The sequence below is a fragment of the Suricata suricatta genome, chromosome 11 (assembly GCF_006229205.1).
Source record: "Suricata suricatta isolate VVHF042 chromosome 11, meerkat_22Aug2017_6uvM2_HiC, whole genome shotgun sequence".
In the NCBI taxonomy this organism is placed as follows: domain Eukaryota; kingdom Metazoa; phylum Chordata; class Mammalia; order Carnivora; family Herpestidae; genus Suricata; species Suricata suricatta.
In genome coordinates this window covers 106,957,986-107,028,524 of record NC_043710.1, presented here as the reverse complement: position 1 = coordinate 107,028,524, position 70,539 = coordinate 106,957,986, and positions in this window count along the sequence as shown.

The window sequence follows — 70,539 nt, the reverse complement described above, 5'->3', positions numbered from 1 at the left end:
CTGTCCTGACCTTGGGCTGCACTCTGCTTTCCCTGGACCTAGCTCTGCGCCAGGAGTGCAGCCAGGGCCCGGTCTGCGCTCCTTCTTGGGATGGTGGCACGAGGAGTAATGTGACCGAGGACGACACAGGCATGTACCTGCCTCCATGCATATTGCCTGCACGCGTGGTGGTGCCGGTGCCTGGGAGCCAGCGCGCGTGCGCGTGAGTGCGGAGGGCCCCCGGGCCCCAGGTCAGAAGGGGCAGGCTCCGGGCGCCCCGGGCTGGGGAGGCAGCCGGCAGCACGGTGGTGGGCAGTGAGTGTGGCTCCCACGTTCAGGCGTCCACCACACACAGGAGTGAGGTTCCTGGAAGCTGGGGGCGCGGCGATCCTGGCGAGGTTCCGACCAGGGGTTCTGAGAGAGGGCGCGGAGCAGGAGATGAAGGGGAGGGTTTCCTTTGTGTCCTGAGAGAGGGCGCGGAGCAGGAGATGAAGGGGAGGGTTTCCTTTGTTTGTTGCCAGTCCCAGTCCTGCTCTCTCCTCCCGGGAGGGGGAAGGGAGTGTGGCCGCCTGCCCCTCCATGGCCTCATCAGCATGCAGGGCCCGCAGCTGCGGAGGGTCCTTGCCGGCTTTGTGCCTTCAAGGTTACGGCCAAGGCGGCTTTGCGGAGGAGCAAAGAGCGGTGTTGGCCAGGTTCCCCAGGGCCCGCTGCAGAAGAGGGTCTGGCGGGAAGCCTGGCCTTCCAGTGCGTCCTGGTACTTGGGTCTCTCCTCACTGCACCCTGGCCCGAGGAGGAGACAGACAGGGACTTAATTCCTTCCAGAAGCTTCCCATGCCCTTAGAAGTGCCAGCCCCTGTGCTTGGCCCTCAGGAGCTCCGCTCCCAGTGGGGGGGATTAGACCAGAAACACAGGAGTCTAACAGCGTGGTGACAGAGGCTGCAGGGTGGGAGAGATGCTGGGGGCCCACGGGGGGGAACACTGTTCTCATTCCATTAGGGTGTGTGTGTGGGGGTTCCTGCTCAGGGAAGACGGGTGGAGTTGTCCAGGTGGAAAGGAGACACACACAGACCCAAGGGGGTGAGCGCAGGTGTGGGGCTCGGGACAGAGAAGGCGGTGGGCCTGGTGGGTGGGGAAAGCCATGGCAGGGACCACCAGGGGAGGGGCAGATGGAGGGAAGCGGGAAAGGTGGGCGCCGAGGCTGCCCAGAGGTGGCAGGCATTTCCTGCAGGACCGAGGAGCATGGTCCTGTCCCGGGGGCCCCCACCTTACATGTTGGGAAGGAGCGGTGTGGTAAAAGCTGTTTTTAGAGAGAGCCCTTTGGCTTCTCTGAAGAGGCTGGGCTGGAGGAGGAAGACTGGCGGGAAGGAGACGAGGCAGGAGTCAAGGGGGTCAAGGACCTGAAGAAAACAGTTTCAGAGACACCAAGAGCTGGACCTGGCAGGGCCCAGATGGCCGGATGCCGGGGGCACCTGCAGGGCTTTTCCTGAGTGCCAGTGTGGATGGTGGGCTCATCAACCCGGCGGGGGTGGGGGGGTGGCAGGATGGAACGCTGCAGGGAGATGACGGTGGGCCCAGCTCTGGACATGATAAGTCAGAATACGTAGGCTCATGCGACCTCTGGCCAGTGGGAAATGCAGGCCCGGATCTTAGGAGAAAGTTCTGGCCAGACACGTGGGTTTGGTGAAAGGCAGTGCCTGAGGTGGGTGCAGGTGAGCTCACTGGGCAGGGGCCAGGGAGGAGGAGCAGGAAGGAAGTGTGGACCTTGCCGCCTGGGAACACCATCCTTTGAGGAGTAAGGAGGGGGGACCCAGCGGGGGCAGAGGTGATGAGGTCGGAGCACAGAACGACAGGCTGGGGAACACAGGCCACGCAGCCCTGGGGCCCAGCAGCAGTGAGGAAGGCCGCGGGACAGTCATGGTTCCTGGCAGCGTTGTGAGGCTTGAGTATTGGGGTCGTGCGGGACTGAGGGTACATTCTACTCGATCCTCCACGGGGTTGAGAGCCCTCTGTGTCCGCAGTGTGCCCAGTGCCACACTGTCCCTGGTTGCGCACTCCCACCAGGACGAGTGTGTGGGTCCCGGGGGAAACGGAGGGGCTTTGGACAGCACTGGGGTGCCAGCCTGCACTGGTGGGGCGCCCCTGGGAGGGTCACCCAGAGAGTGGGGCCCGAGGGGGGGCAGGGCCTGCTGTCGCTCACCAGTCTCAGCGGCTCCTCCCTGGGCTGCGCTCGCCCGGACTGCATTTCCCAGAACCCCTTGCCGTTCCATGTGGCTCCTTTCACTCCTGGGCTATTTATTAGTAATGAGCAGAGGTGAGGAGCACGTCCGGCCACGGCCTTTAAAACCTTGCTCCTGTCCTCCATCTCCCATGGACAGGAGAGGACTCTGGGGTCCTAGAGGTGGGCGGAGCCGCAGATGGAGGGAGATGGTTTATGCCTGACTGTGTGGGACCATCTTCCCATTGGGCTGTGCTGAGCAAGAGACAAACTTTTATTGTATTCAGTCAGTGAGATTTAGGTGCTTCTCTGTACAGCAGCAGTGTTACCTTAACAAATGCAGAGACTTCTCCCCCCCACCCCCCTTGCTGCCCGCTGCCCTGCAGGTGTGGCTTCTCCCGGCCTGAGGGCAGTGCTGGCACTGGAGGAGGGGGAGGGGAGCAGTGCTGCCCAGGACTGGCCGGTGGGATGAACCCAGAGGGGGCTGCTGCCACCTGGTGGAGTGGGTAGTGCTGGGCTGAGGCCCTGCAGCAGCCGACTGCACCTGTTCTTTGTACTTGAACTCACGTTGCCTGCCTCTGGGGGCAGGCAGAGGGCTGCTGTCCCCTAGGGACGGCCCTGCAGCCACTGGGGAACAGAAACGCAGGTTCCCACCAGGCACCAGGCCTTTGTAGTTCGTGTGGAATAGAGGGGCGCCCGGCATCTGGCGCAGGCCCTGTCAGTGTAGAGGTCCCGGCCCCGGGGCCGAGGGCACCGTGATCAGGGAGCACAGGTGCCTGACCTCACGCAGTTCTGCCCATCCCCCTTTCCCGGATGCAGCTCTGTAGAACGTGGGAGAGAATCGGGGTTTCTCTCCCACACTGTATGCAGATCAGGAAATCCACACAGCGTCACGGTCACCGCTCAAGAGCCGGCCTTCAGTCAGGCCAGGGGCTGGCACAACACGAAGTTCCTGTTAGCGTCACAGCGAGTCACCTCCCAGGTGTCCAGGCTGCCCAGCCAGAGTCCTCAAAATTAGAAAATTAACAAAATCCTGATTATAAAAAAAGAAACCAAAGAGAGCTGTTACTTATATTACCAATACTTGGCCAACTACTGTTAAGTTTTGGTCTATGGCCTTCCAGCCTTTCCTTTGTGTGTGTGCACCGCACATATCACATCCTCCAGTAGTACATTTACAGAGTGTTTACGCTGCACTAGGATGTGTCACATATGCACGTAAGAAACTGAAAGGAATGAGTTCATGCTGGATATACGGCCATATAACTTGCTTTTCCCACTAAAATCACAAGATTACTTTCTACGTGTTAAACATTATCCAGAACATGGCGCCCCGCCTCCACTGCGCATTTAACCGCTCCTCGCTGCCGGGCCGCGGGTGGCTCCCGTGTTTGCTGTTACAAACAGCTCTGAGCTAAACGTTTGCCTACTGTATGTATTAACGGTTATATTTTGGAGGCGGATAAAGTCCTACATGTGGACTCTGGATCCCGAAGTAAGAAAAAACTCTGACGCTTGTCTTATGCACAAACTGGTGTCCAGAAAGGCTGTGCTAACGTTCGCTTCTGTCGGCGCTGGAGGAGGACCTTGCTAGGACTGGGTGATGTCATTTTGCAGGGGTTCCTTTCATTTCTGGGCTGTCCCACGGGGGAGAGACGCAAGGCTTGTCCGGGACCCCCGGGTCTGTCCTCCCTGGAGCAGGTGAGGTGGGCGGAGCTTGGGCGGGAGCACCGGCAGCAGGGGTGAGTGTGGGACGGGGTTGGTGCTTGGAAGACACCAGACTGCAGGCTCCCGCCTGAGCACCTGCCCACCCCGGCCGCGGAGCCCATGCTGTGGGCCCAGGAGCCTTGTTCTGGGCATGTGGGTGGGGCCGGAAGTGCCAGAGAGATGGGTCTGGGAGACAGAGTGGGAGAGGGCGGAGCGAAGGTGGACACCGCCAGGCCTGGCTCCGGGGGCTGCAACCAAAGCAAATATTTGGAGGCTGGGATTGCTTAGCCTTCTCCTTGGAATCGGCAGACTCTAGGAGGCTGGGATTAATTTGAAGAAATTTACTAGCAGAGTTTGTGGCAGATAAAACAGTTTGCTTATTTCACACTTGTGTGGCCACCTGCTAGGAACTGTTTGTTCAGTTTCGGATTCTTTAATTAAAATCAACATAAAACAGATTGAAAACATCCCAAGAAGGGGATGCTTGATTTGCTGGAGGATATTGCAGAAAGTTGGAGCAAAGTGGTTCAAAACGCGCTTCGTCACCGAGCGAGCAGGCGGGCGGGAGCGTGCAGCCCGGGTGGGTGCGGGGCTCCAGGACGCGCATGTGCGCATGCCCGCGTGCCAGCGGCCGGCAGGCGGGTTGGAGAACTCACCTAAGTCTCCTTCCACTCGGGGCACTTCCCCGATGGTGGAGGGCTGGGCTGCAGAAGGCAGGGGTCCTCCTTGCTTCCCTCACTCGGGAAGGGTCAGCTCCACGTTTTCCCCTCTAACAAATCGTCCCTGAAGCCCTCTCTGCAGAAGGTGTGGATAGCGAACCGTCTCTGACCTCAGGAGGCTCTGAGGCCTGTGGGGAGGGAGACAGGACAAGGAAATAGAAGTTATAACCCAGCCTGTGCTGCGTGCTGCCCAAATGCTGGGTGCTGGGCGCGCCGAGAGGGGGAGCACTCACTCAGAACCGTGGACGTGCTGAGAGACTGGGGTCCGGCTCCTGAGAAGAAATGACCCCGACCTCAGCCGAGGACTGATGAGCGGCTGGAAACGATCCGGACTGAAATGATACATCCACCAGCTGCTACTGTAATGTACTGTCCTGTCGCAGAGCCGGAGCCACGACGACTCACTTAGTTCATGGCCTGAAGGCCGGCTGATCTCCGCGGGGCTTGGCCGGGCGGCTCTCCTGATCCGGGATTTTCCTCTCGTTGCCCCTGGAGGTCCGCCGGTGTAGGCTGGGCCCGATCAGGCGGCTCTGCCCCATGAACCTTTTCTCCTCCGGGGGCCGCGGGTCTCCAACGGTGACTGGAAAGGCCTGAGAGAGTAAGCCCAAGCCCAGTAGCGCTTTTCAGATCCTCAGTTATGACCTCGCCCCCAAAGTTCCATGGGCCAAAGCAACTCGAACGTCTAAACACGAGGTGGAGAGATCGGTAAATGTATTTTACCTGTTTAGTGGAGTCCTGTCCTCCTCAGAATGTGGCCACGAGGGCAGTCTGCCACGTGCAGGGGGGTGCACGGCGGGGCTGGGCTGTTAAAGGTAGGGGAGCAGCAGGCACAGGATGGGGCTCGGCCCATGGGGACCTGTCCAGCAGGAGCATGGCATGTGCGAGACTGGAGGTCCCTGGAAAGGCCTGCGGAGGACAGGAGGAAGGCCCTGCCAGCAAAGCCTTCGGATTTTGTCCCCGGGACGGTGAGGCGGCACTGATGGGTTTTGAGCAGGGGGGTGACATGGTTAGGTTGTACCTGCGGGCTATCCCTCTGGCTTCAGAAGAGAGGACAGAATGGAGGGGACGGAGTGGGAAGGACAGGGGACCGGATTGGAGCCTTCGAGTGGCCCAGGCTTCCCTGGGAGTTGATCTCTCATAATCAGAGCCCTCGGGTCACTAGCCTTCTCCTGTTTTTATCTTTTTTTTAAATGATTTTTATTTATTTTTGAGAGACAGAGAGAGACAGTGCAAGCAGGGGAGGGTCAGAGAGAGGGAGATACAGAATCTGAAACAGGCTCCAGGCTCTGAGCTGTTTGCACAGAGCCCGACGCGGGGCTTGAACCCACGAACCGTGAGATCATGACTTGAGCTGAAGCCGGACGCTTAACCGACTGAGCCACCCAGGCGCCCCAGCCTTCTCCTGTTTTTATAAGAGTTTTTCCAAATGCTCACCAGTCATTAGCTCTCTGCATCAAAGGGCCCTCACTGCTGTCAAGGCAGATGGAGCTGGCCGAGCTGGTTGAACAAGCAGGCGGCTTGGGGTCCTGACGTGTCCCACCCGCCTTGGCCTTGACTCCGTGCAGGCGGTCCGTGGATCTTCATCATCATCCTTCAGCAGGTGCCGCTCACTCCTGGATCGGCAGTCACTACCCGTGTGGGAATCACCCAGCTTGCCCTGACGTGTCTGCCTGCACCCTGTTCCCTTCCACTTGGGGCCAAGGGTCCCTGACACTCTGCAGACACAGCTGGGCACCGGTACTGTCTGCTGGAGCTTGAGACCCAGGGCACTCTGGCCAGGCCAACCGAGTGGGCTCAGCCCGGTGCCCATTTAAGCCTGGGTGTTAAGTCCTGATTTTAGCTAGCCACTTTGTATACTGCACCCCATACCTAAATGCACTGGGGCAGCGGGCAGAGCACTATACTCAGGGTCCAGAGACCGGGGTTTGCATCCCATTTCAGCTCCCAGTGAGTCCTGTCATCTGGAACAAGTTACTGGAGCTCTCTGGACCTTGCTATCTTCTTGGTTGGCCTATCCCAGTGGGTGAAGTTGTGAACTGAGGTCAAAGGAAGGCGCAGAAGGTCCTGGTGAGCACTCATCTCTCAATCCCCCCCAGCACCCCCCTAACCCTAATCATCCCGGAAGCGGCAACTGAACAGCGTCTCTTCCTCTCCAGGGCTCGGACAGACCTCTGCTCAGGCTCCCTCTGCCTTATTCAAACCTGGCTCCACTGGCGCGGACGCCTCTTGTCAGTGCGTCTTCGCCCCCGAGCCCCAGCCCCTGGCACGGAACCCGCAGAGCCGGGTAAACAGTGCTGGAGAAATGAACGTCAGTTCTTGCTCGCTGGATCCGACTGGGCAAGTTCAACTGTTCTCCTTGTTCTTTCTTCCCTGAAGGTGCGCCCAGCTCCCAGACCACCTCTGCCTTCTCTTCTGGCCTCTCTCCTCCCCGGGACCACTGTCCCTTAGGTCGGTAGCTGTCCAGTGGCTGCAGGTCTCTAGCCTCCCCTCCAAGGAGCCCGAGGGTGAGGACTGTTGTCACTTCTGTCCCCAGGACCAGAGTGCATGAGTCGTGCTATTGATGGCTCTGCATCTTAGTTGGTTTAGGTCGTCAGAACAGAATCCCACAGATTTGGGGGGGGGGTGTGCTTAGACAACAGACATTTGTTCCCCGTGGTTCTGGAGGCTGGACATCTGGGATCAGTGTGTCCACGGATTCGGGGTCTCCTCTTCTATGGGTACCAATCCCATCACAAAGCTGTCACCCTCGTGATCACATCTGAGCCCAGTCACCTCCTGAAGGCCCTACCTCCCCATTGGGGTGGGTGGGTAGGTAGGGCTCCCACATATGAATTTAAGCGGGGTTGGAGGGGGGACACAATTTAGTCCGAAGTGCCTGGGCCAGGCAGCGCCATGTTTGGGTTTTTCCTCCCTCTCTCCCACATCAGACCTGACCAGCAGTGGCCTTCACAAAGCCCTGGGGGCAGGAGCACAGTGGGCTGGTCATGGGTGTGTGGCTGAAGCCTGTAATAAAGGTGTCCCAACACTGGTCCTCCCGGCCATACGGTCTGGGGACTCACGGACATCCTCTGAGTTCAGTCTCCAGACCTGGAAAGTGGGGATTATCTCGCTGCTGCTAACAAGGGAGTTCTTGTGTGTATAGATGCAGCATGAAGACATCATGTCATTCTGGCACTGGGGCCGCCGGCCCCTGAGAGCCTGTCACGGTCCAGGGTTGACCCTTTATGGCTGTCCCCCCGCTGACCCGCCCACACTCCTGCAGGGCCTGTCTTCTGGCTCCCGGGTGCCTCCTGGCTGCTCTGGAGGTTGCTGTGAGGAGCAAAGGAAGTGATGCATGCGTGTGTCTGGAGGTTAATCATTGCTGGGGTGAGTGCGGGGCGGGCAGGAGGCCAGGGAGGGGGGGCTGGCTGGGCCCTCCCGCCTCATTTTGGGAGGAGCAGCTCAGGTAAGAGGAAGCTGCTTGGATTCTGGATTTGAAGACAGGAGGTTTGAATCCCAGCTCTGCCACTTTCTACTGTGAGGTTTGGGGCAAGATACTTAGCTTCTCTGAGCCTCAGTTTCCTCACTGAGAAATGGGGTAAGATTCCCCACCTTGAAGATTAAAGCAGATAAGGAATGTCAGTAATTAATAAATCTCAACAAATAATAACTACAAAGCGGGCAGCAGAGGGTACCCTGTGCCATACAGATTGTAAAGTGACGGGCAACCTGACCCACAGGATGCCCTCAAAACATGGAACTTGCTTTCCTGGATTTTATTTTTATTTGAGCATCATCAACCAGGTCTTCAGGGTCGGTCAAGAGGGTTCTCATCATCCAGACAAGTTGAGGCTCAGAAGTGTCAAGTGACTTGCCCAAGGCCATACACTGCGTAGATCACAAGGTGGCTCCTGACCCGGGCTAGTCCGCCGCTGGGCTCTGCCCACCTCCAGGGGCCTCCTGACCTGGTGGCCTGCCTCGCCGACAGCTTCGCGCCTGGCTCGGGGCCTGGGGCGGCGGCTGGGCCTCCGTGGTGCCTGGTGGCTGGCCTGAGCCCTCTGCCCTGTCCCCTGCCCCCGTCCCTGGCTCCCCGGGGTCCAGTCCTCCGCCGAGGGGCCCGCTGCTGTGAATCGGCCTCCTTTGTGGCGTTGGTTAGCGGCCTCCTCCTACAAACATCAGAGCCTCAATTAACATGGGCCGCTTGCAACCCTCTTGCAAAACTCTGATAAGAATAGAATTTTCTCTTGGAAAATGGATTTTTATTTAGTTGTGTGTACCGTTGGTTAAATGACCTACTCTATACACTGGCGCTGAGATTCTGGGGACAATTAGGGGCTCGTCAAGAGCTGCTTATCTGAAGGAGACAGGCGCCGAGCTGTTTAGCTGTCTAATATCCTGACGGGGGGCGGGGGGCAGAGGCAAATTACAAAAACGCATCTCTCCTTCTCCAGACAGGGGTGCTGAGGGCGGCTTGCGGAGCTGGGGCTTGGCTGGCAGGGGGGGCAGCCCTGGCTCATGGTCTTCGGCGGGTGTGGCCCCCAGCCTGGTATTTGGGAGGCCGTGTGTGCACATGTGCACAGGAGTTTCTGGATGCTGCTGAGAGCACAGCCCGGCCTCTTTCAGGGAGGCCCGGGGAGGCCGGCCGGCCGGGGGCGGGGTCTCAGGACCTCAGCAGGGCTGAGGGCACCCAACCCGGGGAGAATAGGAGGAAGGTTCATGGGCGCCTGACGTTTTCAATGACCCACTGCCCTTCTCCAAGAGACGAGGGATGACTTTTGGGAGATGCTGTGTCTGTAAAGTCATTGCCTCTGGCAGAGGAAAGAACCGCTCTTCCCCCAGCCTGGGATTCCATGCGTTCCCTCTGAGAGGCGGAGACAAGGGGCCTGGGAGGTCATTGTGCCCCTCAGGCGAGGATCTTTTTGGTTCTGGAGATCCTTTGGAAAACGATGTCCTCCATGCTCCCCATCCTTCTTGAGCTGCCATCCACTGCCAGCAGAGTTCTTCCTGCTGTCTAACTACATCTCTCCATCTGTGCTCCAAGCTCCCCTTGGATCAGGTGGAGAGATCTGATGGAGGGGGGACTTGGCATGGGGAGGGTGGCCTGGTTAGGCGAGGGAGTTTTGGGTGGGGGCGAGGGGCTGGCTGGGACAGCAGAGGACAGGACCATGAAGAACAGCGGCTGCCCACCAGCGTCTCTGCTCTGCGTCCGGGCGGCCTGGCGTAGCAGGGCTCTACTGATTCAATTAGTCCCTACAATGTAATACTCTGCGTTTGTGTGATAGCAACAAACAGAGTTGAAAGACATACAAAAATAAATGATCTGAAAGTTAATATGGCTGAATGGGCATCTATGAATTCGGGGAGAGAGGTTTTGTTTTACATTGTAAAATCAATAGTGTGCAGAACAATGTCCTAACTTCCCCGGGGGACCCTGGCGAACCCGCCTGTATCGATCGCCATGCAAATTAATTGAATTCATGAAATCCACATTGCTGGGTAATTGATGCTTCTTATAATTACCTCCGAGTTATGAGCTTTTAAGGGATTGCATTGATTTCCTGGGCCGCAGGGAGGGTCGGACAGGGCAGCGCAGAAGCCGGGTTCCTGGAACTGCAGGCGGAGGCTGCCCAGGTGGGGCTGGGCAGGTGGGGGATGGCTCGGGCTTGGGAGGGGGCGCTTGCCTGGTGTGGGAGATCCTTATCCCCAGTTTGCCGACTGGCCCATGAGAGGCTGGGAGTTGGGGGACACCCGAGCAGCTGTGCTTGGGCGTTTGCAGGAGCCCCCATAGGCTGTCTGCCCGGGCACCTGGAGCTCCTGGGAAGCCGAGACTGTTGCTGAGGGAGCGATGATAACAGTAACAGCAAACTCTGATCACGTATTCTGTTCCAGGCGTTGTTTCAAGTACTTTACGCATCTAGAACTCATCACATCCTCAAAACAACCTAGAAGGTGTGTACTGTTATTGCCCCCTTTGATTATTGAAGAAACAAGGCACAGGGAGGTTAAGTAAGTTGCCCAAGGTCACACAGTGGCAGAACCGAAATCCTTGACCATCACCTGATCCATGGTTGGACTTTAGGAGGGACCTGCCGTAGGTCGTGGGAGAAGTCTGTCTGCGTCTCTGTCCTGGGAGTATTCTTCAGAAGGGGGTCTGTAACTGTCTCAGATTACAATGGAGCTATTCTGTAAGGATCTGTGACTGAAACATTGTTTCCGTTATTTGCACAATGACGATGCTTGGGTCCAGTCTAGCACCACACCCTCTGTGACCTCGGAGAAGTCCCGTAACTTATTTGAGCCTCTTCCAGAACATCTTTGACTGACACGGAGCATTTACCCATGTGGCTTCACCCTCTTGCCAGGGCTGTCCAGGCCGACCGAGTGGCACTCAAGCAGGGAGAACGGGGCTCAGAGTTCAAGGTGGCCTGGGGCACATGGTAGCTTGGCCTTCCCTGTGGCCGGAGCGTCTGCCTGGCTGTTGAAGACCAGGTGGGGGAGGACGTGGCTGGGAGTCCTCATCAGACCCTAGGCTACGGGTCAGCTCTCCACCCCCCAGGGGTTCAGGGGTGGGGACACCGGCTGCCCACAGGACAGCTGCCTCTGCCAGGAAGATGGTGTGGGTGGCAGGTTTGGGGGCTCCTGTCACTGCCACGGCCTTCTTGCCAGCCCCCCTCCACCCCATCTCCTTCCCTGCTGGTTTGGGGGCTCCAGGCTCTGCTGGCGTGCCCGTCTTGGCACAGGTCACAGACTTGGAGAAGGGGCCCCGGAGGCTGACTCATCCAGACCCCAGCAGCCAGCCTGTGGGGGAAGCTCCTGACTTCTTCCTAGTGCCCAGATCGTGGGCTCCTGAGAGACCTTGCAGCTTTTCTCCTGGACTCCTGAGTCTTGAGAGATAGGAGAGACCTTACGATCTCATTCAATTCAACCTCCTCACCAAAATGAGGCTCTAAGAGGTCATGTGACTTTCTCAAGGCCTCCTAGCCACTGCGCGGACATGCACGGGTGTGTGTGCACGCGTGTGTGTGCGTGTGTGTATCTCTGGAGTCTTCAGCCCAAGGCCTCTGACTCTTAAGTCCAGGCTCTTTTCATGACACCAAAAGTCTTCTAGCCGAAAGCCGGCCCCGTCTGTTCTGGTGACTTCTGGACATGTCTGGGGGTGGGGCACTTCCGGTGAGGAGTCTCTGCTCCCCTCGCCCCTGCCCTCACGGCAGAGCATCTGAAGACTTCAAGAGACCGAGGACACAGGAAGGCCCCTCATTGCTGCCTGCATCTCCCCCCGGGCACCGTGAAGGGCACAGGCGCCTTCGTGCCTCTCTTTGGGGCGTCCGGGTGGGGAGAGAACAGCCCACTTCCCCCAGCACACCCTAGGGCAGAGACGGCTCTAGGACACTGAGGAGCTCGTTAAGGATGTGTGTAATCAAGATGAAGAGTGACTTGTGAGAGATGGTCTCCTCTGCGGCCGCAAGAGAGGGACTCCCTCCGTCCCCCTGAGCCCCAGCCAGGCCCGGCGAGCGGTCTGGGATGAAGGACACCCTCACATCGTCCTCGCCCTGTCCGTCCGCCCGACCATCATCTTCCCACTCACCCACCCGGCCGTGTGCGGGCGCTGTGGCAGGAGGTACCCTGATGGGGGCAGAGACGAGGGAGCGCCGGACAGATTCCGACCCGGGTCAGAATCTCAAGGGGCCCCCAGCACTGACTACTTGAGCGAGCCTCAGAAGAACGAGCCTCCCTCTACACACGCAGTCGGGGGCCTGGTGCTGCGGGAGCCTGGCCTTGCTCAGCACGGCAGGCCCTGGGGGGGTCTTCATGGTCACGGCCACCCTGAACATTTAGTGGGGTGCCTGCTGGGGACCTCATGTACGTCTTACTACACTGCTGGGGATCCGATGCTGGTTTTGTCCCCATTTCACAGATGAGGAGACTGAGGCTCTTAGAGGTTAGCAGAGCAGGGGAGCCCCAGCCCATAACCTAGGGGCTGGGAGGGGGATGACATGAGGTCCAGGCCACAAGGTGCTCTGCAAACAAGTTGAGGAGAGTGTTATGGGGCACGGATGACCAGGAATGACCAGTGTACCCCCCCCACCCAGCTTTCCTTTCAAGTTCCCCTTGCAAATTAATTCAGACTCTGAGGTAAGTGGGCAACGTGAGAATCCAAAGGGGATGGAAAATGGGAAGTCCTCCATCAGACAGGCTCTCCTGGCTGGAGGGAGCGGGCCCCACATTCACGGAGCCTCAGTTCTGTACTTGACGGTGTGTATTTTGTCTCATTTGATTCTCACATCCGAGGGTTTCCGCCACCCCATGGGGATAATCCCTGGCAGAGCAGACTTATTGCCACCATTTTGCAGATGAGGAACTGAGGCCGGGTCAAGGTCACTGGTGCGAGAGAACCCAGATAGGAAGTGGTGGGCTGAGGGCTGGGGCTACGCCGGGTAGGTCCCACCTTCTTCTCACTCCTGCCCCGGTCCACCTGCTGGGCCAGGCCAGCCGCACACAGCCATGTCGGTGTGGGGAGAGCCAGCAACGGACGATGAGGACCTGTCCCCTGCTCTGCCTTCCTGGGGACCCAGGGCAGTCCGGACCCTGCCCACGCCCTCCACAGCAAGCCTGGCCTGGTGACTTCCGTCGCCTGCCCTGCGGATGCCCTGCCATGGTGCCGCTGTGTCACCCCCGCCACCTTCCTGCGATGGGTGTTGATAACCCAGGCCCCCGGGCTCCAGACCCTACCACAAGCCCCTGTACCGGCTGTCCCCTGCTCTGTAACAGACGTCCACAGAATCTGGTGGCTTAAACCGAGACTGAGGTTTTATTATCTCCCACACTTTGCGTGGGCCAGGGGTTCAGGAGTGGCTGTGCTGGCTGTGTCTGGCTTGGGGTCTGTCCTGAGGTGGCTGTCACCGTGTCAGCCGGGGCTGCGTCATCTGGGGCTTGACTGTGGCTGGAGGAGCCGTTGCCAAGACGGCGCACGAATGCGGCCCCCAAGCGAGGGGGCCCGAGGCCACGTGGACCCGCCAGAGGGCTGTTTGTCTACAGCATGGCTACCCTCAGAGGGAGTCATCCAAGAGAGAGCAAAGGGGAAGCCATAGAGTCTCCTGGCCTTGGGAGTCACGTGGTCACGTCCGCTCCACTTTATATTGCTGACAGAAGCGCGTCACTACGTCTGGCCACGCTCAAGTAGGGGCAGTTAGCTTCCCTGTTGAAGGTCAGAGTGTCAGAAAGAATGGCGGACATATTTTAAAGTCACCACACTCTCTACTCCTCTTTTTTTTTTTTTTGCCAGTAAAGATAAGCCACCCAGCTCTTTGCCAGGTAATAACCAGACCCCCCCCCCCCCCCCGCTGCTCCTTGAGGGGGCTGCGCCGGTCTGCAGCCCCATCCTCTCTACCAACCTGGTCTCCTCATTCCTGGCATTCAAGGCCTCCATGCCGAGGCTCAAGCCTGCCTTTCCAGCCAGCCCGTCTCTACCCACTCGCTTGGGTTCTGGCTCCATGGTTTTTTCCTCTTCCTTCTTTATGACAATAATAGCTACGCTTTTTTGGCCACCTGCTCTGTGTCAGGCGCTGCGCAGATATTGTCTCTAATTCTGAAACAGTTCTGCCAGATGGGGAAGGAGAGGCTCAGGGAGGCTAGACCACTTGCCCAAGAACACACAGCGAGTCCGTAGCAGGCCCGGGATTCAAGCCGGGCTTGCCTTTCCTGCCTCCAGCGGGGGTCCTGCTCCGTCCGCCTGACAAGCCCTCCCTCCCCCTCCGCTCCGGCCCTTGCCAGCCTTCCGGCTGGCCCAAGCCCGACTTCCAGGGGGCCTTTCTCTGAGGCCTGAGCCGCAGTGAGTGAGCCGAGTCCCTCCGTGTCCCCGCTGTCTTGTTACTGGTGCACACGCCTTGTTTTCTCTATTGGCCTCTGTGTGGCTTGGAGCCAGCACTTATCTGACGGCTCCTGTGTCCCCCAAGGCACCTGGCACAAAGTAGGAGCTCAGCAAGAATTCGGGACACGAGTGAACGCAGGGTCCCGTGGCCAGCTGGGATTCAGACACTCTGTGTCGCTGGCAGGGCTGCCCCACCAGGAGTGCAGGGAAAGGGTCAGGCCCAGAGCCCCTGGCCCCTCTGCGCAGGGCCCATGCCCCTCCACCCTGCTTGTTCCAGGGGCCGCGTGGGTGGGCCTCTCCTCCTGGCCTCAGCCCCTCGGTTTCCTGTTATCGCATCTCCAGACTCCCTGCTCTTTCGTCCCCAAATTGATTCTCAGCCCAACCTCTTTCTTTATTCGACTTCTCAGTCCTCTTTAGGTTTGTTCCCAGAATCTCTTGTGCCCCCTCCCTTGGCTCATCTGAGTGGGGTCGCACTCCTTGGGCCCTCTCCCCGACCCCCACCCGCTCCCCCAGAACGGACCTGTTGCTGGTCTCCAGCCACCTGCCTCCCAGCTTCCCCTCCCCCCTCCCTCCCGTGGGGCCCCTCCCTGCGCCCATCTCCCAGCTCTGTCTCCAAGGTTACCCGGTGACTGGTGACTGTGCCCATCTCTGCTTCCTTTTCCCAGCTCCCATTTCTTAGCTGCTCCTGCAGGGAGGGAGGAGGCAGGGCTGGGGGCCGCCTGGAGATGGCGCGGCTCCCTCCTCCCTGGTCCTTCCCCTGGGGGTCTGTCCCTTTGTCTCCTTCTTCCCTTCCTTTCCTCTGCCTCGGAAGCTTTGCTTTCCCTCCTGCTTTCTCATCTCTCCTGTTCCTCTCTTTGTCTCTCTCCCTTTTTCTACCTCTTTGTTTCTCCATCTTTCTTTTTCTTCCCATCTCTCCCTTTCTATTGAATTCAGTAACACTAAAGAATCCTCCCTGGCCCCAGTTCCCCAAAGGGGCTCTCACCAGCACCCCACTTCTAGGTGCTAAGGGGCTTTGTGGGAGGAAATTTAAGTCAGGCCAAGGGCGGGCTGGGCTCTCTTCAGATCAGGTCAGGAGGTGCCTCGGGCAGGGGAGTGGCCAAGCCCCAGGGTAGCATGTGTGCTTTCCAAACCTGTGCTCCTAGTGCCCCTCCCATGCCTCCCTGAGTCTGGGACTCTCTGGCAGAAGCAGAGGTGAAGGCTGAGGGAGGGCGCCTGCCTCCCAGCACATGCTGTCCGCGGGCTGAGGGTTGCTGCCTGAGCCTGTGATCTACAGGTCGCTCCATGTTTACCACAGCAGGCCATGCACTTGACCGAGACGAGCCCAGCACAGGGCCTGGTGCATAGCAGGTGCTCATTTAGTGTGTGTTTCTTTTCTGGGGGGGAGGCTTGCACACAGCCCCTGACCTCCTGTCAGATCAGCATTATGTAACATTCCAGGAGAACTGAGCCTTTGTCCAAGAACCATTTAGGGGGCCTTTTCCAGAAAAATTAGAAGAATTTTTTCCTTTGGGAAATGTCCATTTCCTTCTGTTAAGAATTTCCCATTTTTCTTTCAGCTTTGATATCTGCACCAAAACACAGTAAATGGCTTCTATATTTCAACATGATCATTACATCTTAATGCATTTTATGTTCCTAAACTAATAGTGATATCATAAGGGGCCTTAAAAACAAGACCTTGCATAAATTTGGACCCCTTCATGTTTCCCCCTTGGCCTCAGCATTTCCGATCCCTCTCTCCACCCCTACCAACATGCCTCCAGACCGGAGCCCTGGGAGATCAGGCTGAAGTGACAGGTGCTAGGCTCTGCTAAATGCAGGAGCAGGGAGAAGGCAGCCAGCCCCTCCAGGCTCAGCCAAGCCCACCCACCCAGACTTGGCCGGACCCCGTCCAGTATGGTCAGGTCCACCCAGGCCCATCAGACCTAGCTAGGCTGCACTGAGACTTCAGTTCTTAGCGGGTCCTTCCTGGCCCCAGCGGGGCACCCTGTCTGGCTTGTGTCCCAGATCCCAGGATGAGCAAAAGAGTCCAAGCTTAGGCACATATGTGTAAGGGGTGGGGTGCGACCCCTGCTAATCCCCCTTCTCCCGCCAGAATCTGGGAGCATCTCAGTGCTGTGCACCAGTTTTAGGTCACCCTCCAACTCCTGGGGTGCATCCTGTCTTCTTTGTCAGTCTATTACCATTGCCTTTTCCCAAGGGTATGTACTACTCACCTCCTCCTGGAAGCCTTCCTGACCAACTCCATTCATTCACTCAACACGTGGTCATGGAGCGGCTGCTGCGGGGCAGGCACTACAATGGACCCTGGGACACCTTCCTGAACAACACAGGTGAGGCTCCTGCCCCGTGGAGCTGACGTGGGAGAGACAGGGAGTGAAGAGAAGGAGAGGCGACGGATAGGGGTGCCGCCCTGGCCAGCAGGTCAGCGAAGGCCCGGTCCACCCTCAGAGGGGAAATCCCGTCCGGAGAGGGATGCTCTAGTTCCTCTCTGTTCACTGGTGGTGTGACCTTGGGGCGGCTCACCTGTCCCTGAGCTCATTATCTCCAACCATGAAAGAAGGGTGTGGAGAAAGGTCCCTTTTTGCTCTGGAATTATTGTGTCTTTACTGAAAAGCAAATTTACTTTCAGATAAATTCATAAACATATTACATATTTCTTGAGTCTTACTCGGTCACCGTAGGAAAAACAGTAAAATTTCAATTAAGCATGAAGAAAAAACAACAACAAAACAAACCGGAGAAGAAATTAACAAAATGTACCGCCCACAGTCCCCCCTCTCAGGGATGAGGCTCCCGGCACTTTGGGGATCTAGGCTCAGGCTGAAGCTGGCAGTGAACCTCTAGCGGGTCGGGGAGGTGCGCTCGCCCCCACTCACCCTTCCCTTGTCCCTGCCTTGCGGTGCCAGCGCTGGGCCAGGCAGGTGGAAGGCGGGGACGACCTTGGGGAAGTCAGGGGCAACCTTGGGGTAGCTGGCCCTCTCCAAGGGGCAGGCGCCTCTCTCTGGCTGCCTGGGCTCGTCAGGAGTCTTGGGCCGTGTCCACTGATGAGAGGCCTCCTTGCCAGGGCTCCTGGAGGTGGACCCCTCCAGGCGCGGGCTGGGCGGGATACCCTGGCTGCGGCTCCCCCCACTCCCACCTTGGGATACTGGCAGCCCTGCTTGGTTAGCTGGGTTCACCCCCCGCTGTGCAGGTGGGGGTGCAGTGCAGCGTGTGGCCAAAAGATGGCAGCACTGCACTGCCTCAGTCCGGCACCGCAGAGGGGCAGCTGGAGAGAGCCAGGCTTGGGGTGCTGGGTCTGGGAAGGGGGGCTTATCCTTGGGCCTTCAGGTTTCTGGGTGGGGACAACCGCTGTGGCCGGGCCTCATGGAAGCTGGCCTCCACCCAGAGTGACAAGGGGGGGTCACTGCATTCTGGGGGCCTTGGCCCTGGCCTCCATCCCTAAACCCCCAGGGTGGCTGCTGGTTTGGTGCAGGACAGTCCGGGGATAGCGCCTCAAGACCCTGGACAAGGGTAGCTTGGCTCCCTCCTGCGCACCACCCCCCCCGGGCTAGATACCAGGACTAAGAAGGGGCAGGGTGGGCGTGTGGGGGGCCAGGATGGTTAAGAGCTCATTCCAGTCTCACTGCCTGGCCTCCAAGCCCAGGGCCACCGTTCGCTTGCTCCGTTACCTTTGGCAAGGAACTTAACCTCTCTGAGTCTTCTTATCTCTAAAAGGGAGACAAAAAAAGTCAGGTCTTATTATGAGCTATTTTAATCAAAGCTCTGAAGGACCCGACCTTTCCTCCCCAGCACATTAGGCCAGTTCAGAAACACTTCCCAGTGGTCTTATATCCTGATAGTACCTGTGCTTGTCCCTGACCCCCCTCAGGACCCAACCTCTATATTCCCTTAGGAAGAGTCCACAGCACCTGCCACTTATTAGGCGTAGACACCATGTCGGGCACTGCGCTTACATTTCAGTTAATCCTCGCGAAAGCCTTTGAGGTACCTCCTCGGACAAGCGGGAAAACCGGGGCTCAGAAAGATGAAGTCACGTAGTCAAGGTCACACAGCAGAGCCGGGATCCCGGCCCAGGAGTCTTTCCTCAGACCCTGTGGCTTCACTCTCCCAAGTCCGGCTGTTCGCTGCTGCTCAGACCCCGGTCGGGCTCCAGAGCCCCTTTCTCTGGGGTTCTTGCTGGTGCATCTGGGTGGAGGGGGTGTGGGGAGGGCAGGACTGGGCCTCAGGCTGCTCTTGGGTGGGTGTCCTCCCCATGGGGCGGGTGGGGGACGCAGGAACCCCTGGAGGCCAGCACCCACCCCGCCTCGTGCCCCTGCTCATGCTGACTTGTTAGGTCAAGGAAGCTGACACCCTAACAGCGCTTGTCAGACTCCAATGAGTTGATGATGTGGAAACTGGTTATTAAGTGTAATGACAGCGGTTTGTTTTTTTCCACGGTTCTGCCTGTAAGTGCCTAAGTGACAGCTGGCTTGTGCCACGGCGCTGCATTCTACGGGGGGCACTGGAGAGGGGGCGGGGTGGCCCTTTGAAGCTTTGGATGGAGAGAGGTCAGAAGGTGCTGCCTGTGCTCTTCTGAGGGCCCAGCCTTCCGGCTCAGGCGGGAAGACGAACCTGGACTTGTGGGCCGCGGCCTGGCGAGACGGAGCGCGTGATTCAGGACATCAACCTGTGGAGCGGTGTGTCTCCACGCCCACCGGGTCCTCACCCGCAGCACGCTCCTTCTGGACCTGAGCCTCTGAGAACCGGACTGGAAATCTGGAGGCTTGGGGTCTAAGCTCTGTCCCTAAGTATTTGTGACCTCGGGAACATGGCTTCAGGCTCCGAGTTGCCCCATCTTCCTAATGAAGGGTTTGAACGGAGTTCCTCTACTCATTTAGCTACGAGAGTCGCACTGACGGACAATGGCTAGAAACTGTTAGATACGTTTTGTGGGCCCACGCAGCGCTCTAAACGTAAATGCCAACATTTAAAATTCTAGACATTCCAACGGAGATCCAGATTTCTGGCTTTTCTTCAAGAACTGGCAGATTTGGTAACGCTGGGCCTGCGTGCCCATATGGCAACAGTTGGCTGCGGTGGTCCCTCCCCCCTCCCCCTGCCCCACCGCCGAGACGGGTTTATATTCGTCTTACCGCACAGCCCCCCTGCTCTCTGTCAGTTCCTAGCGCTGAGGCTGAGTGCCAAGGGCTGTTCCGCGTGTGACTCCTGATCCCCCTCGCACGTCCAGTGGCTGGCCTGCTTCAGGGCTCACTGGGTCCACTGTGTGCATGGCTTCATGCCCCTCGCTTCAGAAATTATGATAAGGGGCATCTGGGTGGCTCAGTCGGTGAAGCGTCAGACTTCGGCTCAGGTCATGATCTCACAGCTCATGGGTTTGAGCCCCACATCGGGCTCTGTGCTGACAGCTCAGAGCCTGCAGCCTGCTTTGGATTCTGTGCCTCCCTCTCTCTCTGCCCTTCCTCAGCTCACACTCTGCCTCTCTCTCCTTCAAAAATAAATAAACATTAAAAAAATAGAAATTACAGTGATAAACCAAAGAATTTAGAATAGGGAACTGAGACCTGAATCAGTCTTAATATAAATCCTAACATAAAGAAATGGTAAACATTCCCACCATCCTTTCCGGGTTACGATCCTAGGATTCTGTGATACCGTGTTTCTCGGGTTCCTTCTCCCCGAACTAGAATAATGAAAACATTTCACTCGGGGTGATTTCCATCTCCATGCTCCGATCTAGAAGGGAGATGGTCCTCTTCTCCTGGTCCCCTCATGCCTCACCCTGACCCTTCAAATAACGTAGCCCCCCGAGTGTGTGTGTAGGGCTGTCATAATCCAGCCATGTACTCTCCGCCTCAGTTTCCCCCTCTGCAAAACAGGCCATCGGGCTGTGGAAATCGTTTGGGTTTTGTGGTTGAGTGTTTCAGGCCACCTAGCCGCGAGCGCCCTTGGACAAGTCACTTCACCTCCCCGAGTCTCCTCTGCAGAGTGGGGATAAATCCTGGCATTCTTGTGTAAGCAGGGGGGGCCTGCAAACTGGACAGCACTGTTAAAATTCAGAATTACTGTTATTAATCCTGTGAGTTCGAGCAGCACAAGGGATTCCCCGCGCCTGTGTCAAGGGGACGGCGGAGAACAAAGCGAGGCGATATGCGCGCTGTGCTTTGGAAGGGAAACTGTTCCCGTCCACAGGGGCTTCTGGTACCGCGGTTGTGAATGTAGACTCACCAAATGGTCTTGGCCAGAAGCCCGGAGGGTAGCAGCTGCTGAGGCTGGAGCTCTCCCTCTCCACCATCGTGGTCCTTGTCTGCTGCCCGCTCACGACGACGTCCATCTTCCCTTCCTCTCCGGGCCAGCTTGGCTCTGCTCCCCTGGGACCTGTCCCAGTGCCCTCCCCACCGCGCCCTTGCCTTCGGGCACAGAGGTCGGGGCCGTGGGGTGCCCCTCTCAGAGAGGTTTTGGTGATGACCGACTGATTCGTCCAATGGACAGATGATTTTTTGGGGGCCCTCCCGTGTGCCAGGTACATGTGGCAAATACAGAACAGCTACTGTTCCAGAAGCTGGTGTTAAATGATGAAATGGCCGGCAAAACCTTTGTTTACGGAACCCCTACTGGGAAGAGACAGAGATCATACACAGGCAGACAAATGAGTGCAAGTGTAGAGATCACTTAGGTAGTGGTAAGTCCCATGAAGACGGTAAAGCAGAGAAAATACGGTGGTTGGGAGCAGGTGGTCCGGAGACCCGGTGGAGGGAGTGAGAGACGGAATGAGGCCTTGATGGGAAAGCTGAGGGGGATGCTTTCCAGGCCGAGGGAATGATCTAGGCTTGTGCAGACCTCTGAATTCACCGATAAAGAACAGAGAGGGGCAGTGTCTTGCATAAGGTAGCACAGCCCTTCAGCAGCAGCAGAGCAGGCCTAACACCCACTTCTCCAGACTCCCAGACCAGTGCTTTGCCAACGCAGCCATTATTATGATTATGATTATTAATGAGGCATCAACGTGTCAAGGCCAAGGCCGGGCCTTCTCTGAGCTCCCCACCTTCAATCATCTCTCCGGGCCGCAGCCAGGGTCCTCCTGGCAGACTCTGCACCCAGTGGGCTGCAGTCCTGCTCCCGCCGTGCCCTCCGGAGGAAAAGGGGATGAGGCCAGAGCAGAGAGAAAGCAGAGTGGCCGAGCGGTCCCCGCCATCAGTTGCTCAGTGCAATAAACCCAGCGGAATCCCAGCCTTCTAATGGCCTCGTTTAATTAATGCTAAATGACTGTGGGACCCGTATGGATTTACACATTAGATCCACAGTAACACCAAATCGTCTGATCACGAATAACTGTTAAAATAATGAACACAGGCGCTTTACAACCAGATGAGAGGGAGGTGACGCGGGCCCCTGCCCCGCCCGGGGGCGGTGGAGGGCCAAGCCCTCTTCTCAGGGCTCTGCCTCCTGGGCCCCCTTCCCTCCCGCTTTCTCTCTCAGTGGGGAGTTCCAAGAGGCATTTATTGAGCTGCCCGTGTGCCAGGCGCTGTGGTCGTTGTGGTGGCACCGTGTGTGTGTGTGTGTAACAAACTTCACTTCTGGAGCCCACAGTGGCGATGAGGTGTGTGCCTGAAAACGAAGCATATTGTAAACAAAACAAAACATTTATTAAGCATCTAGTAACTTCTGGGGCTTAACAAAGATCTTATTTAATCCCCTCCGCATTGGGAGGCAGGTACTAGGATCGCTTCTCACTCGGCAGATGAGAAAATTGTGCTCGTTAAGGATGAGCGGGTGCCTTGCCGAAGGTCACCCACCGAGCTGAGGCGGGGTCATTGGAAATCAAACTCACACGCGGCCTCCTCCAGCCCCCGGTGATTCCACTGCACGCTCCAGCTTCCTAAGACAGCAGGCTCGAGGCAGTGGTCCTCAACCTTGCTTGCACTTCAGGCACTTGGGGCTCTCAGGGAGGGCTCCATGGAGGAGGGGGCTCTGAAGGGTGCCTGCAGGTGTGCCCTGGGGGTGGAGAGCTGGTGGGTAGATTTCCTGGACAGGAGAGAGAAGGCACTTCTGCCTCTCCCTCCCTCATCCCCTCCCCGTGCGTCTCGCTCCTCCTGCTCACCCATCACCTCCATGGATCATCCAGGTTCCTCTCCTCCCAAATAACTTCACTGGACCTGGAATCAGGTTAATTTGACTCGCTCGCTGGGGAGAGGAGAGGTTGGGTGTGGGGTGTGCCCGTCCCGCAGCCTCAGGAGGGCACTGCCTTTGCTCTCTGTCGTTTACTTCATCAACCTCCCTCCCCTGGGCTTGGCCAATGAGAGACGAGGATGGTGCACTCCGCAGGAAGTAGGGTGTGTGACACCGCTGGCCGGCCATTTCCATGGGGGAGGCACCTGGTGATCCCAGCTCATTCATGCTCTTCTTCCAGGACCTCGTCTCTAGAAATCTCACCTCCCTGCTGCTTCACCGACCACGATTTTCCCTGAGTGGGTCCACCCTGGACAGGGGATGTTAGGAATGTCCCCAAGAGGGTCTGACAGTGGTCCCTAGGGAGCTCCTGGAGCAAACTGGAAATGCCACCCGGTTGGTGAAGGCAGAGCAAAGATGGCTGCCACGCCTCCTGCCTCCAGCCTGTGAAATGAGGTCATGGCCCAGACGACCCTCGGGCTGGCTCCTGGGGTCTTGAGCTCAGTAGCTGCTCGACGCCGAGTGCAGCCCTGCTTATGCCCCTTGGCACACGCGTCCCCTCCTCTTCCAGCTCTGCCAGGCCAGCTCGCGTCTTTTAAGAGCCACCCAGTCACCTCCCCCGAGAGGCCGGCCCGGCCGCACCGCGGAGGGCGGGCCGCCTCTGCTCTGTGTTCTCCGGCCCAAGCAGAGCGCGCATCTCATATTGTAGTCCTATGTGCCCGCCTTCTGGGTCGCTGCACGGAGGTGCCGCCCGGAAGAGAGGGGGGTAGGAGCAAGGCTGGGCTCTCTCTCACCGTTGTCCTGGAGGTCTTGGCTCAGGCTGAGCCCAGCCGTCACCGTGTGGGGCGGAAAGACGCTGGGAAAGAGGGAAAAGAAGAGATACAGGGAGATACTAGGGACACTTCCCAGCCGGTGTGTGCATGTGTGTGAGAGCGCTTTGGTCTCAGGAAGCCCCACAGGCCGGTCCTGGGGCCTCCTCGAGGCCCTGGGCTGGCATCTCTGCGGGCTGCCAGGCCGGGCTTTGTCCTCTGGGCCGAGCTGACGAATCCAGCTGTCTCTGGCAGGTACCAGAGGAGCTGCGAGGACCAGGCCAGGCAGCGGGCAAGAGACGGTCCTGGGTAACCATCCACGGCTCAGACAGATGTGCACAATGTTTTGGGTTCCTTTTCACTTAGTCAGAACATAAATCAGTTCTCGGCGGGGAGTTCAGGAAAATCTTTTGGAATTGGATTCTGGAGATGGAGATGAGCCCAGGGGGCGCCCGTGGGCTGGGGACTCTGCCCCGGGGACGCCCTGAGAGTCACAGGCGAGAGAGCAGGACCACTGTGATGACATGACCAGATAATGGAGGGCCTGCCATGCCAGCATGAAGAATTTGGCTCCCATTACTCAAGGCTGATGCCTGGTATGTGTTTCAAGGCTGCCTTCTTCCTCACCCACGGCAAGGACCAGGCACCGGTCACAGCACCCTTCTCCAGTGAACCTGAACTTGTTCTCAGTACCCTTCTCCGCTCACTGCCCAAGAAAACTCTCACAGCTGATTGGAGCTGGTGCTCAAAGTAAGTCTGTTTGCCATCTCTGGGTCCAGTCTCCTCACTGTATACATTGAAAGACACAAAACAAAACAAAATACTGAGGCTACGGGAGGTGGTGTGACCTTCCCCGGGCCCTCCTTCCTTTGGTAGGCGGAGGGGACAGCGGTAAGTCCCTGGGCAGCAGAGGGACATGAGGAGAACAGAAGATTAGTCCAGCACCATGGAGCAGGGACTAACGTGAGGCAAGATAGTGCCTAGATACAGAATTAAAAAAACATCACTCTCTGCTGTCAACTCCATGCCTGCAAGTCCCGGAGACTGACGCCTTCTTAAATTCTGCCCCCAGGTGCTCGCTGGCCTCACCCGGGTTCCCACCTTGGCTGGGAACTAGTTAGAGGCCAACTTTGGCCAAGTCCAGGCATCTAGTGGAGCGGTGACAGCAGGAACACAAGAAACTGATCGAAGCTGGCAGATTCTCTCAAGGAGGAACCGGCAGGAGTCGGTGGCAGGCTGGCCACAAGGGTAAGAGAACGGGACATGTGTGTGTGACAAAGTGACCGTGAGGGTGGTGGGGCCCTGACAGGGACAGGAAACAGGTTTAGAACTTAGCAGTCGGCTTGTGATTTAGTCTTCCTGGCTGGTCTTGCTCAGCAAAGGCCTGCTCTTCTGTTTCTCGGTAAATATTGTTTTATCCCAGTGTCTGTAACATAGAGAAAAACGTGCATCTTGTATGTAACGAGCTCTCAGGAAATCGGCCGAGCAACTTTGTAACTATTATCCGGGTCAAGACATGGGCATCCGGGCACCCTTTCCAGGCTCCACCCCTCCCCCCCCACCGGGTGACCTCTGTCCTGACTTCTGAGCCCACAGGCTCGTCGGCTTGGTTTCACCCGTACGCAGATGCGGCTCACAGACTGCCCTTCCGTGTCCGCCTCCTTTCATTCAGTGTTATGTTTGTGAGATTCATTCACGTTGTGGGTAGATTATCGGGTCTCCTTGCTGTGGAATATTCTAGCGTGTGAAGGAATGTGCCACGATTGACTTACCTGTTTGAGGTTGACAGGCACACGGGCAGTTCTGAGCTACTGAGAAGCGGGCCGCCAGGTCCACTCGGGCGCACGTCTTTTGGTGACAGTGTGTGTGCATTTCCGTTGAGTGTGTTACACCCGTGTGGAATTGCTGGTCACGGGGTGTGTGCGTGCTCAGCTGTAAGAGGTGCTGTGCCAGTCGCCAGGGGTGTGTCAGGTCGGGACCTCGAGGAGGCGGGAGCCACGACGGGGTTCGAGGTGGAGAGGCTCCACTGGGGGAAAGCCAGGGGAGGACAAAGGGCGAGAAGCAGGAGTGGGCAGGGACAGGCCCCGACCTCAGTATCAGCCTGACTCTGGGGGAGAAGACGGGGAAGGACGGGGGACTGGGCAGGACGAAGCTGGGGCCGAGCACAGGTGCAGAGGCAGAGGCCAGGCTGGAGCCGAGCCTCCAGGCAGAGTCACCGTGTGAAGAAGCCTGCACTAGCGCCAGCTGTGGTCACTCGCCAGGAGCGTCCGGGGACGGTGGCCTCAGCGCCGCTGTGGGTTTGGAGCGAGGGCCCTGACAGCTGTGCTCCCTGTAGCAGGGTCTGAGCGGGCGTGCGCGTGGCCGCTGCCCGAGAAGTGTGGGCTCTGGGGTGGCTGGCAGAAGTACAGCCAAGTGCGTGGGAGCGTGGGTTTGAGAAGCGACCGGGCCGTGTTCAAGCCGCAGCTCAGGCCTCTGCTGGCTGCGGGCTCTCCCACCGGCTGGCCAGCCCTCCGAGCCTCCGTCTGCAAGCCTGTAAGATGGAAGTAACAGCGACGAGCATATGTGGCTATCGTACGCACTGAATGAGATCATTCAGAAAGCACTCAATGCACAGTAGTCACCGTTCACTCAACACAATTATTGAGCCCCTAATATGCCAGGCCCTCTGTTAGCCTTGGGGGTGCAGCAGTGTGCAAACCTGAGCATGTATTCTAGTAGGGGCGCATGGCTAGTAAACAGACAAACCAGTAAAATATAAAGCGTGTCGAAGAGTTGGAACCGTGGAGGCGGAAAATAAAGCAAGAGGAAGAGAGGGCTCTGTCCTGGGTTACCGGAGCGGTCAAGAGACTTCAAAAACAATGAGGGACCAAGCTGTACCAGTGACTGGGGTATGCATACCCCATTTCAGAAGAAACACGTACCAAGGTCCTGGGGTCTAAGTGTGCTTTGTGTGTTAGAGGAACAGTAGGGATGCTGCTTGATGAAAGCAGAGAGGGGAGCAGAGCACGGGTGGAGATGAGGTCGGAGGAGTAGTTGAACCAGGAAACAGAGCTTTACCCCGAGCAAGACGGGAAATCAATGGAGATTACGTAGGGTTCCCATTTCTCCATATTCTTGCCAACACTTGGTATCACCTAACTTAATTTTTCATGTCAGTATTATGGGCGTAAGGCAGAATTTCCTTATTTTAATTTGCATTTCTCGTATTATGAGAAATGGGGCTGAATAGCTCTATATGAAAGCTTTATTCACTTGGGTTTCTGCTTCTGTGGGTCACCTGTGGGTCGCCTTTGCCTTTTTTCTATAGGATTTTCTGTCTTATTGACTTGCGGTTTTTAGATGTGTTACAGAGAGTGATCTTGGATGATTTTAGAATTTACAGTATTTTCTATCAGTTCTCCTTGTTGGTTAGTTTTGTCCGTAGTGACTGTAGTCCCACTGGAAAGTGTTTTTCAGAGATTCATGTCTATTTGGAATCTCAGAATGTGCCCTTGTTGGGAAATAAGGTCTTTGCAGATGTAATTAGTTGAGGACCTCAGGCTGAAATAATCCCAGATTTTGTGCCAGCTGTAAGTGTGGTGACGGGAGGGGACATGGGTAAGGACACAGAGGAAGGGACTGGAGTCACGCTGCCAGAAGCCAAGGGATGCTTCCCTCAGAAGCTGGAAAAGGCCGGGGAGAAGTCCTTTCTAGAAGCTTCTGAGAGGGCATGGAGCCACTGACACCTTGACTTCAGGCTTCCCGCCCGCAGAGCTGAGAGGGAAAGTGTCTGTTGTTTAAAGCCCCGAGTTTGGGGACCGTGTTATGACAGGCCTGGGAACGTAGTGCAGGTTTGGGAGCGGGGTAATGGCGTGCTGCTATAACAAACACCCCAACATGTGGAAATGGCTTTGGGACTGGGTAATGGACAGTGGCCGGGAGAATTTTGAAGTTTATTATAGAAAAAGCCTCCACTGCACTGAGGAGGTTGTTGACAGAAATATCAATGTTCAAGGCAATTCTAGTGAGTGGAGGCGAGATGCGCAGTTGAGAAAGCTTCTTATTTCTTTCTTTTTTTTATTAGAGAGCAAGCGAGCGAGCAGGGAGCGGGGAGAGGCAGGCGGGGAGAGATAGAGAGAACCCCAAGCAGGCTCCATGCTCTGCGTGGGGCCAGATGCAGGACTCGATCCTAGGACCCTTGAATCATGACCTGACCCAAAGTCAGGAGTCGGATGCTCAACCGACTGAGCCCCCCAGGCGCCCCGAGAGAGCTTCTCTCCTGAACGGAAGGCACTGGTGGGGCCTCGGAAGGAAATGAGGACAAAGGTGATCTTTGTTTTAAGGTGGCAGAGCACTTGGCTGAGTTATGGCCTACTGTTAGGTGAAACGCAGAACTTGACTTGGGAGATTTCTAGGCAGAGCGGGGGAAGGTGTGGGCCGTTTTCCCTTTCCTGCTCACAGTAACGTGCACGAGGAAGGAGATGACGTGCAGAAGAAACTGTCAGACATGGAGGAACCGGCGCGTGATGATTCGGGAGGCTCCTGGCCGATCTGGATTGCTGCAGTTCCGATGCTCACTGTGGAGAGAGCACACTCGGGAGAAAGCGTGAAGACTGGGGCCGGGTGACGTTTTGCGGAGGGGATTGGATATGCGACGAATGCATCCAGCTAACCGTCTGAGCAGACGCCAGAGAGAGGTGGGGTCATCCAAGGAGCGTCTGTGGATGGCGCTCGTGTCCGACGGCACACAGCCCCACGACGCGCACGGGAGACTCTCAGGGCTTGTGGGAATGTTACATCGGCGGAAACACTGCTGGTTGGACGGGAAGGGCCGGGGGCTGGACAGAATGAAAGCAGGCCGGCAGACGTCTGGGATTCTGCAAGCAGGAAACTAGAGATACTCCGCTGCAAACGTGGGCTACCCTTAACGGAAAAGACGAATGCGTCTAAGGCAGACCTACAGACGCAGAGGCCGAGGCCAGAAAGCCTGGGGCCGCCTCTGAAGGCCCAGAGGACAGGGCGTGAAGCCCCAGAGGGTCATTCCCAGCACTTGAAATTCATAGGAATTTTGAGCTTCTGACTTGCTTGGTGGCCCTTTTGTTCCTTCCCCCCTTTCTCTTCTGGAGAGCGGATGCCCGTGCCTGCCCCGTCATTGTATGTGGAAGCAGACGACGTGTTTTCTAGTGGTCCACAGATGGAGAGGAACCTTGCCCGAATAGGTTATACACCTGATTTCCGGCTGCAGGTGACCGGATTTGGGACTTTTGAGTTGATTATATGTAGATGAGATTTTAGACCTCGAATTGTTTCTAAAATGAGCTAAGAGTTCTGTGACTGTTGGGATGGGGCGAATGTATTTTCAGGATGTGACTTTCGGGGAAGCCAGACCGCAGGCTGCAGTGGTGTCCCCCAAGGCCCTCTGTTGAAGCACCTGTGGATGTGAAATGGGGTCTTTTAGACGTAATCAAGTTAAAAATGGAGACTTTAGAGTGGCCCCTAATCCAATAGGACCGTTGTTCCTTTAAGAAGAGGAGGATGCCGCCCGAAGGCAGAGACGCACGGGAGAGGACGGTCGTCGGTTACAGAAGCGGGCGTGGGGTGACACCCCCACAGCCACGTGACGCTAAGGATTGCCGGCAAACACCAGAGGCAGAGGAGCAGGGAAGGATTCTCCCCTGCGGTCCCCGGGACTCCAGACCCCCAGAGGCTTCTGGGAGAGCACCCCCTCCGATGTCCTGACTTTACAGTTTTAGCTCTATGGCTCCGAGATGGCACATTTCTATGATTTTTGAGTTGCCTCATTGAACAAACGCAGCATCCTTTCAATGACCAGAAATCTTAATTTTTTTTTTTTCGCAATGTCATGTAGCGTTTATTTGTTTGTTTTGATAAAACCAAGGTTATAACGGACATGCAGCATTGGTTTGTTTCGGGGACACAGCACATCGTTTCAGTGTTATGGGCATGATCACCACCCGAGTCTAATTACGGTTTGTCACCCTGCATAGTTACACAAAGTTTGTTTTCCTGTGATGAGCACTTGTAGGATCTACTGTCTTAGCAACTCTCAAATACGCGCTCCAGGGTTAGTGAGTATAGTCTGCAGGGTTTACCTTACATCCCGGGACTGATTTGTAACTGGAAGTTTGTACCTTCCGATCCCCTTCACCCCTTTTCCTCGACCTCCCCACCCACGCCTCGGGCAGACTCCAATCTCTGGTTTGTATCTGTGACCTTTTGTTGCGGTGGTTTGTTTAGACTCTACATACAGGTGAGATCATACCCTATTTGTCTTTGCTTCATTTCGCTTGGCACAATGCTCTCGAGGTCCGTGCATGACATTGCAAGCAGCAAGGGAAATCTGTAATTTTGATGCCGTCAAGTTCATCCGTTTTTGCCTTATAGTTTTGCTATTTGGTTTTTGTTTGTGAAGTTCTATCCCTGCCCAAGATCACAAGGAGAGTTTTATTTATTTTTATTCTATAAGATCTATTACTCTACGTATCAAGTTTAGGTCTCTGATCATTTTGGAATTCACCATCGTTTATGGTATGAGGTAGAGATTGTTTTGGTGACCCACCAACCACGTCCTTCCCCGCTTGTTTGTGACGCTTCCTTGATCATGTATCAAGCTCCTATATGCACACACAGGTCTGTGTATGTGTTCTCTCTTCTGTTCCCCTGGGTTCATATGTCTGTTCTTGAGTTAGAAACAAACTTTATATAACCGCATAGCTCCGTACTATGTCATAATATCTAATATAGAAAATCACTATGCTTTCTTCTTTTTAAAACTTTCACTTGGTTATTTGTGGATTCTGAAACTTCATTTTTTCTATATATTAATTTTGGAATCAATTTGTTAACTTTCTGAAAAAAATTGGCTAGAATTTTGATTGAACTTTCATCGAATTTAGAGATAATTGAATTTTCATAGAATTTCCTGCAAATTTGTAGTTGGATCTAGAGCGTTGATCAAATTCAAACAGTGTCTCCATTTTTGTCAATATCTGTCTGTCAATATTGAGAGATGTAGATGTACTTTTTTTTTTTACATGCCTACCTCATAAGTGGGTTTTGTTCTTACTTCAAGAGGAACATAATGACAATGTCTGGTTGACTCCACTTTATTGGTTTTAGTCGCCGTTAATAATCAATTGCTAGATCAATTAATTCACTAGGAGTTCCAATAGGGTGATATTTTAATTTCATGCATTTATTCTTGAATTTAATGATTTCTATCCCTTTTCTCTTTTATTATTTTCTTTTTTTGGGTTTACTCCATAATTTCTCACCCTCAAAGCCCTGAGTCAAATGCTTAGCTCATTTTTTTCCCATCTTTCTTGTTTTCTGATAAATACAGTTAAAGCCATTAATTTTCGTTAAGCCTTGCTTTAGTTGTGTCCCACAAATTTTGACATGTGGTGTTTTTATTGTCATTCAGTTCTAAGTATTTTGTAATTTCCCCTATGATTTCCACTTTAACACAAGTGTTATTAAGTAGCTTGGTTTCCAGTTTCTGTACCTTTGGGATTAATAAGTACCTGTCTTTTTGTTATTGATTCTTATTTTTATTACAGTGTTTGAAAATGGTTGAATCATCATCCTTTGTAGCACAGTTTGTGGTAGATATTTTTAATGTTCTAAGTGAGCTAAATAATAATATACACTCCTCATGTTTGGGGTGTAAAGTTTTTCATTGTATCTCAATTCAAGATTATCAACTTGTATCATTCAAATCTATTTGCTCATCTTTGTCTTCTGATCTGTTAGTATCTGAGAGGAACATGTTAGATTCCTTAGCTACAGTGTTTTAAAATGTTACTCTGTTGCCTTTTAGTAATCAGGCTATATTATTAACAGACACGTAGTCACAATCCTTGTATCGTCTTGATTTTTTTTTTTTATAGTTTATAACTTCCTTCTTGTTTTCTTTTTGGCCTGGAATTCTGTTGGCCTAAAAATAAAACTGTGGTTTATTTTTCCATGGAATATATTTTCTATTTTTTAATTTTTAAATATTTTTTAATGTTTTATTTATTTTTGAGAGAGAGAGAGAGACAAAGTGAGCAAGGGAAGGTCAGAGAGAGAGGGAGACACAGAATCTGAAGACAGGCTCCAGGCTCTGAGCTAGCTGTCAGCACAGAGCCCAACGCGGGGCTCGAACCCACGAGCCGTGAGATCATGACCTGAGCCGAAGCCGGACCCTCAACTGACTGAGCCACCCAGGCACCCCTATCTTTATTCTATTTGTATTAGTTAAGTTTGGGCTCAAGAACCCAAACTATCAGAGTCCCAAACAGGATAGAAGTTTATTTTATCAAAGTCTGGAAGAAGTCTAGGTTTGGTATTGCTTAAATATGATACTTATTTCTTCTTAATTCAATATAGGCAGACAATGGCTGTTTGGTACCCCGATAAATTCCTTAGGGACCTAGGTTTTGTTCCCTTCTCCTTCCACAATGCATAGGTCGTATCCCTTGTCTTCATGATTAGTAAGAAGGAAAGAAGGAGGGGAAGGAGAAGAACATGCCTTCTTTCTTTAAGAAAACTGCCCGGAAATTGCGTATATCATTACCCCTTACACGGCATGGTTAGAACGTCACCGTAGGCCATTCCTATCTCCAAGGGAAGTTGAGAAATACAGTCTTTATTCCAGGAAACCAGCTAAAGATTGTGTTATATTAAGTGGGAGAAGAGGGAAATGAGTATCCCTGTTATCTGTCCCTGCCTTACCGTCTCTTTACTTTCCAACTTCCTGTAGATTTTGTCATTTTTTTAATTGAATATTTTTTGACATAATTGTCAATTCACACGCATCGTAAGAAGAAATAAATTGGAGAGGTCCCACACACACTTTTAGCCAGTGTCCCCTAACGGTACCCTTTTTGTAGGACGATAATCTAATATCACAACCAAGATGCTGACCTTGATCCCGTCCACCCATACTGTGCCTTATTCAGATTTTCTCACTTCTGCTTGTGCTCGTTTGTCTGTGTGCGTGCACGTGCGGTTAGTTCTTCTTGTGCACACCTCTAGTTCTTTACAATTATCTCGCGTGTTTAGGTCTGAGTGTCTACCGCCACAGCCAAGCTACTGAGCAACCCAGTCGCCTAAAAATCCCTGCAGTCCTTTTGTGGCCACGCCCACCTCCCTGCTCCCTTTCCTACCTTCCCTCCTCCCTGGCAGCCACTACTCTGTCACCGAAAACAACGTTCTATAAGTGGGATCGTATAGTATGGAACATTTCGGGGTTCTTTCCCACTCAGCATCGTTCCTCGGAGATTTATTCAAGTTGTTACGTGTATTGACAGTTCATTGTTTTTTGTTGCTGAGTCCTATTCCGTGTGTGTGTATTACAGTTTTAACCGTTCATCTCTTAAAGGACATCTGAAATGATTCCAGTAGTTGGCTGGTATAAACAAAGCTGCTACGGACTTTCGTGTACAGTTTGAGAGTGTGTGAACGTCAGTTTTTATGTCTCTGCGATAAATGCCCACGAGTAGAATTGCTGGGTTGTATCGTCACTGTGTATTCAAGTTGTATAAGAAACTATTTTCCGGAGTGGCCGCACCACTTAGCTTTCCTATCGGCAGCGTACGAGTGACCCAGCTTCTCCACATCTTCGCCAGCATTTGGTGTTGTTTTTTTTATTTTAGCCTTTACGAGAGGGGGATAATGATAGCTCATGGCGGGTTTATTTGCATTTCTGTGATGGCTGATGATGTTGACTGTCTCTTCGTGTGTGTATTTACCACGTGTTTGTCCCCGTTGGTGAAATGTTTGCTCATGTCATTTGTCCATGTTCTAACTGTGTTGATAAGTATACTCCCCTTTGTATATATTTTTACTGTTTGGAGAGTTATTTACATATTCTAGATACTAGTCATTTGCTGGATATGTGGTTTGCAAATATTTCTCCCATCTGTAACTTGTCTTCTCATGATCTTCATGTGGACTTTCACAGAGCAAAAGTTTTAAATATTTATGAAGTCCACTTTATCAAGTTTTCCTTTTTTGGACTGGGATTTTGATATCAAATATGAAACTTCTTTTTTAAAATTTTTAATGTTTATTCACTTTTTGAGAGAGAGAGAGACAGAACATGAGTAGGGGAGGGGCAGAAAGAGAGGGAGACACAGAATCCAAAGTAGACTCCAGGCTCAAGCTGTCAGCACAGAACCTGACACAGGGCTTGAACTCATGAACCATGAGATCATGACTTGAGCCGAAGTCAGACACTCAACCAAATGAACCACCCAGGAGCCCCTCAAGTATGAGACTTCTTAAGACTACTTTACCTAGCCCCAGAACCAGAAGATTTCCTCCTACTTTTATTTTTTTAAAGTTTTATAGTTTTATACTATACACTTAAATTCACAATTCATTTTGGGTTAATTTTTATGAAAGGTGTAAGGTCTAAGTCAAGGCTCATTTTTTTGTTTATGTCCAATCACTCCAAGATCATTTGGTGAGAAGTCTATATCACTTTTTTACTTTTGTCAAAAATCAGTTGAACATATACGTGTTGGTCTATTTCTGGGTTGTCTCTTGTATTCCATTAGCTCTGTGTTTTGTCCTCTGCCAATCCCATTGTCTTGATTGCTAGAGCTATCTGTATGCTTCAATATCCGGCAGAGCAACTTTTCCCATTCTATTCATCTTTGTCAAAATTACGGTCGCTGTTTAAGTGTCTATGCCTTTACATATAAATTTTAGAATAAACTCGTCTATTGTGATGGTGCATTTTATGTGCCAACTTGACTGTGACAGGGCACCCAGATATTTGGTTGAACATTTTCTGGATGTGTCTGTACGGGTCTGTGGGTGTTTCGGATGAGATTAACATTTAAAGTCCTAGAGCAAGTAAAGCAGATTGGTCTCATGAGTTGACCTCATCCAATTCATCAACCCTGAAGAGAACAAAAAGACTCCGTACGTGAGGATTTGCTCTTTCTCTGCCTGACTTTCTTCAAACTGGGATATCAATCTTCTCCTGTCTTTTGACTTAGACTTGGGCTGGAGCTACACTGTTCAGTTTCCAGCTGGCCACCTGCAGCTCTTGGGACTTCTCAGCCTCCATTATCATGTGAACCTGTTTCTCATAATCTCTCTCTTTCTTTCCATATATATTTGGGGATAATTGACATTTTTACTATGTTAAATCTTCCAATCTATGAACATGGTATGTCCCTCCTGTCTTTTACGTCTTCTTTTATTTATTTCATCAGCGTTTTGTAAGTTTCAGGTACAGGTCTTGAACATATTTTGTTAAGTTTATACCTAAATGTTTCCTTTTGGGGGAGGGATTGTAAATAGTATTGTGCTTTTATTTTATGTTTCTATGTGTTTATTGTTAGTACATAGAAATGTGATAGATTTTGCATGTTTTATCTTATATCCCTGCAAACTTGCTGCTAAGAATCTTTCTTTTGTAGATTTCTCGGGACTTTCTACATAGACAACCATGTCACTGGAAATAGAATTAGCATTATTTATTTATTTATTTCAAATATTTATGCTTTTTCTCTCTTTCTCTTGCCTAATTGCAGTTGCTAGAACATGCAGTATTATGTTGAACAAGAGTGAGAATAGTGGACACCTTTGCCTCATTCCTTCTCTTAGGGGGAAGCTGTTCAGTCATTATCCATGAAGTGTGATGTGAGCTGAAGGTTCTTTGTAGATGCTCATTACCAAATCGAGGAGTTGCCCTCTATTTCTAACTCACTGAGATTTTTAAAATAATAAATGGGTGTTGGATTTTATCAATTAATTTTTCTGTATCAACTGATATGATAAAATGATTCTTTCTTCTTTAGCTTATTGATATGGTGGAACACATAAATTTTGGAATGTTGAATCAGCTGGAATAAATCCCATTTCATTATCATGTATGATTCTTTTTCTATATTGTTGGATTCAGCTTTCCATTTCACTGAAGACTTCTTTTTTTTTAAATAACATTTATTTATTTATTTATTTGTTTTGTTTTTTGTTTTTTTAATAGTTTATTTTCAAATTGGTTTCCATATAACACCCAGTGCTTCTCCCCACAAGTGCCCCCCACCATGACCATCAGCCCCTTCCCTCCTTCCCCCTCCCCCTTCAGTCCATGGTTTGTTTTCAGCATTCAGTGGTCTCTCAATTTTTGCGTCCCTCTCTCTCCCCAATTCTCTTTCCCTCTTCCCCTCCCTCTGGTCCTCTGTTAGGTTTCTCCTGTTCTTCTGTTAGACCTATGAGCTCAAACATATGGTATCTATCCTTCTCTGCCTGACTTATTTCACTTAACATGACACCCTCGAGGTCCATCCACTTTGCTACAAATGGCCAGATTTCATTCTTTCTCATTGCCATGTAGTACTCCATTGTGTATATATACCACATCTTCTTGATCCACTCGTTGAGGACTTCTTAATCTAAGTTTATGAGAAAGACTAGTCTATAGTTTGCCTTGTTTTCTTTTTTTTTGTGCTGTCTTTGTCTCATCTTCTTATCAGAGTAATGCTGGCCTCATAAAATGAATTAGGAAAATTTCCCTCCTCTTCTGTTTTTGGAAGAGGCTTTATAAAACTGTTACTTATTTTTCAAATGTTTGGCTGAATTCTCCCAATGTCAGGAGACTGAGTATCATATAGTGTTAGACTTTTTGTTTTAATTATCAACATGATTTCTAAACCTCATGAGGAGAAGAACGGTCTTTTGCATGTGCCACTATTTTTGTTATTTCCATTGTTCCTCCTTCCTTACTGATGCTCCAAGATTCTTTCTTTTACCATTTCCTTCTTGTTTGGAGACTTTACGTTAATCAGTCTCTAAGTGTAGGTCTGGGGTCTTTTGGAAAAAGTCATGTCCGAGAATATTTTTTTCCTCTTCATTCCTACTGGGAACTTTCACTGGATACAGAATTTACAGCTGAGAAGTCATTTCTTCAGTTCTTGAAACATGTCCCGGCACACCCTTCTGGCCCCCATAGTTCCAGATGGGAAATCTGCTGTCATTTGAATTGATGTTCCCCTGGAGACAATGCATTGTTTCTCTCTGGCTGCTTTCAAGATTTTAAGTTTGTCTTTGGTTTTCAGTAGTTTAATTATGATATTTCTTGGCATGGATTTCTTTGAGTTTATTCTATGTGGGGTCTGCTTAGCTTCTTGAGTCTATAGGGCTGTGTCTTTGGCCACATCTGAACTCTTATTTCCTTGAATACCTTTTAAGCCCCACTCTCTTCATCCTTTCATTCTGGATCTCTGATGATGTAAATGTTAGAGTTGTTCTTATTATCCCACAGATCACTGAGGCTCTGTTCATTTTTTTTCAAATTATTTTCTCTTTTTTTTTTATATTGAGTGAAATCTATTTATCTGTCTCCATGTTCACTGACTTTATCCTCTGTCATCTCTACTTTACCACTGAGAATATCCAAGGAGATTTTTAAAAATCTGTTATTGTATTTTTAAATTCTATAATGACCATTGGTTCTTTGTATTTTTATAACTTCAGTCTTTGCTAAAACCTTCCATTTTTTTATTCAACAATTTGTAATTGATTGTTGAAGCACTTTTATGATTACTTCTTTTAAAAAATCATCTTTTCAGAGAATTGCAGTATCTGATTCATCTCTGTGTTGGTGGAGTTTATTGCCTTTTCTTATTTGAATTGTGGTGTTTCTTGATTCTTGGTATGACAGGTAGTTTTAAAATTGTTTCCTGGACATTTTATATTTTATCTTATGAGACTCGGGATCCTCTTGAAACTTTTTTATTTTAGCAGGCAGTCACTCTGTTAATATTTAGCACAGTTCCTGGCCTACACTTGTGGGTAGTTATTCCAATGACAGTAAGGTTTTCAGAGCCTTTCTGGTGTTTTTTTTTTTTTTTCCCCCCGGTGTGCTTGGCGTACCTGGTGCTGCTGGGGACCCGAGGGGTGCACGCTTCCGCCGCCTGAGTGGGAAGAAGGGGTTTCCCCGGGCTGGGTGCAGGGAGGGGCCCGAGGCCAGCAAGGAAGGCGGCCCTTTCCCTGGCTGCTGATTGTCGGCGCGGCGCCCCATCAGTCAGCCTTGCCGGGGGTGCTGGGCTTACCCGATGTGGTCAGAGGAACTCTTGTTTGATTTGGGGAAAGAACGAGCCTCCTGGGCCGCCTTCTCTTGCTGGGTCGGATGCGGATTAGGAGATGGTGAGTCTGGTTGCCTTCTTCCGTTGGATAGCAGATGACCTGCTGCTGATTGTTTTTCTGGTCCGAGGGCCACAGACCAGTTTTCTTACAAAACACATTTCAGAGTTCTCTTTCGGTTGTTTCTGGCATTGTTTCCAGGGTTTATAGTTGCACTTAGTGGGGGAGGAGCAGGGAAGTGGTCTACACTATCTTATCCAGACTGGAAAGCTAAGTTTTGTTTTTAAATATATCTCTTGTAGAAAACATATTATTGGGTTTTGCTTTCTAAGAATATTCAGTGAATGGAAGATTCCCTATTATTGTTAGAATTTATTTTAGAACTCCTTTCTGCTATATTATGTCATGTCTTGCATTCCCTTTTTATGCCTTTCATTAATTAGAGTAAATTTTCTTTTCCCGGTTTAAAGATATTTCTATCCTCCACCCGAGAGGGTTCTACATAGCTGCTTCTTATGATGTGAGTTGCAGCATTTCCCTGCGAGTTGATTATACTTTCCTACCCTGTTAGTATCAGGCATGGTTTGAAATTTATTTAACAAACAGAATATGAGTCAAAAAGACCTGCCCATGTTCTCTGGGCAGAGGCTTTCCGTGCCGTCATGTAGGGCCTCCATTGTGCTTTCCCGTCTGCCGTGGGGCTGAGATCGGACCTGCTCCTTTTGCTGGTCCTGGAAGGAGGGAGTGAACAGGTGCCTGGACACACCTGCAGGAGCTGCCTGCAGCCAGCCCCTGGAAGAGAAATAAACTGTTATCGCAAAAGCCACTGAGATGGGGTTGTTTGTTACTGGAGCCTAACCTCGCGCAAGCTGACTGTCAAAAGTAATTCATTCTATTTCAAAAAATTTTTTAACGTTTATTTATTTTTGAGAGAGAGGGAGAGCAAGTGAGCAAGCTAGCTGGGGAGGGGCAGAGAAAGAGTCACACACACACACACACACACACACACACACACACACAGAATCTGAAGCAGGCTTCCGGCTCCAAGCTGTCAGCACAGAGCCTGACACAGAGCTCAAACCCACGAACCGGGAGATCATGACTGGAGCTGAAGTCAGATACTTTACGAACTGGCAATCCAATTCATTCTGTTTTTTAATTTTTCTGGTGTTTGTCCTACTAAGAGCTCTAATGATGGCTTCCCTTAAGTTCCGAAGTGTGTCCGTGGTTTTCTCTTCCCCTGAAGGCGGACCCCTCACTTTCATGATGACCCTCCCCTTGTTCCACCAGGCTGGGCTTGTTTAGAATCCTAGTTCTTGATTGTTGTGGGTACACTCTTGTGTTTGACTCTCAGTTTTCTTATTTATTGATATATTTCCCAGCATATTCCTGAATTTATTTTTCATCTTGCCAGAGTCCTTCCTCTGAAAGTTTTCCAAAGAGAATATTCTGAGGTCTTACCTGCCTGTTACTATCCTTTATTTTGATATAATATTTAAATATAGGTCACTTGGATATGAAAACCTAGGTTGAAAGGGTTTTTTCCCTGCAACACTGAAAATATTGCTATATTGTATTTTTTGTATTCAGGATCACCGTTGGGAAGTCTGATGTTGATTGGACTCTTGTTTATATGCCATTTATCTGCTTTAGTTATTTTTGGAAGTTTAAAAAATTTTACTCTTTGCTTTTGATTTTAACTTACTTTATAAGGAGTCTAGTTGTTGTTTTTTCTTTCCAAATCCCTCCTATTTGGTGCCATATGAGCCTCAGTCAGAGACCTTTCAGCTTTCTTTAATTTTAGTTCTCAGTCATTATTCATTGAAACATTTCCTTCCCTTCATTGTTCTCTCCTTATAGAGCTTCTGTTAAATGTATATGGATAATTCTACTTTTACGCATCATATTTTTTAGCTTCTTAAAAACATCTTGCCACTCTTCATCCCTTTATGTACTTTCGCATCGGTCCGATCTTCCAGTTCACCTGTTTGTTCCTTAGCTGAATCCATGCTGCTATTCAACCCTCCTACGAACTTCTTTATTTCAACCAAGACGCTTCTCATCCTGGAAATCCCAAGTGCCTCTTCTCCGTAACTGTGTTCTCACTTCATGTCACCAATCCTCCCCCCGATCTCTTTGAGAACCATTATTATAAAGATATTTTAAATTCTTATTCTGTCTGGTCTTTTAATTTCTTTTTTGTCTGTGATAGTTTATCGTTTTCTTTTTTTTAAATAAGGGTTGCAGCCCTCAGATATTTCATTATTTCCCCCAGTGAGTTCCTATTTCCCGGACGCATAGGCCATCCTGACTCCTGCACGTACGTCACACGGTGACTCACACAGATGAGTCCTGGGCCCCAGCTTGTACCCTTCCAGGTGAGTTTAGTGCGTGGGGGGGGGGGTGAGAGGGTGGGTAGATGCACCTCAGCAATCAACCCTGCGAGTACAGCCCGTGCTCAGCCATTGTCCATGGCTATCACTGTCCCCTTCCCTGCTGTGTGACCCTGACCTACAGGGAACCTGCCATGAGTTTCAATCCTAGTCTTTATAGGGTGTGTGTGTGTGTGTGTGTGTGTGTGTGTGGTGGGGGGCTCTCAAGCTCCACCTGGATGTAACCCTGTGGACACCCACCCTGGGCACCCTGTTTTCTGACCCGTGACGATGACCGGGTGATGGAGATCTTTCTTCTGAGGCAACGTGGGGCTCTCCTCTAGACTTCTCATGTCCTCTGCCTCCTGTTCTTACCTGCGTTGCTTCCTCCTGCTCCTGTAATGTTCTCAGGGTTGGGTTCGGAGGAGGGGGCCTTTGGTCCCTGATTGTCCACTACCTTTTTGCAGCTGGGAGGTTGGCACTGTCGCTTTCCTTTCCGTCCCCTCTCAGTTTTGATTTTTAAGCAACTCTTCGCCTCAAGTGGGATTTGCTTTCACAGGTGTGGGCACAGGCTGGGGGTGGGCACTTTGTTTCTGAGCCCAGAGCCCCCAAGTAGAAGAAGGGGGGCTGCCAGGGCAGGAACAGGACGACTTTGAGGTCAGGAATTTCTGAGGGCCAGCACCCATGCCGGGAGCAGGGTCATTCTCCCTCTGTGTCTCTGGTGGCTCAGTCCTGAGTAAGGAGAACTTAGGGAGCACTGGTGAGTGAGGCAAGAGAAGAAGTGGTCAGGGGGAGCTGAGCTGTAGGAGATGGATGTGGCCTTGAGGAGGGACCCACTAGGCTCCCGCACACTCAGGCTCAGCAGTCAGTATTGAGAAGGTCCCAAGGGCAGCCTGAGAGGCCAAGGAAACCAGAGTGCAAGAAGGAGCCTCCCAGGCCCCGAAGATGGGTGATGTGCAGAATGAGGTGGTGTAGACCTCCCTGTCACTCATCCATTCACTCATCTGCTTATTCGATAGGGATTTCTTGAGCACCTACTAAGCTTTGTGTTGGATGCCTGATAGAGCTGATGTCTCGTGGTGGGAGTGGGGCACAGGGTCACGAAGGGTTGGGGCCCCAGGAACAGACTCCTGTTCCTCTGGGAGGCACTGGCCAGAGTCTTGGTGGGGAACTGGAGTACTGGGAAGAGATGCCCCTTGGCTTGAACTCTCGGCTCGAGGCCCTTGAATGGTAGACAGGGGTGCATATGGCCTGTCGGTCAGCACCCTGCACTGTGACAGGTGTCCACAGGCCTATGGGCTGAGTATGAAACCCCGAGACAGAGGCGCCTTGGCCCAGACTGAAAGACCGGCGGGGCCCTGACTCGGTGGGCATTGGGAGGGCTGGGGCTCTGGCTCATTAGATCCCCCAGGCCTATCAGGGTGAGGCTGGTTCTAGATCTCAGCACCTCTCTTACTCGGTCTGTGTCTGTCCAGAGCTTCAGGTGGAGGGTATCAGGGCTTCTGATCTGGAAGAGAGGGGGCCCAAGAAGACAATGGGAGAGCCTGGTGTTTCTGGTCCAGAACCCCAGAAAGCTGCAGAATATTAGGGACAACGTGGAAAGGGAAGGCAAAAGACTGAAAGTGTCTTAATGTCTAGGTGGTAACAGGAGCCCGTCAGGGGAATCGCAAGGGGTTTACATCAAGGATGGTCTTACTCTAGCGAGCTGTGCATTTCTCGGATTTCCTTTGTCAGCTCTTTCTTGTACTCTGCGTCTCGCTCTGTTTCGGTCCACTCTCCTGGGCTGTCTCCACACTTGCTGGACTGGTGCCTAGATCCTCTGTTCCTCAGAGACTCTCGCAGGGGGAAGGGGTCCCTGGTTCGGTAACAGCTCACTGGGGACCTGACCGAAGGGTCCTGCATAACCTTGAGCCCTTTGACTTCCCCTCTGCATGCGGTCACATGAGGAAAGGGTGAAGTGGGTGGCATTGTCACTACCCAGACACTGCCCCGAGAGAGAGAGAAAGAGAGAGAGAGAGAGAGAGAGAGAGAGAGAGAGAGAGAGAGAGAAGGCCGCTAGGTATTTTTATCATTTTTTTTTCATCCTTCAGTTTTGAAATCTGTGTCCTGTGCCTAATACTTAATTAACTTATTTATTCATACCCTTAAACATCAAATATTTAGTGCCCACAGGAAATTTTAGCTGTGTCTTGGGCTTAAATTTCGTGGAGTCTAATGCTTCCTTCTGTAATTAATCCACGTAAAATATCCTATCCGCCAGAGAAAGGACAGATAGCGAATCTTGCTGTTCGGGTGTTTCCTGCTCTCCATATCTTCTGGAAAAAAAAAAAAGCCCTTACCCACCCTCCCACGATGAGGGAGTGTCTGCTCTGAACGCGAGCCCTACCCGATGGTCCACGTGCTAACAGCTACCGTGTGACTGCCACAGACTGAACATTTGTGTTCCCCCAGGATTCTAAACGCCTACCCCCAATGTGATGGGACTGGAGCGCAGGGCTTTTGGGGGGCGGGGTTGGGTCATGAAGGGGTTGAGTGTCCTCACATAGGAGGGCCCAGATCGCTCCCCAGCGCCGCGTGAGGCACCAGGCAGCGGGCTCTCGCCAGTTGCTGAGTCTGCTGGTGTCTTGATCTTGGACTTTCCAGCCTCCAGAACTGTGAGACATATATGCCAGCCACTGAGTCAGGATAGTTTGTCATAGAAACCCAGATGGACACAGACAGTGACCTTGGGCAAGCCCCTTCGCCACTCTATCCCGCCAGTTTCTTCTTACGCCTCAAACTAGATGGCCTCTACTGGGGCCTGTCTATCCGTGAGATCCCCGTCTCCGCCCTCCTCCGCCCTCTCCCATCTTGGGAGCCTGGGATGGAGCCCTCATTATGCCTTTGGTGTGACATGTGATTGAAAAGTGCGGTCTGAAGCCTCGGTTCCCATGCACCCTTCTTGCTGTTGATTTGCAGCTCGGGGTAGGTTGACTGCCAAGTCAAGTAATCAGGAGGTAAGAGGCTGGTATCAGATGAATCCCCGGAGCTGGCAGCCGAGTCTGGAAAACTCCATCCCCAGGCCTCTGCACCATTGATGACCAGGAAAATAATTGTGTAAAGCAGGCTGGCTTGGATCAAACGCAGCCTGACACGGCGCGGTGTAAGAATTGCGGGCACCCTGGTCTGATGTGGTTATTAGTACCTTGCTTGGGGGCAAGGCCACCCAGAGCGGCAGGCGTGCTGTGATTCATTTGCCCATGCAGATCGGACATTGTTCCCGAACCCGCGGGGACATCTCTATCGCAGCCTCCGTGCCCAGTCCCCCGCTCCCGCCCCCGGTTTCTCCCTCTTTCTCCTCCATCGCCTGCTCAGGCTGCCTCTCGCCTTCCCCCGTCCGTCCATCGTTGCTGAAATTCTCACAAAGTGCTGATTTTATTGAGTGCGACAAGTGGCAGTTCATTAAAAAGTGGGAGCAGATGGGGAACGGATTGTGGAAGAAGATTAATGATGCACACAGACCACTAAATAGGGCCAGGTTTGGGAGTAAACACAATCACTCGGCTCCCTCCGCGTGGGTAATCCTGCCCTGTCAGATCCATTCTCGTTAGCTGGCGAACGTCGCGGGGCCCGGGAGAGTTAACGAGGAGCGCGCCAGCCTGCCCAGTGGAGGGTGAGGCTGGGCTCTCGGCTAGGACAGAGGTGGGGGAGGCGAGGTGCAGAGAAGCTCCACGAGGCTGAGGAGCTGTCCGCTTCGGGCCCAGAGGCCCTAGGGTCTGTTGGGGGAGGGTGGGGGGCACCCGTGACTTCTATCCACATGCTGCCAGACTGGATCTTTTTCTTTTCCTTTTTTTATGAACCTTCGAGATTTGGGCTCCCGAGAGTTATCAGATTCCATCTAGACTTCAGGGAACGGACGGTCACCACATCCCATACCCACCCTTTCTGGCCCTGGGTGTCCTCCATCCTGGCCTGGAATTCTGGGGCAGTAGATCAGAGCCTTGGTCGCAGGAAGAAAATCTCTCAGAGAGACAAATGTGAGCTGCCTACCAAGAATCCCGCATTGATAGTCCAATAAATCCTCGAGATCACCCTCTGGACACCTGCCTGTGGTTTAAGACAGAACAATATGTGGTCATCCCAGACCCAGGCTGGGGGAGGTAGTTGCAGAGACAAGGCACGACGCTTCCTTTGGGTGACCCCCTGGAGCTCGGGGTTAATTTAAAAACCATTTATTAAATATTAAATATTATGTGCTAAACCAGGCGCAGTTCCACACTCCTTCCCTGCCTTCCCATGGCGGACGTCAGCACTGATTACAGAGGTTTTGATCCCCCGAGTCAAGAAGAGTCCTCAGAATCCTTCTCGACACGGCATTCTAGGGAGCCACTGCCGATCTGTTGGCCCTGGCTGGTGAAGCGACACCGTTTCCCGTCCGTGTGTTAGACACTTTGGCAGACCCAAAGATTTCTGTTGTAAGATGGACCGCTGAGGGGAGCGGAAAGGGTTCGAGCGGAGAGCACGTTGGGAGAAGGAAGGAGCTGGTCCAGCGGGGATTGAGGGACGGGTGACGTTCGTCACACTCGTTTGTACACAAAGAGCCCACTCCTGCCAGAATCAACTTGTGGCGTTCTGCCCCCTCCTTTGCTGGAGTGCAGGAGGGGAGCATGATTGCCGGCAGCCACCCAGACCTCCCCTCGCCCCACAGGGGCTGGGGCCAAGGCCAGGACGGGCCGCCTGGTACTGTGGGACGGGAGACCTTATCCAGCCGGTTCTGTGGGCCCCTCGTCAGGCAGGGGAGCACCCCGTGTCGCAGCTCTGTCTCGAGAGAGCTTTCTGGGACTGGGCCCCCATTCCGTGTGCCGTTCGCTTTCATTCATGGCTCTGGCTCCAGAGTCCCACTTGCCTGATTCCTCCTGCTGCCCAAGTAGCTCTTGACAAACGGTGTCAGAGGACCTGCCCCGTCCCCCCAGCTCTGGCCAAGGGACTCCGGTCTCCCCAGGCTCATTCCTAGTATGCTCACCCTCTGCAGGCAAAGTTCATCCCCAAGGCTTGACCCCGAGGAATGTGGGGAGGCTGCTGGGGGTCCTGGCTGCCAGTGAGGGAGGGACCCTGGCAGCAGAGGTCTTTTCTCTTGTCCCTGGCTTGAGAACCAGGTTTTCTCCTCACTCCCAAACCTCCTCTCTCTGTGCACTGCCCTGTTTTTGCTTCTGGGCTCATTCTCCTCGCTGGTCCCTGGACTCACAGCCTCCGAGGTGTTGCTCGCTCCCTGGGCCAGGGACTGCTGCGTGTCCTCTAATAGTCCTCGCCCCTCCCTCCGTAGTGACAAATCCTCAGTGTATTCAGGGCTCAGTGGATCCACCCAGAAGACTCCATTTCCCACTCTCCTTTGCAGCCAGCATTGGCCAGATGCCCAAATTCTGGTCCAGGAGACGTACGAGGAAGAGTTGTAAGAAAAATGTCAGGAGCTGACTCAGGGAGAATTCTGCCTTCTCTCTCTTCTTTCCTGGTGTTGCCTGAAATGTAGAAACGATGGCAGAAGCCCCAGCAGCTATTTTGGCCCATGAGGTGACCTTGAGAACGGGGGCCATCTGTTAGGGAGTTAGATTAGAAGGAGAGGGAGCCCCGATCCAAGGTGTGTCGGGAGCCACCGTCTCAACCGTGTTCTGGCTTCGTCCGGGCTTCTCGTAGGTTTACACACTTTCCCGTGGGTTTCTGTCCCACTCTGCCGCACCTAACCCTACGTGATCCTCCCTCTGCTCCCCGCCCGCGCAGTAGTGCGGTTCCTCCAGTGTGACTCTCATGGTCTCCTGGCCATTCCCACAGTTCTGAGCACGTCCTTGCCCAAACCAAAACCCTTCGGTAGATCCCCATTACCTTCTAAATAAAGGACAGTTCCTTCCCCTGGCATACAAGACCCGCCACCCCTGGGTCTTGACTGAGCTGTCTGGTTCCACCTCGCGTGGCCTGTGGTTTAGCCAAGTTGATTTCCTGGGACCCCCAGACACCCCTGCTTCCTTGCCTCTCTTCCTTGGCTCCAGTGCTCTCTTGCCTATCAATACCGACCTGTCATTCAGGGCTCATCTCCAAGTTGCTTCTTCTGGGAAGTCCTCTCCCTGCCTCTGAGTCAGGAGTGATGGGTCTCTCACCTCTGTACTTACATAGTAAGTTGTTTGTAGCTGTCAGGTCTGCCCACATCTCTGCCGTCTCAGACTTTTACCAGACTAGAGGCCCTGTAGGCCTGGGTGGCATCTTGTTCATTCCCAAATTCCCCAGATGGCCTGGCAGGACCCACCATAGTGGCTCCTTGGGAATTGCTGGCTTATCAAGGTGACTCCCAGTCCCTATCTCTGGCCTCTGCTGGCCACGGCACCCGTGCAGCTGAGCAGAATTTCTTTCCTGAGGCGGCTGAGCCCCCGATTTCGCTCTTCTGAGCCTTCCCTTTCACGGTCACTTAGCCAGCTCTTTTGCACTGGCTGCCAGGGAGGGGGAGGGGTGGGAGAAGGGCCCGGGCCAGCAGACGGACAGGTGCCGCCGCCTGGGGAAACAGAGATGTCAGGGTTGACATGGGGAGCTGGGCTGCTCATTAGATCTGCTGAACTGCTGTCACAGGCTCGCTCCCCTGCGGTGACAGCGCTCACCTCTCCCCACCTGGGCCCCCTGCGTGCTCGCCACCCCCACCCTGTCTCCTGACAGCACTGACCTATCGGGACGGACGCTGCTCTCACTCACTAACCCGGGGGGCCACTGAGCATCAGGGCCTTCTCCACGGAACACAGGCCATTTGTCTTTCGGGCGAGATGGCCCCTCCCTTGGGGGGACTGCCTGCAGCTTTCTGTCACTCTGTGGCTGTAGTCAGAGGAGCCAGGGGAGAGAGAGCTGGCTTGGGCCCACCTTGGCCTTGGATGCGGGCGGTTTGGAACCCTTGTGCTTGCGGCAGTGAGTTCCTCCTAAGTGAAGTCTCAATTAAAACAATAAATCATTACCGGGATAAAGCGTTGTGAGGCCAGAGAGGGTTGAATCCAAATTTGAATGTGATAGGCCTATAAATTTCGGCAGCGGCAGGATGCAGTTCATGAGGGCCCCAGGGACACCATCAGCCTGGGGGCAGGTAGTTTGCGTGGCCACGTTTGGGAGGATATATGTTCCTTGGAACTTTTTCTGCACTAACAGAATGCAGTAACAGAGGTAAACTGGCAGGTTCAAATCCCAGCCCAGCTAAGTGGGGACGGACCCTGGGCATGTTTCTCAGCTTTCCTAGACCTCAGTTTCCTTATCCGTAAAATGGGCATTCACACACCTCTTGTGCAGATTACACAAGATAACACAGCAAAGCAGAGTTTCCAGCGCCCAGGTATGGCCGGGGTTTTCTACTAGAATGCGCATATCCGCACTGACCACTGAGCTTCCGTGGTGGGACCTCAGTGCCTGTTTACGGAACACATACACGTGCGTCTGGAGAGTAAGCCTCATGAGGACTGGCAATGATCTCTTCTTCTGTTGCCAATTCTATCTGCTAGAGCACCTGCCTGGAACAGATGCTTAACAATTAATACTGAATTTAAGTACAAAGTGTCCTTGTGTTTGGGGATGCACTTTGTACGTGATATAGAGTACTTAAACATTGCAACCAAGTAATGCCCACACTTGGAAGATTTCTCAGTCTTGCAGAATCTCTCCTGGGTCTTGGGCTAAGTCACCTCCTCCAGAACCCAGCAGCCTGACCCAACAGAAGGTGCAGTGGGAAGGGTGCAGGACTGGATGTTGGGAGACTTGGTCTTCTTCCCGGACCTTTAATGGTTTCACCATTTGACCCTGGGCAAGTCACTCCCCAAATCTGAGCCTCAGTTTCCTCCTCGGTAATGTGAGGGCGTTCGTCTGGATGCCTTTCCAGATTCTTCTTAGTTTGATCCTTAGAGCATTCTGGTCTGAAGGTGCCGGGCTCCCGGCAGGACCGAAGTCAAGGCCCACGTGTGATTCTGCAAGTCCTTGCTCGGGAACAGGGGCCCGACGCATTCTCTCACTGTGCGTCCCCAGGACACACCGACGTGAAAGGGGGCAGGAGATGCTTCGGAGGGGAGCCTCACCCCCTCTGAGCAGGGGAGGCGGCGCCGCTGCCGCCCACTGTGGTCGGGGCTGCAGCGGCCTAGTCCCTGGGGCAGCAGTGCAGGAAACACAGAGCCAGTCTTGTGGGGCTCTCCTTCCTCCCAGAGGAGCCAGGGCCAGAGCATGGAGCGTGGGGTCCGCAGAAGCACAGGATGGGGCCCTCACCGGTCCCAGCCGTCTGCTCCGGGGGGCCGTCTTCCGTGCGGGAAGTCTCAGCAGAACACCCGCTCCAAGGGCCGCCCCTGGGCGCTCGGGTCTGGGCCTTCCGCCGGCTGTGACCGTGCCCTCCTGCCAGCCTCTGGGAAGCCAAGGGTGCCATGCTCGCGGAGTCAGGGCCTTGCTGTGATTGAGCTCCATGTAATCAAGTCTCTCGGAGTGGCCTGGCCAGCCTCTCGGGGACACATGTCCGAGGCCCTGTCAGGAGCGGAGCTGTCTGCTCTTCCTCACGCCTGCGGGGCTTTGTGTTCTGCCCGATGGGGCAGCTGGGCGCCTGGCAGGGCGGCGAGCGACGGGGACTCCCCGGCTGCCCGGGATCAGGCTGAGGCTCTGCTGGGTGACGCCGGGTCACCTCTCTCTAAGCCTCAGCTATGTTACTGATCAAGTAGGGTTAGTGATAGAGACTTGAGAGTGCCCTGGTGAGAGCAAACGGGATAAAGGGGCTGGGAGCGGGTTGCAAGCTGCGAAGCGCCAGCCCGAGTAAGAGGCGGCCTGTGGCCTCAGCTCTAGGAAGTCGGGCCTCCTGAGCGCTGGCGGCCCCTTCGGAGGGGTGGGCTCCTCCCCACAGAACTCACTGCCTTCTCCCAGCAGCTCCTCCCCGCCCCCACCCCGGCTCGTTACAGATTAATCCACTTAATTGAAAGACGGCCGGATCAGGCAAGGAATGTATCAAAGGGAAGGAGAGGAGAGCTTGGTGCCTTTGGCTCCCTGCACATTTGTCCTTTCAAATCCTTCTAGATAATTCCTTTTCTGCATGAGGAGCAATACAGGGATTTTGCGTAAGAATGAGGGACAGGGGGAGGGAAGGGGGAGAGGAAGGGGTGAGGCCAGAAGCTAGGGGAGAGCCAAGACTATCCAGGCCTGGTGTGGGCTGGTCAGGGGCTCCTTGGGCAGGAGAGGCCATGCCCATGGTGCGGAGCAGCTGGGACAGAGGACGTGAGGTTGGAGGGGACACTGCCTGGCCTAGAGGGGCTCTGCTGAGCAGGCGGGGGAGGTGACACCAAGGGGTCGTGGCCCCTCTGCCCCCCAGGGACTGGAGCCCTGGCACCAGCTCCCTAACGCGCCCTCCGCATGCCGCAGGAGGGCTGGGCAGGATGCGGGGGAGGCCTGACTCTTCTGCGAGGGTCCAGCCCAGTGTGACACAGGGAGGCGGGGGCTGCGGGCACTGGGGCAGGGACAGGGTAGGGAGGCATTGCAGGGGTGGGAGGCTTGCTCAGCACTGCCAGCTGCGTGGGGCCCGTGGGGGTGGGGGTGGGCGCTGTACACAGTGAACGCACGCAGTGGGACTGGACTCACACTTCATGCCCTGTTTGTGCGCCCGGCAGCCGGACCTGCCTGGGGACAAGGCCCACCCCCGCCCCCGCCCCCCGCCTCAAGGGCCTGGCGGTCAGAGGGGGAGGCAGAGGCCGAACGGGCGCACAGGTGGCCTCACCAACGCGTGCAGGGGGAGTGCGGGGAGGGAGGTGGGCACGGTGCACAGTGGGGGCCCCGGGGTGCTGCTGATCAGGTTCCCCGGACCACGGGACAGGCGCCAGGACAGCTTCTCAGAGGAGGCGGCGTCGCTCCCGGAGGGAGCGGGGACACGGGTTCCTAGGGTGTTGGTGCAGCCGAGTTCCCTCCAGAAGGAAGGGGGGTCTTCCCTGGGCCTCAGCACGCGGCCACATCTCATTGTAGCGTGAGCGTTCTTCCCTGAGCAAAGACAGCCGGTGCCTGTCCCCCGAGGCCCAGGCTGAGACAGCCACTCCGTGGTGATGGGCCCTCTTCCCCGAGGGGGCACTGGTTGTGCACAAAGGGCGACCAAGAAAAACATCGGCACCTTGTTTAGGGCCCTGGCACTGGTCAAGGTCCGAGAAGGTAAAGTGCTGGACTGCCGGCCATGCCCAGGGCCCCCCGGAGCGGGCGCTGTTATTTCTAAGATGCCGTCCTCCGGGGTTCCAAGGAACCCCGTGCTGGTCTGTGCTGTGTCTGCGGGCAGCAGAGGGGATCAATAAATGTGCCCCGAAGGGCTTCCGGGCATTCTGTGCCTCTCCCCCCAAAGACGTAGCACCTTTGAGAGAAAGCTTGAAAGACCCTGTAAAGTACAGATATATTAGCTGATAGGAGATGTCCCACAGCCCAGGTACATCTTGGAGGCGGAATCCTAAGGTGCGGAGCAAGGCGGCTGCCTGGGGAGTGTGGGCGGGGGCGCGGGGGGGCTCACTAAAGGCCACCATAGTCTTGCCTCTGCCGGAAGCTCTGCTGGAGACAGGGTGGGATGGGCATCCTGGGCAGTGACTCCCCCACTCCTGACACATCTGTAAGTGACAAGAGTCACACACAGGCACGCGTGTGCAAGGAGATGCCAGGAGAGAGGGGGGCCGTGTGCAGACACCTGGCTGGTGTGCGCAGAAGTGGATGAAGGCCCGCCCCCACTCTTCCCTGCACACACACTCCTGGCTGGTCTTCACCGGGTGGCATTGAGGCCAGACACGATGGTGATGATGATGGCGATGAATTCAGCTTGCTAAGGCTCGCGTGTGATCTCTTTATTTTTTGTTTTTTAAAATTTTAATGTTTATTCATTTTTGAGAGCTAGAGAGAGACAAAGCATGAGTAGGGGAGGGGCAGAGAGAGAGACGGAGAGGGAGACCCAGAATCTGAAGCAGGCTCCAGGCTCTGAGCTGTCAGCACAGAGCCTGACGCAGGGCTCAAACTCACAGACCTGATCATGACCGGAGCCAAAGTCGGACACTTAACCAACTGAGCCACCCAGGCGCCCCACATATGATCTCTTTGGATCGCTCCTAAAAATTCTGTGAGGTAGAAAATGTTCGTCCCATTTCTCAGATGAGAAAACTGAGGCACGAGCAGGGTCAACCAACTTTCCCGAGGGGCTTGAGCCCAGTTCTCTCAATTGCAGAGCCACTTTACTGCCCCTCTGATGAAGCCAGCAGTCCCAGCAGCCCGTCCCCGTGGCTTAGAACTTGTCAGCCCACATGGAGAGTCAGGCCGATGGGAGTCTGGCCAATGCGTTTGGGAGGGTTTGTCTAAAGATCACGGGCACTGGGGAGGGCAGGCTCGGGTTTGACTGTTGGCACCTCCTCTCAGCTGTGTGATCCTGGGCAAGTTCATCAACTTCTCTGAGCCAATTCCTCTGCTTCGAGATGGGAGTAACCAAATCGACCCCACCGAAGATACGAAAGAAGAGGAAGCATAAGAAGGGCCCAACAGGACGCGCAGGATTGCAGAGGATTCTGGTTACCATGACCATCCGGGACCAGGCAGCCGGTGGCAAGGGGCCGTGGGGTGCCATCAGTGCGGGGGCCGCGGCAGGGGGGCTCCGCAGGGGGTTTCCTGACCTGGGAGCCTGCTTGCTTTCTGACCTGGGGCACCTCAGCTGGCAGAGGTCCAAAGCAGGGCTTCGGGGAGATAGCCCACCCAGGCTGAGGCCAGCCCCCACGGGCGGCCACGGGGGCCGCTGGGGTTCCTCGTCCAGAACCCCACAGAAGTGGAAGAGACCCCCCAGGTCCCACTGGGGCTCTGCCTGCCGTTCCCTGCCGTCAGCACGCAGGACACAGGGCCACGGCGTGGGCTCCAGTGCCTGTGAGGTGATTACCCCGGTAATGTTTAATGTGCTGAAAAACCATTAGACCCCGAAATGGACAAGTTCTCAGTTGGTAACTTTAATTATTGTTAAGACTCAGTCACGCCTGCTTATTAGCAATTATGCATGGCGTCTCCCGGGGTGTGTGGGCCTTCCCCTGTCCTCCCCTTGCAGCCCGCGGGCCACACACGTGGTTCCTGCCGCCCCTCCGCAGCCCCGGGGCCGTCGCTTCTCCCCAGAGGACCACAGAGGGAGGGCCCCGCAGTGCAGGTGGGAGCTGCGGAGAGGGGCTGACGGCACAGCCCGGTACCTATACAAGGTGCATTTCCCCCACCACTCATTGCCTCCTGTCACCATCCCCATTTTACAGATAATCAAATTGAGCCTTAGAAGGTGAAGTAATAGGGGCACCGGGCGGCTCAGTCGGTTAAGCGTCAGACTCTTGGTTTTGACTCAGGTCATGATCTCACGGTTTGTGAGTTTGAGCCCCACATCGGGCTCTGTGCTGACAGTGTGGAGCCTGCTTGGGATTCTCTCTCTCCCTCTCTCTCTGCCCCACCACCGCTCACCTCTCTCTCTCTCTCAAAATAAATAAATACACTTAAACAACAACAACAACAACAGAAGAAGGTGAAGCAAAAGCAGGCGCCTCCTAGAGCGGCATAGGCGTGCAGCTGCCCGGCCCTCTGGAGCTCGGGCCTGGAGATGGAGACACGGCAGGAGGATGCTGGGCGTGGGGGGGTGGGGGGCAGCCAGGGGACATGAGAATCCTGTAGACATACACCCCATCTACAAGGAAAGCCAGTCTCTAGGCAGAGACATTAGAAACAGATTTATAGAGGCGGACAAAGCCAGGCTGCCGGCTGTGCGGAAGGGAGAGAGAGAGAGAGAGAGAGAGAGAGAGAGAGAGAGAGAGAGGGAGAGAGAAGCCACAGGGAAACACAGAAATCGCCCCTGGTTCTTTACTCTGCAGGGTAAAGGCCTGGCTGGCTGTACTTCCCACCCTCTGGTTCCAAGAGACAGCCCTGTATCCTTCCAGTAAAATCTCCTCTCCCGCTGGAGACAGCCCCCTATCCCAGGTCCCTAGGTTTGCTCAGACGGGACCATCTTGAGGCCGGTCCTGGGGGCTGCCAGCGAGGAAGGAGCTGTAGCCAGCCTTCTGGCATCAGGGGCAGCGGGTTCCTGCAGGCCTGTGGGCACAGGTTTGATTTCAGGCTGGAGGAAGGGGCAGACAGAAGGTGGCCCCTCCCCACAGACTACAGTAGTGCCCATCACCCCCCAGAGAGCCTTCCTGATGGACCCCTCTCTCTCCTCCCACCCCGTGCCCGACCCAGGAAACCCCCACCCCCGGCCATGCTCCGGTGAATGGCGGAGAGATGCCGTGGGCTGGCAGCCCTGTTTCTGGCCCCGATTTTTGAGAAGGGGAGGGGAAAAATAACAGAAGGGGAAAAGTGAACATGAGTAATGGGCCTGGAATGAGGCATACGAGATAACACTGAATAATAACACGTCAAAAACTACAAGATGTATTTTTTTTATTTCCCAGTGGAGTTTCCGTTGCACTAATCCATCACTGCAGAGCAGGCAAGATTATGCTTTCCCCAAAAAACTCTGGGAGATAAATGCGAGTAAATTAGGGTTTATTATATTATTTGGGGTGATATAATTTCCAAGCAGGCCCTTATTAAATTACTTCCTCTGATGCTGACACCTCCTGCCTGGGTTTCTGGACCTCCCTCCCCTTCCCCTTCCCTTCCCTCCCCTCCCCAGTCTGAAGCTCCTTCGTATTTTAATGCTTCTCATTCTTTGTGAGGGGCGGGCGCCGGGGGAGAGAGCAGGAGGGCTGCTGAGTCACTGCTGTGGGCTGTGCCTTCCCCCCAGACTTCCCATCACCGCAGAACCACAGACTTATGTCGTGTCCATGCTGGAAAAAAGACAGGGATACCCAGTCTGCACCCTCATTTTATAGACGGGAAAACAGGCCCAAGGAAGAAAAGTGAGTTGCTTAAGTCAGACTAATGTGGGTGGGGACAGAGTTGGGACCGGCGCGCCATGTGCTGACTCCCAGGCCAGTGCCCGTTCTTGGTGCGGGGTCTCTGTGTGCCCACCAGTCTTTTTGGCGAAGGGTGGCCGTAGGCCCAGCAACAGAAGCACATGGACTTCAGGAGTCTCTATCGTCCGCTGTTGACGCCTCCCAGGACCCAGAGGAGCGCTGGGGGAGGACCTGCGATCCGGTCTTGGGTGACCACAAAAAGGCTGTGTGTGCTTAGGCCGGTGACTTCACCTCTCTGAGCTTTTTCAGTCAGTGTACCATCTTCGTAGTGAAAAGGCCCGGAAGAGCTCAGTGGACTTCAGACCATGTTTTCAGCAGTGGAATCCCGTTTTGGAACCGTACTTGGAACTCAAACATGTAAAACAGTTACACGCAGAAGGACTCTGAAGAAGCCGTCTGGGTGTGGATGGCCCTCGCCCAGCTTCCCTCCGCGCCCTCCTGGGCTCAGGCTGCAGGGCCCAGCTTCTGCATCCTCCCCCGGGTTCGCCCGGCGGTGCTCTCCCGCCGTCCTCACCAAGTCCTGCCCGGACTCCAGAGATTCACACCATGTCTCTTCCTGCCTTGAGGTCTCTGATCAGACTCCACAAGACCCCCCCACAGAGCCGGAGTGTCTGGTGGCAACACACAGAATTCCCTGGAAACCAGCCTCGGGGCTGTGCTGGTTATGAGCTGTGTCTCCTTGGGCCAGTTCTTACTTTTTACCTCACTGAGTCTTTCTCATCATCTCTGAAATGGGCTAATAATCATCGTGACCAAAGAAGGCAGTGAGGTTTAAATGAGAAAATGCACTTAGCGTGGTACCTAGCATTAGAGTGATTGTGATTTTCATTATAAACACTACCACTGTGGTGTTTTTGTTTCCTTTTCTGGTGAGGCATGTGTGTGGGAAGCTGCAAAGACTCAGCTGCTTGGCCATTTACTAGCCGGGAATGTCACTCCCCTGGGAAATTACAAAAATAGGCAGGGGAGCGCCACTCCCTGTCTGGAGAAGCCAGAAAAACAAAGATCGATCGCCTACCGGCAGGGTGGTATCAGCCCTTCACGTGCTGTGCTGAAAACTTTAGTTTGTTTCCTTCTTTACCCTAGCTTTGACCCTGTTTCCTAGCAACCAACCCTGTCAGTTTCTCACCCTAAACCCTATATAGGTGTGGGTTTTTTTTTCTGTAAAGTAGTGTGTGTGTGAGAGTGTATGAATAATAAAGGGGGCTTGATCAGAAAACGCTTGTTTTGCCTCACTCTCTGTGCGCCCTTTCCTGCCCTACTCTCCCTCCCTCAGGAATGAACCTGCAACGAATTACCGCCCCGCCGGCCGGGGCGGGACCAGACACGTGTGTAAGGCTTATTCCAGTACACCATAGGTGCTTAACAAATGCATAAACGGTAACTGTCATTAAAATTTTTTTAATGTTTATTTTTGAGAGACAGAGACAGAGTGTGAGCAGGGGAGGGGCAGAGAGAGAGGGAGACACAGAATCCGAAGCAGCTCCAGGCTCCGAGCTGTCAGCACAGAGCCCGACGCGGGGCTCAAACCCATGAGCCGTGAGATCACGACCTGAGCCAAGGTCCCATGCTTAGCCAGCTGAGCCTCCTGGGTGCCGCAGTGACTCATTTTATGACTGTCACGATAACAGGCACCACAGAGGACCGGTGGTAGATCCCTCTTGTCTCCCGCGTTCTGCTTGTCCACCCGACGAGAGCCCTGACGCTGCGCTGCTGGGGTCTGGGCTTCGGGCGGTCATGGGGGAGCCCGGGGAGCACATCAGGAGCGCCAGAGGGGGTCGGCAAAGGCTTCCGCGGGAGGGGCCTGTGTCCCTGAGAGCCAGCACATCACGCAGCCGCGTTGTTCGGAGCCACACCTACATGCTCACGGGGACAGGAAGTAACGGCGGCCCGGGACGTGGCGAGGGGCGCAGAGCCCCTGTTTGTCTGGAGTCGGTGACACAGCAGTGCGAGTGTGCCTCACACCGCTGACCCGTGCGTTAAAACGTAGTCAAGATGGCAAGTTTGCTGTGGGTTTAACCACATTCAAAGTGAAGAAAAGAAAATCGTGGGGAACAGACCCCAACAAGGACGCCTCCAGCGCCGATTTCTGACTTGGTCCCGGAGGTCAGATCTGGCTCAGAGTCTCCCCAACGCCGACCTCAGGGTGTTGGCCACGCAGGGTGTTGGCCCGGCCACGTTCTTGTCTGGATTTCTGGGGAAGAACCCACTTCTGAGCTCATTCAGGTTGTTGGCGGTGGTAGGCCGAGGCCCCGTTTCTTGCCGGCGGCTGGCCAGGCCGGGGTCACTTTGGGCCCCCCCCAGGCTGCTCTCACATGCGTCCGCGGTGGCGGGGGGCTCACCTCCAGGCCTGCGGCAGCAGCAGTGTGTTGCATTCTGTGCTTCGGCTCTCTCTGGCCCCCGTTCTGTGACCAGCGGGAGAAGCTCTCTTTTGAAAGGGCACAGTGATCAGGTCAGGCCACCTGAATAATCCCCGGGTCTTAAGGTCAGTGATTTGGGACTTGAATACACCTGCGAGGTTTCCTACAGCAGCTCCTGGTGTAGTGTTTGAATTGCCAGGGGAGGGGAACTGGAGAGGCAGCTTAGAATTTTGCCCGCCTTGGCAGCGTCTTTAGGATGGGGAAGGAGGGAGAGACAGGGTTTCCGAGGGCAAAGGAGCACTGGGGGGGGGGGGGGGGGGGCCCAAGAACAGGGGGGGGGGGGGGGTGCCCTGGGGCCGGGGCTGGGCCGGGGCTGGTGGGTGTTGGGCGCCCAGGCCCTCCCTGAAGTGTGGGCTCTGTGGACCAGAGCGATCTGGGTCGTAGATGAGACGCTCCTCTCTGCTTGGTTCCTTTCTCCTTTCATTCCGTTGTTCTTGACCTAACTTGTAAGCATCACGGAGCACCCACCGCGTGCCAGGCCTGTGCTGGGCTCTGAGGGGCGCAGGTGGGCACGCCCCTCCCTGCTACCTGCATTTGGAGTCCAGAGAGGAGAGACCAGCCAGAAGGGGCTCCGTGCAGAGGGGAGTGTAGTCTGGGGAGGCGCTGGAGGGCCCTCACCCCGCCCCTGCCCGTCTAGAGCAGATGGAGCGGGAGAGCCTGCCTACATCGGAGGGTGGAGGGGTGACAGAGGCCCCGTGAGAAGCCCTCTGGGGGTGCTCGCCCAGGCCCCTCTGTCTTTTGCCTGAAGAAGGCCTGCACTGGCCCTGTGAGGACCCCCAAATGTGCCTGAAATGCACAATTCTGGGGGAAAGGGGACGCAGAGAAGTACAAAACTGTTTGATCAGAGTCTGGCCCCCAGGAAGGAGCTAAGTGTCTTTTTGCGGGCGGCTGCGGCAAAAGGTGCACTCACTGGAAGGTGGCATTTTGCATTCAAATTGTTCCCATCAGCCAGTGACATTTTCTCGTTCCTTCTGGTCAGGAGACCTTTCAGTGCCACAGACTCAAACGACTCAGGAGTCGGAATTTCCTTCCCTCCGGGGGAGAAGCCAGTGCCGTCACCCCGGGCGGGGGCACACGCATCCGCCGAGGTTATAAAAGCAGACGAACTAGTGACACGGCCGGGACCACGGGGCGTGGGAAGACACGGGGGCAGCAGGGTGCCCGTTCGAGTCCCGGGTGGCTGGACGGCTTTGTGTCCATGAGGACGGCAGGTCCCCGCCGGTGCTCTTGGGGCCTCGTAGAGAAAGGTGCACAGGTGGGCTGTGCGTGCAGCGTGTACACGGGGAAGGAGGAGCGGCTGTGCGTGTGTGCGCGTGTGCAAGTGTGTGCGCGTGTGCGTGCAGCATGTACACGGGGAAGGAGGAGCGGCTGTGCGCGCGCGCGTGTGCAAGTGTGTGCGCGTGTGCGTGCAGCATGTACACGGGGAAGGAGGAGCGGCTGTGTGCGCGCGCGTGTGCGCGTGTGCGCATGTGCAGACAGGCCCATGGCCCTGGGCGTGTGTGGCCGTGCCCTTCCGGCCAGGCTGGCAGCGGACCCGCCCCTCCACTCAGCGCCCACCCACCCACCGGCTCCCCCCCTCGGTGAGAACCCGCTGCTGCCAAGCCCTGAGCCGGGGGGTCCTTATGTCCCTTGCCTTCCTCTCAAGTTCAAATTTCTCTTCTTCTGATAGACTTTTGGCCACCCATTCGGCCGAGAAAGCTCCTCCGGGTCTTCCTCAGGAATGTCGCTGCGGCGCACACGCCTTGCCTTCATGGCGTCAGTGCGTTTGTTTACGTGATGATGCCCGTCCACCCTTCCGCAGTGCGGTTCCGCGGATCGGGGCAACCCTCGTGGTCCCCTCCGTGTACGCAGTAGGCACTCAGTAACCGCCCTGCACAATGAGTGATGGAGGACTTGTTTCCTTGTGTTGCCCCCGGGGCGGACGTGGGTCTCAGAGGAGGGATCTCAGAGCATCGCTTCAGCTTTCCGCGCCCACATTACCACCTCAGTGCCATATTGTGGGGCACAAGGGTCATCAAGAACCGGTCATGTTTTTTTAAAATCTGTTTCTTTGGAGGGAAGGGACAGAGAGAGGTAGAGAGAGAATCCCAAGCAGGCTCTGCGCAGTGTGGACTCCAGCACGGGCCTCTATACCGTGAGATCATGACCTGAGCCAAAATCAACAGTCAGTCGCTGAAATGACTGAGCCACCCAGGTGCCCCGAGAGCTGGCCACATTTTCCCTCCGCAGCCTCACACCTGCTGTCTGCACATGCTGTTATTATGGCCTGGAAGGCCCTGTCTTTCCTCCTTGATGGAAACTCACCCCCACCCCTGTGGCCTGCGCTTGGGTACCCGTACTCTGTGACACTGTCTTTGACTCTCCCGACAGAACCAAGTCCCTGATGCTTTGTCACAGCTCCTGAGGTTCTTCTGTGCGGGCCTCCTGGCTCTGACCGCTTTGGGGTATTTGCTTTGCACGCCCTCCCCAGTAGACCCAAACTTCTCGCAGACGAGGATTGTAGCTTGGCATCCCTAGGGCCCGTGGTGGGAGGTCCGGCAGGGAGGTGAGAGGTGCAGGTCCAGTAAGTGTAACTTCTGCTCTCTGCCCACTCCCTGTGGCCCCTCTGATTTTCCAGCCACCACAGGTTGGTCCTTTCTCCTAACTCCTGGGCTCAGCTAGAGAGCCTCTGATGCCCCCGGGAGAAGACAGAAACCAGACCCCAGAAGAGCCAGTGACCGTGGGGGACCTTCCCCAAGCCTGGGTCACTGGGCGGAGGGACTCGAACTCAGGTCACCAAGGACGCTCACAAAGCTCCTCCCTAATAGGGCCCAGAGGGATTGCTCTGGGGAGACCCCAGGAAGAGACAATGCTTTCTGAGAGGGCAGGGCTGGGTGAGGACGGAGAACTTTAGCTCTGGAGACCGCCCCCCCCCCAAACCAGAGTGCGCTCCAGAGATGCCGAGAGCACGGGGTCAGTGGCAGAGGGTCAGGGAGAGGCCGTCCAGGGGCGGGCCAGCTCGCGCTGCTCCGGGCTGAGGCAGGATGCCAGCCTTGGGTAGGCTGGGCTTGTGGGTGTGCGGCAGCGGCACGGAGCCCTGGGAGACGCTGGGGGGCACCGCCCTGACCCTGCGGTTGGAAGCCAGGGGTCCATTCTGACTGCACGGCTCCCGAAACACGCGGCCTCGGGTCCGTCCTAGCCTGGGCCGGCTCATCCGCAGGGCGCTGTGCCTGGTCTCTTCCAGTCTTCACAGCATCTCTGTGTGGTCAGCACTCTTATAGTTCCCATTTTACAGACGAGGAAACCGAGGCTCATGCCAAATACTTTGCACCTGCCGGGGCTCGAAGCTGTGCCCAGGCTAGGCGTGCGGCGCACGTCCTCAGCCGCTATGCCACACCGCCTTCGCTCTGGCAGTGCGGGAGGCTCCCGTGTGGGCAGGGTTGGCGCGTGGGACCGCGGCCGTGTGCCCGGGCTCAGGGCAGCCACCTCTCCCGGACGCGGCTCCCTCCCCCACCCCAGCTCTCACTGGGCCGCCCCCGGGGGCAGCTGCAGGCCGGTGCCCTCTCTGCCTGCCTCAGCCGCTGCTAAACTTTACACTGGGCTCTGTCATTAGCCCCACAACAAGCTCCCTGTTTGACTAGCCCTGTCCAAATTTGCTCGGCGCGAGCAGGAGCCCATGGTAAGTAAACCGTTTTCTGTTGATATTTGAGCACTAATGAAGAGGCAGCGAGCGGGCCCATTAATAACTGAGGAGATGATTGTGTTTGCACAAGGCCTGCACACAGCGTGTCGGCCTGCCCAGACGGGCCCGCCTCCTTATTGATTTCCCAACAAGCCGCGGGGCCATTCTCGTTCCCAGCGCAGGCGGGAGGCACGCCCTGTGCCGTCCCAGAAGGGGGCTCCTGGGCCTGGGGGTCGCCGCCGCGCAGAGGCTCCCGGCCCGGCTCTCAGGGCAGGGTGGGGGCTCATCCCTTCAGCGTGCGCGGATCAGGGATCTTTTATGCACAGCTCACCATGCCAGTGGTCAAGTGCTTACCCTCACCTGGAAACAAGAGCCTGCCCTTGACCTCACTGGAGGGCGTGGTCCTTGAAACCCAGGGACATACCCAGACATATGGGCAAACGCTCATTCTCTGTGGACCTCTGGTCATGCACCTTGTCACCAGAGGTTGGTGCCCACCAGAGCCCTCTGCCTCCTCCTGAGCTCACCAGCGGCCTGACCTGTGATGGGAGATGTCCCTCGGGCGGGCCTTGGGGCGGCGTCTTTCCTCCACATGTTGTCCTCCGTCCCTGACATCCAGCAGACTCAGCTTGGGAGTTTCTGGTTTCCGATAGGATAGTTAGTTGTGGAGAAGGGCTGTAGGGCATGGCTGGAGGCCTGCTCATCCTCCCCGCCGGGAACTTTCCGGATTCTGACCTCTCCTGGGAGATGCCAGGGCCAGAGCTTGAAGAGGGTCACCAGGTCCCCTGGCCTGAGCCTGCTTTGGGGCAATTTATGGCCTTTCTTGAAGGGGACAACAGGATGACCAAGACAGTGTCCTCTCTGATGAGCTCGTGGTCTGGCAGAGGAGACGGACCTGTAAACAAATACTTGGAGAAAAAAATTAGAACATGCTGAGAGCACAACCTCTGAGAGCATGTGCCTCGGGCCATCGGAGCAGAAAGGAGGGTGCCAGCAGGCAGGGAGGACTTCCCAGAAGAGGTGACGTTTGAGCAGGTTCTTTGAGGCTGGGGAGGGCTTCTAGAAGCCACAGTGGCTGCTCCCGTGGCTGAGGAAGGACCACATGGAGTCTGCCAGACCCAGAGCTGTGGCCCTGACCAGGACGCGTTTGTGGTGGAAGGATTCTGTCCGGCAGGTCCTCGCGTTGGAATTGGGGGTTGGGTGGGGCTCGGAGTGCGGTGTCCCTGGAAAAACACCCTCTCGGACGAGGGGTTGGTGCCCACAGCTCTCCCCTGCTGGAGTACTCGTGAGAGGCGACGAAGGAAGGCATGGGGTGGGGGTCAGGCCGCTCACACTCGCCTCTCAGCCTGGCCATTCACTGGGAGACGTCACTTCACCGCTTGGAGCCTTCATTTCCTGAAATGTGGGACGGAGCGGACAGTATCTGCCTCCCCAGAAGGGGAGAATCAGTCGGGGGGATGGACCGAAAGGTGCTGTGAAGAAGGCGGCGCAGTGCTGAGGGGCCTCCGCACGCCGAGAAGCACGACCGAAGCCCCCGTGTTTAACTTGGTCCCTGGGAGGACACGCGTGTCTTATGCGCCGTGGTCCCTTGCACACGCCATCCCAATCTTCTCCTGAGATGGCCCGGTGCTGAGGGGTGGGGGGGTGGTGTGAAGCCCATCAACAGCCACCAACAGAATGATACCGGCAGGACCCCAGGGCCAGGCTACGATGCCCGGGATCAGGGGCGTGAGCCAGAAGGGTCGAGGAGGAGGCCCGAGCTGGTCCTAAGGAAGCCAGCTTTGCACTGCGCCCCCTTCTCCCAAGGACACAGAGGCCCCGGCTGGCCTGCTGGCTCCGGTGCTTTCTCCCAGAGGGACCCGGGCTCCTGGTCAGCGGGGCAGTTCGGAGTCCCCTCAGGGGCCCAGAGGAGGTTCCAGCCCACGGGACCTGCTCCCAGCCTTTCGTTCTGGTCCCAAACGGCCTCCCTTTTCACCCTCATCTTTGGGATCTGCATGAACCTCGGCTGCAGAGGGGCTGCCGGGCTCCCGGCTGGGATCTCCAGCTTAGTGGGTGTCTTTGCCAGATCCTGGTGGGGCTGAGACCAGGTGCTAGAGTGAAGGGAATGGTCTGAGTCACGGCTGGAACCTTCACAGAGGTGGCCCGGCGGGGGGGGGGGGTGGCTGAGCTCGCACACAGGCCGCTGCCTCTCACAGCAGAGCCGTTCGGGGGCCTGGAGCGGCGCATTCTGCCCCGTCTCGTGGCTCTGGCTCGCTGCCCTGGATGAACCGATGGCCACACGGGAGGAGTCGCTTCTCCCTCCCTCTGCGTCTTGCCGTGTCCCCCACATGGAGCCGCAGCTCGCTGGCGACCGTCACCAGACTTGCTTCCGCTCTTCCTCTGAGCTGGCAGTCGCTTTCTGTCTCCACACGAGGTGATGAGCTGGGAAGAGGGGCCCGCACCCGAGTGGCCTGGGCGCCCTTCCTCTCTTTCTCCCTCCAGGGCTGCCCTGTCTGCAAGGCTCCTGCTTCCTCCCCTTTTCTTTGGGGTGGAGGCTACCCCGGAGGGAAAAGACGTGCGGGTCTGAGTGCAAAGTCCAGTTCCAAGCAAAAGTATGAGGGCCCAACTCTGGGTGTAGATCCAAGCTGTGCTCACCAGCCCAGCCTTCCTGGCAATGAGCTGTCCCTGTGGGGGGACCGCTGTTTGAGCTAGGCGGCAGAGGAGGGACAAGCTGGGCTGGGGGACAGCACCATGGGGGGAGAGATGGCGTGGGCAAAGTGGCCCAGAGAACGAGCACTAGCGAATAAGCTGGAAGGGGAGGCTGGAGGCCTCTGGATGCCTCGGAGGCCAAGCTGAGGACTTGGAACTTTCTCAGACGGAACGTACAAAGTTTATGCCAAAGCGTAACATGGCTCTGGATTCAGTGGGAGGAGCAAGGGGGAGTCAGGTGTCCCGAGGAGCCCAGGGTTTCACATTCCATTGCAGGGGAGGTGTGGACGGCATGCTAGGAGCTGGGAAGGCAAGACTACGGGTGGGCTGGGGCAGGGCACCAGGAGAGAGCGTGCGGTGAGAGCAGGGCTGGGCATACAGCCAACGAGGACACCCCCGTGTGCGCAGAGGAGGCAGGAAGGAGCGGGAAATGCCCAGAAGAAATCAGAGTGTCCCGCTGAAATGGAGGACGGGGGGGGGGGTGCTTTGTGCGGAGCAAGCGTGACCTTGAGTAGAAGGGGGTCGTCCAAAGTGAGAAACGCCACTCGCAAGTCAGAGGACGTGGTCCGAGAACAGCTCCTAGACGTGGTCACCGGGACGGGGAGGCAGGGATTGGTGTGAGAGCGACGCCCTCCAGCTCACTCCCAGCCAGGCTGGGGCGAACTCCATCGCCTGCCAAGTTTGCGTCTGGTTCCCACGGAGACGCTCAGGCTCCTCACGCCACATGTGCGGGTCCGCACCGCCTCACCCTGCTCGTCTTTCCAGCTGGGTTTGGATCTCTCACGTCCTGCGTGTCCCCCCGCACTCCAGTCTGGCCGGGCATCTCCTGGTCCTTTCTATGTCTTGCCACGCTTTTGCAAATGCCGAGCCCAGCGTCTAGAATAACCTCCGGCCTCTTCTTCCACTGATAACTCCTGCCCATTGTTCAAGACCCCACTTGTAGATCAGCTCCTCCAGAAAGCTTTCCAGGCTGCCCACTCTTTCCTCGGGTAGCATATTGTGGACACTGTTGGTAGTTTACCCATGAAAATTCATGGACACACCTTCATTTTGTTTGGACACTCACCACTTTGTCGCATGTCTTTGGGGGTGAAGTTGACTCCTTGTGAGTCTCAGGCTTCAGGGGTGAGTCTGATGGGTCTTTTTTTTTTTTTTTAAAAAGTTTATTTATTTTGAGAGAGATAGAGACAGTGTGAGTGGGGAAGGGGCAGAGAGAAGCAGGGGGGGCGGAGAGAGAGAAGGAGAGTGAGAATTCTAAGAAGGTTCTGCACTGCCAGCGCAGAGCCCAATGTGGTGCTCAAACCCACGAAGCCACGAGATCACCACCTGAGCTGAAACCCAGAGTTGGACGCTTCACTGACTGAGCCACCCAGGAGCCCAGTCTGACTGGTCTTAACTAAACCTAGCCCCTTTGCCAGAGACTGGTTCAAGTGCATCGGGAATGTAGCCCACATTTGGACGAATAAGACACACAAACAGAAGTAGACAAAGGAACTTCTGGAAAATCTTCTTGCTTCTAGAAGAAAGCCACAGGAAGAGAAAAGCCTCCTGTCTCCTGTGTGCTGCGCACGGTCAGGTCTGGAAGGGTGCCCTGAACGGCCTGGTCCTGACACCAGACTGAGGATGAAGCCAAGTCCAGGGCAAGCACAGAGCGGAGGCAGGGCAGAGGGAAGCAGGGCTCCTAGGCACACTGTTGAGCCCTGGCGTGAGCCAGCTCTGGATCCTGCCTTAGCCCTTGACTTTTTGCTGTAGAAAATAATACCCTTTCCTTATTAGTTAAGTTATCTTGATTAAGGTTTCTTGTGGCTTGCAGCCCAAAGTGCGCTGATACACTCCTGATAGTACTTTCGGCCCCTCCGTGAGGTCACACCGTGTTCCTGGCTGGGGTAGTGTCACCAACACGCTGTCATCGTCCTAGCTGTGGCCCTGGTTCGTAGGACTGCGCCTCAGAATACCAGTTCAGAGGTGGGCTGAGTAAGTGAATGCGTGAACCCCAGGCTCATCTGGACATAGTCCTTAGGGTATCCTGCCTCCAAGTAGGCTTTATTGTCAGTTCCCTCCCTCCCTCCCCAACAAGTGCCAGCTCCGTCACAAGCATTCTGTCCCCACTCCCTTCTTGGTATGGCGGACACGGAGCAGAATACACTAAGGGGCCGGGGACTCGCCTGATGCCATGTCATGACTGGTATCAGAGCAGCGGCCACAGATCAGGACTCCTGGCTTTGAGGCTGGCGCTTAGCGCTGTGCCAGGGACCATGCTAAGGGTGTAGAGATAAGTGACAGACAGTCCCTTAGCCTCCAGTCACACAGATAAAGGAGGAAACACAGGGGTAGGGCCTATATAATCACAACCTGTGTGAACGGCTGCGTACCTGGGGCGCAACGCACACCCACATTTTAAAATCTGGCTGCCTACGTGCACGCCTTCCTGATTAGCAATTAGTCTGAGATCTCTTGAAGTTCCCCCAGGCTCCTTGAATTGTTCAGCAATCCTGGGGGCATCCTTGCTCTGAATGGATGCATTCACCCCCCCCCCCCCCCCCGCCCCAAGGCCAGGCGCAGAGAGAGCTACAGCTGAGGGCCCGGAGCTGCTGTGGACAGCTCTGGCTTCTCATAGCTGGCGGTGCTCTGCACAGCCCACAGGCTCTTGTCCTCCAGTCCTAATGCCCCTGACAGACCACAGTAGGGCTCCAAACTTGGCCTTCCAACCTTCAGCACCCAGACGCTCAGCCATTGTTACCAAAGTATAAACCCTGCCCAAGGATCTCTGGGTCTGGAAGAACCATATGCATGGCTTGCCCAGACCAGCCCTCTCTTGTGCACTTTTAGGTCCTTGATCTGGGCCTGGGTCACTCACCGGGACACTCTCGTTCCTTAAGATAATTGTATTTTAGGGTCTGGATTTTCCAGGCTGTTGGTCCAGACACAGATCTCCTGTTTGGACTATTTCCAGTTTGGGGCTATTATGAATTGTGCTGCTGTGAGCCTTCCTGTACAAGCCTTTGTGTGGATATAGTTTTTCTTCGTGCAGTTTTGAAGGTTAACTAGGAGCTGACTAGGTTGCTAAAGCCAGAGGAAGACACTCCTGGCTGCGTGCACACATGCAAACGCTCAGAAGATGGCGAGCCTGCTGTGTGCGGGGGCTGCCAGTCGTTCAGTCTTGCAGGGGAGGAGAAACATCTCTTCACCTCTGCCCACCGTGGGTTCATTGCCTGAAGCCCTGAAAATCACACTGACAGAAGGAGGCAGACTAATAAGAGAAAAATACGGGCGCTCGATTTCGGCTCCGGTCATGATCTCGTGGTTCGTTAGTTCAACTCCCACATCGGGCCCTGTGCTGACAGCTCAGAGCCTGGAGCCTGCCTGGGATTCTCTGTCTCCTTCTCTCTCTGTCCCTCCCTCCCTCCCTTTCTCTTTATCTCAAAAACAAACACGCAAACATAAAAAAAGAGAAAAACAGAGTTTATTAACACATGGGTCTTGCACGAGAGCACCCAGTGATGAGTAACTCAAAGCAGTGGTTAGAACTTAGGCTTATATAGCATCTCAGCAAAGAACAATAAATTTGTAGAGAAGTGACAGACAAAGAAACAGAGGTTTAGGCTCTAAATGGTTCTTAGCTGTGGAAAGGTAAATATGTGGGGGAAATGAGCTGAATATAAGGGTGGATTTAGCAAGAATTATTATGTAAATTACTCAGGTGCCTTCCTGGGTTGTTAAGAGTCTACTGTGGTCATCATTGATTAACAAGCATCTTGCCCTTTCTGGTAGAGAGGAGACCAAAAAGTTTGTCCGGTGTTTGCTTTTTAAAATTGGCTTTAGTCCAGGGGCATTTAGGTGGCTCAGTTAATATCTGACTTTGGCTCAGGTCATGATCTCACTGTGGATTTGAGCCCTGTGTCAGGCTCTGTGCTGACAGCTCAGAGCCTGGAGCCTGCTTCCGGTTCTGTGTCTCCCTCTCTCTCTGACCCTCCCCTGCTCATGCTCTGTTTCTCTCTCTCTCTCTCAGAAGTAAACATTAGAAGAAATAAAAAGATAATTTGCCTTCAGTCCAGAGCAATCCTTCTGCCAGAGTGGCATGTTTCGAGGTGGCATCCTCTGTAGCCCTTCATGTCTCGGGACAGAGGGGTAGCAGAGGCTGGACCCCGACGGCATCATGAACGGGGAGAAGTGGGTTGAATTGCATCTTAAAGGCTCTACAGAAACCCAGAGGCCTTCTGTAGGAAGCAGCGTACAGTCAGACGTGCTTTGTAGAAAGATCACGGGCTTGTAGCACAGAGGACGGGCCGGCTAGACAGGTGTGATAATTAACAGGTGAGAGATAGAAAGTTCTAAACCTGGTCCTGGCTCGCGGTGGGGGTGGCTGGAGGGTGGATTGGATAGATGAGCCTCTGTGCGTGTGTGTCCTTGGGGAGGGCAGGACGTGGGGGGTGGAGGGGGCGGCCCGGTGAGTCAGCCGTGCCTGCAGCCCACGCACACCCCTTCCGCCGCGGGGAGGCAGGCCCCTATTCTCTTCTCACGCACCCGCGTATGGCTCTCAAGGTTAGCGCTACGGGGGTCAGCGCGGTTTCAGTGTTGATTACAGAGACGGTGGGAGCTGCTCAGATTTCTAATTAAGATTAAAGAATGTTCCTGGCTTATAAAGGGTTCTCAGGAACGTATAATTTGATTAGCTGTTTTCTCTGGGCGCTTAGTGATCGTGGCCTCTGACGCCAGGTGGGCCCACCCGCTCACCACACACAAAGTTTGGGACCTTGCCCAGTGTTAAGGACGGGAGGTAGTTAGGGCAAAAGGAGCAGAGCCAGCCCTGGGCAGGCGGGGGGGGGGGGGCACTTCTTGTTTTTCTTCTCATCTTCCTCTCTACTTCTGGACGAGAATGAAGAATGTCCAGCTCGGGATCAAAAAGTGCCCAAATATTGACTATAAAATAAATGCGCTTGCCTGGACCTCGTTTACATCCCTTTATTTCTCTCCAAGGGCATCCGAGGCCAGGCTCTCCCACTCCTGAGTCCGCCCCTCTTCCTTCCCACTTCGGGTTTTGAGCCCAGCCAGCTAGTACCCGGCAGGTGCCCCACAGGGCTGAGGTCTCAGTGGGGAGCACTGACCGTGTCAGCCATAACAACAGGACAGGACAGCTTCAGGACCATGTCACAGCCACCTCTTTCCTTTCAGCCTTGGGTCCTGCCACTGTAGGAATCTGGCTACCAAGGAAGTCACACCCCCCTGGGCTTGGGGAGGTCCCTCTTCACCCTTCGCATCCTCCTGCCCCAGGCTGCGTTATGACTTGTGACTCGTAGGCACTGTCCCTTCTGTGGGTCTCTTCCTCCATTAAAAATAAGTAAATAACCGTTTTACAACCGAGTTGGTCTAAAGACAAATACGTTGATACTGTATGTTAAAATTCTTTATTCTATCTGGAAGCTCATTTGTTTTGTTCTGATTTTAAAAGAAATTAAAATATTTCCTGGTGGGCCCCAGGTAAGGCAGCCCCCCAGAGCGCCCAGCTGGCCGCGCATCTCTGCCCACTGACCGAGTGACAGGGGTCAAGCCAGGGAATCTGCCCCGTGAGGGCCTGCCCACGCACGTGAAGGATGGAGGGCCCCGGTGGAGGCCAAGGGCGTGAACCCTTTGTGCCGCTGCTTCCTTCTCTCAGGCCTTAGCCTGCTTGCTTCTGTTTCACCCCTGCACAGAATTCAACTGATGTTGTCAACCAAGGCGGTAGGGGTGACGGAGGAGAAAGGGAGAGGTGTGGTCCAGTCTGGGCTTCGTGGAGCACGTGGTCTTCTTTCCCAGAGGGTGGGCTTGTCTCCTCGTGCTTGTGTGGGAGAGGCCTAGAGGCTCAGCTCCATCCTCCAGCCTCTGAAGTTAACAGGGAACATCTCGGCCCAAAATGCTTATTGACAGAAAAATGCTCAGTTTTAGGAAAGCAGCATGAGAAACAGTGAAGGCAAGAATTGCATGCATTTTTTAAAAAGATTTTGTTTTTAAGGATTCTCGACACCCAGTGTGGGGCTCAAACTCACAACTGTGAGATCAAGAGTCACATGCTCTACCCACTGAGCCAGCCAGGTGCCCCAGAATTGCATGCATTTGAAGAAATGGTTCTAGTTTCTCTAAGAAGGTGTGCTGGAAGGTAACTTCCCCGGATCGGGGGAGAGCACCTATGGGCGCCTTCCTCAGCATGGCCACTAACCAGTGAGGGTGTGACCTAGACCAGATCCCTTGACACCTCTGAGCATCGCATGTTTCAGCACTTTGTGAACGCTAATGAATTCTGCACATCATTATTATTTTCCCAAGTATTTCGGTGGTTAGGGGAATAATCTAGAAGAAGCTGAGCCCTAGAGAAGTCTGGAAACTGGAGTTTGGCTCTGCTCCCAACTGGCTGTGTGATGTAGAGACCCTTCTCTGGTCTGGTCCTTATACTCATCATCCCGTAACAGGGGGAGGACGGACCGCATAATGTTCCGGCTGGGTTTTAGGACTCCCAGGGCAGTCTAACGTGGAGCGCAGGAGAGGGCTCTGCCAGAACTGCTTGGTACCTCCTGAACCCACTCCAGTGCCCTGGAAGCCCTGGCCCGGCCTCACAGGATGTGGGGATTGGGTAGCAGGGTCTCTGGTCAAGGGTGGTGTCTTCCTGGAGGCAGCCAGGGACAAATCCTGCAAGATTTGGGAAGACACATTGCTTAGGTCTGTGCAGTGTCAGTACTAGGAGGCCACCTCATCCCATTTCTGGGCAGACTCTTGCGTGTCCAAAACATAAAGCTCCTCCTCAGCGATGCCTTCCAGGGCTGAACACATCTCCGGTTAGTCGTGCCTTGTACCCGGTCTTCTTCCTCCCCCATCTCTGTCCTCTTGCCCCGGCCTCCAGAGGGCCTGGGGAAGGGATCAAGAGCCAGGAGGGGTGGGGTGGAGTCGGAGGGTAAGGACTGGCAGCCTTCCCGGCGCTTGGGGTCTCCGAGTCCCTCCCAGCCTGGAGCAGGCTGGCAAGGGGATGCTCCCAGCTTCCCGCGCTGCTGTTGGGAAGCGTGTTGGGACGGGGCTAATGATAATTAACACTTGGGGCGCGTTTTGTCTTCGAAGTGCTTTACAAACACGACCTAATTAGCCCGCGGGGAGGAGCGGCGCCACTGAGACACTGGCTTGCTTTATTATTCATTTCTCTACCTGCTGGAGCTGGCACCTCCGACTGAGCCTGGGTGCAGAGGACCCTCCGTTAGGGCGCCTGGCCTCCCAGCCACTCCCCCCAACTCCAGCCCAGCTCTAGGTGGTGGAGGGGAGGGGCGCCTCAAGGCCAAGTGCGGCTCGGCCCAGTTCAGCCTCTGATCAGCATCTCCGTGAACTCTGCGCAATCTAGAAAGACCCGCAGTCTCCCGGCTCAGGAGGCTAAGTGACTCGTCCAAGGCCACACCGCCCACAGCGAGGCACCGAGCTGGGGCCCAGCCGGGAGTCGCGGGGCTCCAGGTCTTCTGCACCCCAGGTTCGGGCCCCCCGGGGTCCCCGGCTCCAGGCGCGCTCCCCGCCGCCTAGCAGAGCCCCCGCCACACCTGAGCGGGGACAGATGTGCATCAATATTTATTCGGAACTCCCAGGAAACCTGGATGGCGTGTAATTATCTCAGCTCAATCAGCTCGGATTAGCATAACACCGAGTCGCCCGTCAGACGGAGGGTTTGATTTCGGGGATCAAAGCGCTGCGCTGTAGCGGCTGATTAATCGGGGAGAAGAGAGCGGAGCGCGCCGGCGGGCGCAGCTGCGCCGCTTGGATGCGAGGACGGTGCCAAGTCCATGGTCGCCCAGCGCCTCCCAGACCCGCCCGGGCTCCGGTGGCCGGAGAGCCGTGGCCCTGCCCGCCTCGAAGGTGCGGTGAGGCGGGGCGCTGGTGCCTGCAGGTGCGGGGCTCTTCCGTGAGATGCCGGCCGGACACCTGCT